This window comes from the organism of the source record quoted next, unplaced genomic scaffold, assembly GCF_019419815.1.
Source record: "Pyrus x bretschneideri cultivar Hongxiangsu unplaced genomic scaffold, Pyrus_bretschneideri_v1 Contig109, whole genome shotgun sequence".
Lineage (NCBI taxonomy): Eukaryota > Viridiplantae > Streptophyta > Magnoliopsida > Rosales > Rosaceae > Pyrus > Pyrus x bretschneideri.
The window spans coordinates 1-58,476 of NW_025999401.1; the positions used below are offsets into that span (position 1 = coordinate 1).

The 58,476-nt window shown below is 37.4% G+C and overlaps 4 protein-coding genes, 2 long non-coding RNA genes and 1 pseudogene across 9 annotated transcripts; 3 read left to right on the plus strand and 4 right to left on the minus strand.

Moving 5' to 3' along the window:
- The first annotated feature begins 5,773 nt into the window (after window positions 1–5,773).
- LOC108865408 lies at window positions 5,774–12,876 on the plus strand (annotated as a pseudogene).
- Window positions 12,877–18,861: 5,985 nt separating this feature from the next.
- LOC125471473 lies at window positions 18,862–20,098 on the plus strand. The gene is made up of 2 exons (XR_007253639.1): window positions 18,862–19,362; window positions 19,510–20,098. It is a non-coding gene; the product is annotated as an uncharacterized LOC125471473 (long non-coding RNA).
- Window positions 20,099–20,704: 606 nt separating this feature from the next.
- Window positions 20,705–24,070, minus strand: LOC125471469 (probable LRR receptor-like serine/threonine-protein kinase At3g47570). The gene has a single exon (XM_048571882.1). The coding sequence runs from the start codon at window positions 23,862–23,864 to the stop codon at window positions 21,060–21,062; it is 2,805 nt and encodes a 934-aa protein (XP_048427839.1). The 5' UTR covers window positions 23,865–24,070; the 3' UTR covers window positions 20,705–21,059.
- Window positions 24,071–30,976: 6,906 nt separating this feature from the next.
- Window positions 30,977–34,380, minus strand: LOC103930201 (probable LRR receptor-like serine/threonine-protein kinase At3g47570). The gene is made up of 2 exons (XM_009339492.3): window positions 31,601–34,380; window positions 30,977–31,460 (listed from the first exon to the last, which is right to left on the minus strand). The coding sequence occupies exons 1-2, from the start codon at window positions 34,281–34,283 to the stop codon at window positions 31,084–31,086; spliced, it is 3,060 nt and encodes a 1,019-aa protein (XP_009337767.2). The 5' UTR covers window positions 34,284–34,380; the 3' UTR covers window positions 30,977–31,083.
- Window positions 34,381–35,442: 1,062 nt separating this feature from the next.
- On the minus strand, window positions 35,443–37,621 carry LOC103930199. Of its 3 annotated transcripts, none has more exons than XR_007253643.1 (4): window positions 37,148–37,621; window positions 36,600–36,663; window positions 36,443–36,507; window positions 35,443–36,135 (listed from the first exon to the last, which is right to left on the minus strand). It is a non-coding gene; the product is annotated as an uncharacterized LOC103930199 (long non-coding RNA). The 3 variants fall into 3 exon arrangements; XR_007253642.1 differs by having other exon boundaries at window positions 35,443–35,983; window positions 36,063–36,135; window positions 36,600–37,408; XR_007253641.1 differs by having other exon boundaries at window positions 36,600–37,410.
- A 7,472-nt stretch (window positions 37,622–45,093) lies between these two features.
- On the minus strand, window positions 45,094–48,650 carry LOC125471478 (10 kDa chaperonin 1, chloroplastic-like). The gene is made up of 7 exons (XM_048571909.1): window positions 48,405–48,650; window positions 48,217–48,275; window positions 48,075–48,125; window positions 46,119–46,184; window positions 45,984–46,031; window positions 45,768–45,797; window positions 45,094–45,330 (listed from the first exon to the last, which is right to left on the minus strand). The coding sequence occupies exons 1-7, from the start codon at window positions 48,490–48,492 to the stop codon at window positions 45,262–45,264; spliced, it is 411 nt and encodes a 136-aa protein (XP_048427866.1). The 5' UTR covers window positions 48,493–48,650; the 3' UTR covers window positions 45,094–45,261.
- Window positions 48,651–54,137: 5,487 nt separating this feature from the next.
- On the plus strand, window positions 54,138–56,335 carry LOC103960262. Of its 2 annotated transcripts, none has more exons than XM_048571919.1 (3): window positions 54,138–54,521; window positions 55,407–55,461; window positions 55,680–56,335. In XM_048571919.1, the coding sequence occupies exons 1-3, from the start codon at window positions 54,519–54,521 to the stop codon at window positions 56,276–56,278; spliced, it is 657 nt and encodes a 218-aa protein (XP_048427876.1). In that variant the 5' UTR covers window positions 54,138–54,518; the 3' UTR covers window positions 56,279–56,335. The 2 variants fall into 2 exon arrangements, with proteins under 2 accessions (XP_048427876.1, XP_048427873.1); XM_048571916.1 differs by lacking the exon at window positions 55,407–55,461 and having other exon boundaries at window positions 54,143–54,299; window positions 54,423–54,521.
- Window positions 56,336–58,476: the final 2,141 nt, after the last annotated feature.

Sequence of the window (58,476 nt, forward strand, 5' to 3'; positions counted from 1 at the left end):
TCGGACTTGTGTTTATTCAAAATAAACTATAGTCCAACCGAGAGTGATCTTCGGTGAATGTCATACAACATGAGTAGTATTATGTTGTGGATAAGAGCCACTAACATCTAAGTGAATTAATCTCAACAACTTGTGATTCTTTCTTCTTTCCAAAAGAATAAAGATTCGAACATTTCGCCTCTATACAATTTTTAACAAGAAGGCATTGGATCCGAATCTAATGATCCAAAGCATCCATCTATTACCAACTCGTAATTATGTTTTAGAGGTGTCACAACTCAGTTGGGATTAGTCACTCCCTTGCAACCTTTGGGTTTTAAGCATCATCGTATTCTAAACAGTTAAACTACCACATCATCTCTACTATAGGGACAACCAATTAAATTACAATAATCTAATTATTGATTAATAAAGAACAATGTTTTGTCAACAAAACGTTTATCCATCTCTACTATAGTGACGGATTTAAGTTCCTTAAAATTGGAATGTAAAGACAATCTTTAGTATTTTCCAATTTCTTTGGTAGTTCATATGAGGAAGTAAGTACAATCTGCTTTTGCAGAGATCTATATTCGATTCACGTTTGGAATGTGAAGTACTTTCTCTTCTCTCATTAATCTTCTACTTCTTATTAGCACACTTTTACAACAATTGTAAAACATAGTTACTAATACAGAATCATGCATTCAAGTAGAAGAACCAACTGTTATGAACTTTTCAAGAACATTTTACAACACCTTCAAAAGGTGTGTTCTTGACACTTGCAAGACATTTCTTGCAAATACCCCTTCCAATGTCCATCCTTTCATAAAGAAAGTTTGTTCCCTTGGAGTTATTTTGCCTTCTTCATTTAACTTCCCTTTTGACTACAATAGTCATGGTCCCTAAACTCCCACTATCTCTCTTGAAACTTATTTCAAATGTGTTATACACATCAAACGATTTGGAGAGCGTGCGGTTATTGTTCACTATATAGTTTACAATAAACTTAGTGAACCATTAGGATAGGGACACAAAGGTGAAGTCCTTGCCTAGTTTCCGTCTCGTTAAGTGGTTTAACACTTCAACACTCAATGATTCAAAATCATCATAAGTCCATATAAATGGACTATTTTTGTCAACCAACCATTATGTTCTTAACATAATAACAAACTTTCAAGAGTTGTTCAAGGCAACTCTCATTTCTTCATACAACAATTTGTAATTGAAGAATTATGACATTAAAGTGTTGTCCTTCTCATGTTAGACTTATCTAACATATTCTTCCAATGATACATTATCAATAGGAAGATTGTGAGGATGAGACTACTTAGTTACATCTACAAGCCATTAAAGACAATCTATGGGATTGTAGAACTAAGTCCGGAAATTAAAGCGTTCGGTTTTTCTTTGTCAAGTTTTGGATAGCGTTTGCAAATATATTGGTAAACAAATACATAACGAATATAAATTGATTGATTTTAAGCCATTTGATTCGGGTCTTTAAATCAAATAGCACCACCCACTATTTTTGGCAAATTCCATATCCCTCATCGGAATTCGAGAGTTTTGTTGAACTCTTAGCGGGTATGGGAGACTCACCATTACCAAGCCCACCTCACGATGATACGATATCGGTAGCATAATAATAATGAGAGAGTACGCTTACTCATTTGCATCTCTTGCAAGTACCCATCTTATTTGGCCTCTAGAGAATGTTGCCTCACAATGATATGATATCGGCGCCATTGCACTTAGTTAAGTTATTCCCACCATGCTTAGTTCATGAAGGGGTTCAAGAATAGCCTCACAATGATATGATATTGGCCATCCTCGTTGCCTACACTCACCTCATCATATGCGTATAGACTCCTCCTGAGTGTAAGCATGCACTTTGTACTCCCCCATGATAGGGTGAAGCCGGTGTACAAGTCACAAACGATTGGAGCCTACCACGGTGGAAGGCCACGAAGAGATATTCAAAGCATCTCTCGCTTATCAACTTAATATTGATTTGGTTGAGGGTTTTTAGGTCTCATCACATATAAATACATTTTAATCCAATTAAAACATTTTGGTCCTATTACAACTATTGGTCCATTGATTGATTTAGTAGTATATAATACTCCCACTATGCTTTTAAAACGGTTTTTAAAGCAAGAGTATATGATACTACTAACATAAGGTTTGCATTCATTGATGGACTATATAGTTGCCTTAGGGCCTTAGGATGACTATGAACCTTTGATTCGATTCAACACGAGCCTAGTGTTGAATCTCGGTCTAGGGATGGTGATTGATTTTAGTTACGCGTTTAATCACATTAAGGCGTGTTGTCTTATTGGGCGTTGGACCCAACTACTCCAATTTCATGCATATCGAATAAAACAAGAAAGGAGTACTTCAAAGTAAATAAGAGCTTATGCTCTTTTACAACAATTGATCAAATCAAATTACTTTAAAGTAAAGAAGAGCTTATGCTCTTTTACAACAATTGATCATATCAAATTACAACCAAAATTTAATCTACTCATTCCCATGGTTCAAACAAATTTGAAACGGCCATTCACATAGCTCAATTATCGTAGGCTAAGGTTCATAATCACCCTTTCTTTAATTAATTAACGCTTTAACTAATTAAACTTGAATGCAACATTTTCATTTGGTTTTTGTATCCATAGAATTGATTTAAATGGAGCTAAATGAAATGAAAATCCAATTCTCATTTAAAGAGACAAAACAATTTTGTTCTCTACCTAATTTGGGCCAAAATGCTATGACCTCAACTTTTGGGCCATTTTGCAAAACTTAAACTTTTGGGGTCACTTTGTAAAAACACAAAAGTCCACTACTTCATGTAATTACAACTAGAACCCAAAAATTTCCACAAAAGCTAAAACTTCATTAAAGGAGCAAAACAATTTGTCCTTTTAGTGATTTTGGACCTTTACGTAAAAACGTAAACTTTTGGGTCAAAGTACAAATACACAAAAGTATCAAAACTTTATGTAATTGCATAAAAGCCCCACAAGGACCCTAATTGAGTAGGGTGGCCGGCCATTGAAGCAAAGTATAAAAAAAATTTCAAAGTTTTTGTAAGTGGGGTGTGTGAAATGGAATAAATCATTACACACCTACCCACTAAAATTTCTTTAATTTTTCAAAATAAATATCTAATTATTTAAACATAAGAAATATTTCAAAACAAAAACTTTATGAAATAAATCAAAACTTTGAATCAAAACACCAAACCTTTTGTTCTTGGCAAGAACATATCAAGAACAATGAAGAACATCCATGAAAACCCATAAGAGCTCCATGAACATTCTTCACCCAAAAACATACCAAAACCACTCAAACTTAAGGGAAATAACATACAACCATACTAGGGTACATAGGGGTTCCAAAAGTCACTTTAAAACACTTTTAACAAGTCAAACAAGAACCCAAAAATCCACCCTTTGGATTTGGCCGAATTTCCCCAAAAACATGGCACCAAATTTTAGCTCCAAAATTCATGCTCATATGAACTACATCTACAACATTTGAGATGGCAAATTTTCTAACAAAATTTACATTCAAAGAAGCAAGAATAAAGCTTGTAACAATTACAACATTCAAATCACAAACTATGAACTACAAAACCCAAAAGGATTCACCAACTACTAGACTTAGGCTCTTGATACCACTTGAAGGAAGATTTGTGAAAAACAAGTTCATTTGAGCAACATCAACAACATGCAATTAACAATTAAAAGGCGGAATCATGTTTATATGCACTCAAAAACAAAACTTAACCCATGAACTTCAAAGCCTAGTAGATAGGTGAACCAAGACTCAACTCAAAACAAAGTGAGTTGAGAAATCAATACCTTTGTAGATTCCTCTTTGCATAAGCAAAGGCTAATCACCCAAAGAGAGGGCCTTCATTCCTTGCATCTTAGATCCATGGATTTGGATGGATGAAAAGGTTTCTCCAAGTTCCCAAAATTGAGAACCTCTAATGATTCATCACCAAGGCATAATGAAGAAGAAATGAGTGACCTTGGAGGAGTTTGATTGCTAGATGATCCCTCCAAGGTGGCCGAAATTTTAGAGAGAAAGGAGAGCTTGTGTTCTCATCCTTTCCCCAAAAATTACCATTAATGAATTTTAGGCTATAAAGTCCTTTATATAGTCCCTTCAAATAAGTGACCTAATGGACCAAAAGCCCTATTCTTCTAACATGGCCGGCCTATAGGGTTTATTGGGCTTTCAAGCCCTTTGTTTATTCAAGTTGTCATACAACTTGAGTTAATGGGCTTGACATTCAAATCCCATTGGGCCTTGCGGCCCAAAACTAACCCGAGGTCTTTAACGAACTTATTCGTTTGATTAATTAACATATTAATTAATCCTAGCCTTAGATAAATAATTAAACCATTTAATTATTCTTACTCATCTCCGTTGTTTCTTCAAACTCTACCTTACTCGGTGAACGATCCATTAGGTTCCTTTTAGCGAGGCAGTGGGCGATTAAAAACTCTTTCTAATCGATTGTGAATTGAAACTTACTTTCAATTCTCCCGTTAGTGATTACACGTTTAGGGCTTCCACAAACCATGGTTGACGCCTAGCAGCATGTCATGGTTACCCAAGCTAATCAGAAGAGGTGGAGAACCTATTCAGTTTTAGGATTACAAATGCAATACGGTCTTTCTCTAATACAATACTCTTGACCACATTGTTTGGTTTGATAGTTTATTCATGTCTACTATCCAATGTGAATCTTGTACTTATATGATTACCTTGAATGTGATCTGGAACGCATTCCAACATCTCATTCATACTCTGGCCAGAGATTCTAAATCATATCATAGAGTATTCTCCCTCAAACAGTTTGAAGGTTAGAGATCCCTTGTTGCGCATTCACTTGCCTCCATGGCTAAGTGGCTTAACCCCGACGATGCCGTGGACACCCTGATAGAGTGACTTTGACATAATCAAAGATCAAGTACCTAACCACAAGACAGCTGTGATGCCTCAGGTCAAAGACTACTTTGCATTATCCCAACCATGAGTTCTCATGTGACATGAATATGAGAACTCCTCGTTGATCGTGTTCAGTGAACTCATTCTCTATTGAGCACCTACATGCTTGTCTTGGTGTCATACACCAATGACTCGAGACTAGTCACTCTCCCTGAGAGAAGACAGCACGTACTGATCTTAACGGACTGTCAATGCCCAATTGGCAATCCTATGATCAGGAACGTTTAGGATGTGTCTACGAAAGAATGGTCTCATGAATCTAACTTCTTTAGATCGCATTCTCCCAATCACATATTCCTTGGACTTATCGTTTAAGCATATAACATTTATATGAGACGGCTCAAACAATAATGTTTGCCCTTAATATTAAACTAGATTAGTTTAACATGTGAAATGTCCATAAAGTATCATCATATGATTGGTTTTAGGGCACATTTCCAACACCGGGAAGGTTGGGAGAGAAGAGCAATTGAAATTGTTGTTATGGGGTTGAATTGGGTAAAGGAAAAAGTTTAGGAAAGATAATTTGTCTCCTGTTTCCTGAGAATGAACTTTTTTTTGGTCTCCAAATTCGTATTGTTGCTAAGGAGCCTCTGCTTCTAGGTTTGGTTTGTTCTTGTTTGACATTTAGGAAGATGTTGGTATATTGTACAAAATTTGGGTTATTGGTGAATTACTTGATGTGAGAAAGAGAGCTTGAGTGGAAGGCTTGACAGCCGAACAAAGCTTGTTTGCCTAGTTCTAGTGGTATAGCACATAAAGCATGAATTTTTTGTTGCCTTGTTATTTTACTGATTTGCAAGCGGGTTCTTATGTTTTTCGAGAGCATCAAAGCTTTATCAGGTTTAGCAGAGCACAAGTTGGGATTACACTTGAGGCTGCATGGCCTGAACTGTTCGTTGGCAATAAAGGAAAATACTGGGATGTCCCTGAGTCAATTTCCTTAAGTATGTCATCACTTGTCTCCGAATCTGGATTGCGGTACCACATTGGTGTACATAAAAACAGTGGTCATCCCCAGGCATTTAATTCCATAGATGATGAGGCACCTACTTCTCTAATGCCTGGATGCTGCGAAAGGCTGCCTTTTCTTATGAAAAAAAGCCAGATCTTTGGAGCCAAAATGAGACACGAAAGACATCATGATACAGAAAGAAAGGGTTGGTTTTTGGCGGCCATCTTAGATGTGCGTCTTAAAGAACCTCATGCTGCAGTATCTGGAAATTTTGGTAATTTTACACGTTACTCATATTTTTCTGTGATAACTTGTATTATCTTGTTACATTTTTTTGGAAGTTTCATACCAATACTCAGTGTATCTTATAATTTTTAGCTTATACCTTTGCATGTTTTTATACATGTATACATGTTTTGGTACCACTTAGTTTCGTTATATTGTATGTGTGAGGTTTTCTACTTTAGTATATTAAAAGCCAGTAGACTTAAGGAGCATGTCACCTCCTTTCATGGGTCGGTGGTGGTAGGTGTGATTGCTATAAAATAAATAATAGTAATAAAAATAATTCTGGAGGACAAATTCTAACAGAACATTTCAATATTTTTATTTTGTGTTTATGAGTTGAGATCCGTTGCCGACAAGTATGCAATAATCTTTAGGTTTTTACTTTTAACTATTTCCTGATGTTTGCCCCCAGGGAAGGCCAGATACGAAATTCTATAATTGTCAATTGTTAGTGTTATAGCTCCCTTTGTTTGCAAAATGAAATTGTAATGCCATTCTTGTTGGAAAATTCAAATAAAAACAGGCTTGTAAAAGGTTGCTGCTAGCTGTTAGTTTCTTTACAGGTTGTATCCACACATGCTGCAACTACAAAGACTAAAGCTTCCTCCATGTGCTAGCTGAAAGTGTGTTGAAAGACAGCAGAGATGTGAGCTGCTGTGTGCAAGCCGAAAAGTGGTTATTACAACTGGAAAGATAGCTGCATATGTGAGCTAAGCTGTCCAAAGTTCACATGATCTGTTTGCATGTGTTGTCTTATTGTTTATTCATTTTCTGCTTGTATAATAAAGCCTCCTTGCTAGGCTTTAATATAATCCAATCCGAATCCCACTTCCAATTGTGAAGAAGCTTGTAAGCTTTCTTATTCCATCAGTTTGTAAACTTTTGTCATATATCAAGTCCAAGTGTTTTGCCAAAGCTTGTTGCTTCCCTCCTTTCTCTATTTCTTTCTTGTCCAATTTTATTGAGAGTGCAAGTGAGAGGTGTGATAGAGTTTGTAAAACTTATCACCCACATATTTTGGTATTGAGTAAGCAAACTCAGGTGAATACCAACAATTGGTATCAGAGCCAGAATACCATTCTGGCAAGTGCAGTAGCTATGGCATCCAATTTAGTGCAACTCCAGGTTCCCACATTGAAGAAAAGAAATTATGAAGATGGTGCATCCAATTCAAAGCATTGTTTGGATCACATGAGCTATGGGAAGTTTTCAGTAGTGGGTATGTTGTACCCACTGCCGAGCAAGAAGCTGCATATACTGCAGAACAAAGGAACACTCTCAAGGACTACGAAAGAAGGACCAGAAAGCACTGTATCTTCTATACCAGGGTCTAGAAGATTCAACGTTCGCGAAGGTTGCAGAAGCAACCAACCAGCAAGCAAGTATGGGACCACACTCAGTACAATCTACAAGGAGTAGATCGGTCAAGAAAGTGAGATTACAGTCACTTCGAGCAGATTTTGAAACTGCTCACATGAATGAAGGAGAGAGCATCTCCGACTATCACTCAAGGCTCATTGTGATAGTAAATCAGATGAGGAGAACTGGCGAGAGACTCGATGAAGTACGAGTTGTGGAGACTGCCATTGAGGAATCCAAGGATTTGGAGGTGATGAGCGCAGAGGAGCTACTAGGATCCCTCCTAGTTCACGAGCAACGCATTCAGAAGAATGCAAACCCCACAACGCTAGAGCAAGCTTTGGAGTCAAAGTTGAATATTGACAAACCAAATGGAGGTCGTGGGCAGTGCAACTCACGTCGTGGGGAGTTCATCTAACCGTAGCCGAGGACGAGCTCCAGGAAGAGGTCGAGGCTATGCACAAAATCGAGGTCAGTCTCAAGAGTGGAGATCTACTCGAGGAAATGCGCATATCCAATGTCACAATTGCAAGCAATATGGACATTATGCCAATGAATGTTCACATAAACATGGTGAGCATGTCAACATGGCAGAATCAAGTGGAAATACTAATGAAGAACTTACAGTCTTGCTAGCACACCATGATTCCAGTAGCCAACAAGATGTTTGGTATTTGGACTCTGGTGCAAGCAATCACATGTGTGGAAAGAATGAGTTTTTTGCCGAACTAAAAGATGGGGCCTATGGATCTGTAAGTCTTGGTGACTCCTCAAAGTTGCCAGTTGAAGGTAAAGGGAAGATCAAGATCATCCAGAAGGATGGTAAAGAAGAATACATCTCCGATACCTACTACATACCAGGTATGAAGAGCAACATTCTAAGCATTGGTCAACTGCTCCAGAAAGGGTACATTATACATATGGAGAATATGTTTCTCACTCTCAGGAATGCAAGGAGAAAACTTATTGCACGTGTTCAAATGTCAAAGAACCGAATGTTCCCGTTGAAGTTGAACACAAGATTGGGAGTTGCAACATCGGTGTGATGGAAGATGAGTCATGGAAATGGCATCTTCGATTTGGCCATCTTCATTTCAATGGCCTAAAGTTGTTGTCAAGTGGAGGAATGGTTCGTGGTTTACCCCAGATTGAAGCCACACGCCAAGTATGTGAAGGTTGTGTGCTTGGCAAGCAAGCATGACTATCGTTCCCTGTTGGTGATACATGGAGAGCAAAGGCACCACTGCAGTTGGTGCACACAGATATATGTGGTCCATTGGATCCCATGTCTTATGGAGGGTAATAGGTATTTTATTACTTTCATTGATGATTTTAGTAGGAAGACTTGGGTTTACTTTCTCAAGGAGAATCGGCTGCCCTAAGAATCTTCAAGGAGTTCAAGGCACTCACAGAGGCTGAAAGCAACCACAAGCTTGTGGCTGTGTGATCAGATAGAGGTGGAGAGTACACCTCCAATGCTTTCCAAGCATACTGCAAGGAGCAAGGAATTAGGCATCAACTTACTGCCGCCTATACCCCACAGCAAAATGGGATAGCCGAAAGAAAGAATCGAACCATCCTTGACATGACAAGGTCCATGCTTAAGGAGAAGAATTTGCCAAAGAGTTATGGGCAGAAGCTGTAGCTTGTTCGATTTATTTGTTGAATCGATGTCCAACAAAGAGTGTCAAGAGGATGACACCACAAGAGGCTTGGAGTGGATACAAGCCGAATGTTACACACCTAAGAATTTTTGGGTGTGTTGCATATGCTCAAGTTCCAGAAGCCAAGAGGAGGAAACTTGATGATAGAGGTGAGAAGTGTGTGTTTGTGGGCTATAGTGAAGAGTCCAAGGCGTACAAGCTCTACAACCCACTAACTCGCAAACTAGTGGTTAGTAGAAATGTCATCTTCAGTGAGGAAGAGGCATGGATGTGGAACAACAAAGAAGTCAGTAAAGAGAAGATCGTCTCCACTGATTTTGAAGAACCAGAAGTTGTACCACATGTTGAGCAACAACCTGCTCAAACAATCACAACAACTCCAGTGCACAGAATTGCAATGAGTGGTCCTACATCTAGTGAGGAAATCAGCTCCTCAACTCGAGTGAGGTTAAGGAGTCTCACAGAGATTTATGGACAAGAAGAAGAAGAAACCAATTTTTTCTGCTTCTATGCAGACCATGAGCCTCTCTCATTCAATGAAGTTGTGGAAGAAAATTGTTGGAAAAAAACCATGGAAGAAGAGATCCATGTCATCGAGAAGAATGACACTTGGGAGCTGACAAAGCTCCCACCAAATCAGAAGGCTATTGGTGTCAAGTGGGTTTACAAGATCAAACGCACTGCAGATGGGAGTGTGGATCGATACAAATCAAGGCTTGTAGCAAAGGGCTACAAACAGAAGTATGGAGTGGACTATGATGAAGTCTATGCTCCAGTTGCAAGACTTGACACGGTAAGATTACTAATCTCTCTTGCCGTTCAGCATAAATGGAAAATTTATCAATTAGATGTCAAGTCAGCCTTCCTTAATGGAGTTCTTGAGGAAGAAGTGTACGTGGAACAACCAGAAGGCTTCCAAGTACAGGGAAAAGAAGATAAGGTGTATCGTTTGAAGAAGGCTTTGTATGGCCTCAAGCAAGCACCACGAGCTTGGAACTCAAGGATTGACAACTACCTTCACCAAAATGGATTTCAGAAATGTCCATACGAGCATTCAGTTTACATGAAAAATGGTGCAAAAGGGGAGTTCTTAATTATTTGTCTCTATGTAGATGACTTGTTGTTTACAGGAAACAATGAAGCAATGTTCTGTGAGTTCAAGCAATCCATGTTCAATGAATTCGAGATGACTGACAATGGATTAATGTCATACTTTCTTGGCATAGAAGTGAAGCAAGGAAGTGATGGTATCTACATTTCTCAACAAAAGTACATGAGAGATATATTGGAGAAATTCAATATGGACAAGTGCAATATTGTCAACACTCCAGTTGCAACTGGATTGAAGCTGTCCAAGGAAGGAGAAGGTGAGTTTGTAAACTCAACCATGTACAAAAGCTTGGTTGGAAGCCTAAGGTACCTTACAATCACAAGACCTGATATAGTTTATGGTGTTGGACTCGTGAGTCGATACATGGAAACACCATGGGAGTCTTATTGGCTGGCCGCCAAGAGAATTTTGAGGTACATAAGAGGTACTCTAAACTATGGTCTGTTTTATAATTTTGGTGAAGATGCAAAATTATTGGTTATTTAGATAGTGATTGGGGAAGTGACCAAGATGAAAGGAAAAGCACAACTGGCTATGTGTTTTTTCTAGGATCAACAGCTTTCTCATGGACTTCAAAGAAGCAATCAATTGTTGCTTTGTCATCATGTGAAGCCGAGTATGTTGCTGTAGCCTCAACCGTGTGTGAGACAATTTGGTTAAGAAATCTGTTGAAGTCAGTGTGTCATCCACAAGTGGAATCGACTGTGATTCATGTGGATAATGTGTCTGCAATCAAACTTGCAAAGAATCTTGTTCAACATGGAAGGAGCAAGCACATTGATACTAGGTTCCATTTTCTAAGGGACCATGTGAAGCAAAAGACAATTGAGCTTGTCTATTGTCACACAAAGGAACAAGTGGCTGACATCTTCACTAAGCCACTACCAGTTGAATCATTCCGGTTATTGCGTGAACTGCTAGGCATGAAGGCGTTTTGATTTGAGGGGGCATGTTGGAAATTCAAATAAAAACAGGCTGTAAAAGGTTGCTGCTAGCTGTTAGTTTCTTTACAGGTTGTATCCACACATGCTGCAACTACAAAGACTAAAGTTTCCTCCATGTGCTAGCTGAAAGTGTGTTGAAAGACAACAAAGATGTGAGCTGCTGTGTGCAAGCCGAAAGGTGGTTATTACAACCTGGAAAGATAGCTGCATATGTGAGCTAAGCTGTCCAAAGTTCACATGATCTGTTTGTATGTGTTATCTTATTGTTTATTCATTTTCTGCTTGTATAAATAAGCCTCCTTGCTAGGCTTTAATATAATCCAATCCGAATCCCACTTCCAATTGTGAAGAAGCTTGTAAGCTTTCTTATTCCATCAGTTTGTAAACCTTTTGTCATATATCAAAGTCCAAGTGTTTTGCCAAAGCTTGTTGCTTCCCTCCTTTCTCTATTTCTTTCTTTGTCCAATTTTATTGAGAGTGCAAAGTGAGAGGTGTGATAGAGTTTGTAAACTTATCACCCACATATTTTGGTATTGAGTAAGCAAACTCAGGTGAATACCAACAATTCTCACTTCATCTGGTCAATGGTGGCATTACATTTTAGGTGGAAGCTGCACCGCCTGGTTTCAGGATGGGTATAACCCAGTGGCAGTTGATATGAGGGGAGACGAGGGCAATTCTAGGAGCAATAAGAAGAGAAGTCCATTCCATGCTGATTTTTTTAGCTCTCTCTGTTATACTTTCCAGCATGGAAAATTTAGAGAGCTCTACGATAATCTGACCAGGATTGATGCTCGTCTGGATATTTGTTCAGCTTCAGCTTTGGCTAAAAGGGTGATTAATGGTTTGAAGAGTTCCTCAGCTAATAGTGCAAAAGATCCGATGTCCTCCCCTAGGATCAATCTAATCTTTCAGCAGCAGGTATTTCTATTTATTCATTAACTTTTTAAATGTTTCGCACCTTAAGTTGTAAGAGAGATTTTATATGCAGTTATGCACAATGTGTTACAAAACCTGCATAGTCATTTGCTAATTGGTACTTGTGGAAACGTGTCTGCCCTGTCTGATTTTGATAATCTGCAGTCATTTTTCTGCTGATGTATTTGTACGTTGTTTTACTGCTCATGTGTTTTTATGTACGACTATTAGATCAGCGTAGAACTTTAAAATGAGAGGATGAATAGCTGAGCTCCTTTATATGGCTATTAACATGCGTGGCTGGGGTGAATGTTTTGGTTACTGGGAAGAAAATCCAATTGTTATTGACACATTACCTTTCCTTTGTAGATTTATGGGCCAATTGTCTTTATAGCGGATTCCAGGGTTGCACTTGACTCTTTGAGCGGGAAACATGCCCCATGTATTGAGGATTTCATATACAGCTTGAGCTACTCCTTGAGACTTTTACGATCAGGGAAGGTCGTTGCTTGGTATTCCCCATAAAGAAAAGAAGGGATGATTGAGTTGCGCTTATTCGAGTTTGAACTCCTGATTTTCATTTACATGTTAGAAATGTATGTTTTGATGTGTATCGCATTTAGGTAATTTAGCTTGACAGTAGAAAGCGAGAAGGGTTCCGGTTCAGAATGTAGTTACAAAGATTTTGAGTAATACTGTTTTTATTGATCGAAGGGAACATATTGTTATCTGCAAGCAAATAGTAATTATGTGTTTATTGATCAAATAAAATACGAAGGAAAAGTTAGTTTTACATAAGAAACATTGCTAACTTGACATGCCAATGCTGCTCAGTATGTTTCTTTCTGATCCGACATAATTGTGTCGCGTCACTAGCTTCCAGCCTCTCTCTAGGCAACTCCGCAAAGCAAGCAACGCCGATTTCTAAAATCGAAACAATGCTTTCTTCAAATTAGATGCGAGTGCTGGTGATATTCTCGTTAATGTGATTGCTAGCATTCATCGGATGACCCTCAACATTTTCTTGAACAAGAAAGGGATTGACAATATCTACCAGATGCCTTAACAAAGTTATGCAGGTTTGAAGATCCTTGAAACATGTTATCTGTTTGTCCTTTTGCTGTAAACATTTCCAATAAGAGAATGCCGTAGCCGTACACATCGCCTCGTGTCCAAACTTCATGTCCCATAACATATTGTGCTTTAATCCATATTTTAATTGATCACAAACGATAGCTAGTTAGGTTTTCAAACAATTAACATACAAAGCTAAAGTTGGGGACGTCTTCAGCTTTCAAAAGAGACCTTTTTGACACTAAATCGGAGTTGATTTGGTCAGTCAAAAGTCTGATTTTCTCTGCCGTCCAAACGACTTGATAGAAAAATCTAGAATTTTGACACAATCATCTTGAAAAACTCACAAACATCCTCCAATTGGATTCACTCCAAAATTCGTCGATTTGTTCACTTTATGCTCAGGAGGGAGTTGCATATCCTATATTGAAAATACATAACAAAGTATCAAAATTCTATCAAAATAAGCGATAAAATATAACTAAGAATATGGTAAAATATATGATATAATATTGATTCATCAACTACAATGAAACATTTGCACCAATTTAGAACTTTGATAGCTTTGGCCACACAAAAGGGATGGAGTTTGTTCTAGCTAGATGTGAAGTTTGCTTTCCTGAATGAAAAAAGAGGTGTTCCGCTGTTGCCTTAACAATCCTACATAGTTCTTCCAATTGCTTACGAATTACCCATGCATATTTCAAAGGTCAGGTTTTCCTAATATATGTCCAATTTGGAACCTCTAACATAGAACGTATATCTAACATGCAACCCGTCTGAACGTTCGAATCAAATATGAACATGAAAGACTCATTAAGTTTTATGAAAACCCTTTGAAAAATCATGCAACACTTAAGATGTGGTGTTCATCCTAAGTGAAATTACAATTATTAACGACAAGAAAGCATTCCTCAATTTCAGGATGACATCCAATAGAAATTGCATCCAGTTATCTAAACATCCTAATGGCCGCGAATCATTAAGACATAAAGACAATTTAAACACAGTAATTAATAATTCAAAACATGCATGCATAATATCATAAGCAATTAAATAAAGACTATATATTCATGCTAAGGCTCAGGGCATCGTGTGATAACCCGTCACTAATTTTACAATTTTAAAAATTTTAAAAGAGTGATTTGACAAAAATACCCTAAAGGTCAAATTGTTGACTTTTGTTGACTAGCGCATAGTGAGAGATACAAAAGATTCATTTTGCGTATCCTTGAAGTAATTGACGGTATGCACGCGTAGGCGCAAGGGGAACTGAATTCGGAATTACGACGAATATTTTACAAATTTAAAAGTGTGAAGGGCGTTTTGGTAAATTCACATCACGGGAGATATTTTTATTTATTTATTTATTTAATTATATTTTGGGCTTGACCCAAGGATGCTGCACACATATCTTCGAAGTACATGACACTACGAGTGCGTAGATGAAATCTTTCTATGTTTAATTTTGATTTCAGTACAACTATTTTAAATCTACATTATTGTATATATATATTGACGTTATGTTATTATATATATATATATGTATGTATGTATGTATGTATGTATGTATTTGGCCTTATGTTTTTATGAAATTATTATATTATAATATTGTGCTCAAGGAGAAGGAAAGTATGAGTTTGGAGGCATAAAAGAGGAATCATTGCACATCGATCGCGACAGAATGACATTCTCTTTTATGCAACCACTCTAGCTTGATTTCTTCTTTATGTATTTTCTATTGATCTTTGAGTATTTTTGTATAGCAACTTATTTCAAATTTCGGGGATAAATTTTTTTTAAGGTGGGTAGATTGTGACAACCCGTCCTTAATTTTATGATTTTATAACTTTAAAAAGAGTGATTTGACAAAAGTGCCCTAGAGGTGAGATAGTTGACTTTCGTTTACCAGTGCATAGTGAGACATACGAAATATTCTTTTAGCGTACCCTTGAAGTACTCGACAGTACGAACGCGTAGGTGTAAGCAGAACTGAATTCGGAATTACGAGAAAGATTTACAAATTTCGGAGCATGAAGGGCGTTTTGGTAAATTCACGTTACGAGATATATTTTTTTGTTTTTCTTTTGTGGCTTTGTTTTGTGAGCTAATGGGGCCCACACCCCATTCGTCCACCTCTTTCCCGTGTCTCCCTATCTCTCGGGACTATCTCTCAATTTTTTTCAAATCTCCCTCACCTCACTTCTCCACTCTCTGGCTGCCACCTCACCTCTTTCCCTCTTACCCTCCTATCTCTCATCTCTCTTTCCCTCAAACTATCCCTCTATTATCTTTGTAAAAACAATGGAGCCGAGCAGCAGCACCACTACCTCGCCGTACTCTGGCGAACCTCACGACAAAATCTCCACCATATCATCACCATCAACCTCACAGAAGACCACCACTTTTGTACCCAGTTTGCTCAAAATGCCCAAGTGGAAAAATGGAACCGCATAGTGACTTTTATCACTGTTCACTCATTTCTCCGACCATGGTGAGCCTCGAGACCCTCATATCATTCTTATTTTGAAGCACTTATGTTGTTTTAACCTTAAAAATGAGTTTGGGGGATGATTTGATGCAGAACACACACTGGGAAGATTTTTCCCCAGTTTTTGGGCCAAAGATCCGGCAGCTTCGAGCCGTTTTTCGGCTAATTCCGGCCACGTCAGGACCCCATGTTGGTATATTTCTCTTCCTCTCATTTCGAGCTTCAAATTAGTATATTAGATTGCTAGTTTTAATTGAGTTTCGAAGCTAGGTGGAGCCAGGAAAGTTTCCAAGCCAAGATTCCCAGATTTCGGCGATTGCAATGACAACTGGCTAGAGAAAAAGAAAAAAAAAATCCAAACCCGGATCCACAAGACCAATCCGGATCCACTTATAAATATTCATTCTGAGGAAAGAATATTCTGTTAAAGTTAACTGTTGTTGACTTTTTTTTTCAGAATTTTCTCAAAAACCCCTCATAGGCTAATTTCGACGCCCTGAGTCCATTTTTGGCATCCATTAGTGAAATTCTAAAGTTTTAATGTAGTTAACCACTGGAGCATCTCGGTTGACTTTTTAAGGTTGATCGTTGACTTTTTAGAAATTTTGCCCGGGACCCCTCTTAGTGTATTTTGACACTTAGATTACAAATCTGCTCCGTTTTCCCAAATTCAAAAGTTTTAATCAAGTTTTACCAACGAGTCTCAGTATTATGCTTAGGTGCAATTACTATCGGAGACTTCAACTTTCCTAGTTCGAACGGCTGTGTACGCGATTATCTATAAGTGAGTTTTTTCTTTTATATAGTGTGTGTGTGTGTGTGTGTTTATTAGTTTCCATTTATATATTTGATAAAGAATTTTCTACGTTACACCTATATTAGGGTAACGTATATAAAATTACCGTATTGACGGAAATCATGCAATTATACTACGTCCTATGGGATGCACATGTATGCGTATTAGTATGGATGCTTTAATGATATTTACGGTTATGATTAGTATTTCATTGACTAGGGTTATTGAATTATCGAATTATCGATTTACCATCGCATGATCATATTTGCGTTATTTGCTCATCGTGTGCTGCACTGATGTTAGTACTCACCCAGGCCAAGGCCAGTCTTTCACCTGTATGTTCACATCATATCGTACGCTCACATTTGGCTCTATTATAGGTGCCAGTCCTGTCCTAGTTTGCTATAGGCAATTAGGACTTATATGTGATGCGCATAGCGCTAGTTTTCAAGTGATTGTAGTACTATAGCGTAAATTATTATTACACTTAGTCGTGTTCATGTCAGAATACCTCTGCATGAACTCATGTGTCAGCAAGTGTCGATGAGCACTCGATATGATTTATTTATTTCTGCAAGATATTGTGATTACTAGAAGTTATATGCTTATTTACAAATTTGTGACATATTGAAGTCTTGAGATATTGCAGGCTACGGTAAGTATTTCATATTATACGTAGTATGTATATTTTGAAAACTATACGTATTGAAGTCTTAAGATTATAACATCTTTTCAAAAATTCCAACCAATATCACGACAGAGTCTAAGCCATTTAGAATTCATTAGAAAAGAACTCATGAACTTCTTTTGGTGTAAAGTGAACCAACATGGTTAAAAAGACTTGACTAAAACCCTTACCACTCGTCATTTTAATTTAATACTTACTAACTTCAAACTATTTTTTTTTCTTTTCTATTTTTAATTTTTTTTATAGTAATAGTAGTGGTTGTGCAATGTTTGTTCACTTAAGCTTTTGATCCAACCCATGCAATGACTTTTTGGTCAATGACTCCCAAACCATAAGGGCTTTAGGGCACTAGGTGTAGAACACCCCTAAGAACTTACTAACTCGAGTTGAAAAAGCTACGAAACCAACTAACCATTTTCCCATGCTAAGACTCTACTGTTTGACGCGAGAATAACTGCTGATCAGGCAAGACTGGTGTAACATCCCACATCGCCCAGGGGAGTGCATCATGTAAGCCTTATATGTATATTCTCATCTCTATCTAGCACGATGCGTTTTTGGAGCTCATTGGCTTCGAATTTCGTAAGAACTAAGAAGTTAAGAGAGTTTGCGCAAGAGCAATCCCAGGATGGGTGACCTACTGGAAAGTTCTCGTGTGAGTTCCCAGAAACAAAACCGTGAGGGCATGGTCGAGGCCCAAAGTGGATAATTTCGTGCTATAGTGGAGTCAAGCCCGGGATGTGGTGGAGGCCTAGGCCAGATGTGACAATTTGGTATTAGAGCCAATTCGTGGCCAGATGTGTGTCGACAAGGACGTCGGGCCCCTAAGGGGGGTGGATTGTAACATCCCACATCGCCTAGGGGAGAGAATCCTGTAAGCATTATATGTATATTCCCATCTCTACCTTGCAAGAGGCCTTTTGGGAGCTCACTGGCTTCGGATTCCGTAGGAACTCCGAAGTTAAACGAGTTCGCGCGAGAGCAATCCCAGGATGGGTGACCCACTGGGAAGTTCTTGTGTGAGTTCCTAGAAACAAAACCATGAGGGCGTGGTCATGGCCCAAAACGGACAATATCGTGCTACAATGGAGTCGAGCCTGGGATGTGACAACTGGCTCGATTACTAAGCAAAGTCTTGGGTGGAACAATTATTACTTTATTTATAACAATAACTTTACTTTACTTTTTTTTAGAACAAAAAAAAATAAAAAAAAAAAACTCAGACGAAAAGCACGTGCTTCAATCTCACCCCCACAAATCATGTTCGTGTGAATGTGCTAATTGTTAAAGGATAACTCATGAATTAGTGCCTAAACAACAATAAATAGAAAAGTCTCTACTGTGAGATTAATCTCCACCATGTCCATTTATTCAAATGTTTAAAATAATCTATGAATAATAACTTAAAAAGAATGAAAAATTTTAGCACACTTAAAAATTAAAAATCTAAAAATTTTATTTTCCCACCCCAAACTTAAATCACACATTGTCCTGAAGATGTGAAAAAAATAAAGAGAGAAAACAAAAATATTAAATCCTTAAAAATTGAAAAATAGCTAACAAAGACAAGGAAAATAAACTAGGAAAATAGAAATAGAAAATAAAAGAAAGAAACAATAAAAGAAAATATAAAATAACAAAGGAAACAGGAACAGAAATAAAAGAAAAGACAAGGAAACTGACACACCTGGGATTCGAAGTGGTGACCTGGTGACAAGAAAGAAACAGAGGCGCTGGAAAATATTGGAAAAAGAAGCAAAATTTCAGTGCTCTGGAGAGTTGAACCCGTGACAGGAAGCATTTCCTCATCCCTCCTAACTAGCGCCGTTTGATAACCTCGCTCTCTCACTACCCACGAGCCCAGAGCCGTGAAAGCTATCTCCTTCATTTCCTCTCTCTCTTCATTTCTCATGGAACTGAAACCCTAGATTCTGTCTTCAGCCCAGAACGTCAAAACATGAATCCATCTCCATCTCCATCTCTGTCAAAAACGGAACCCAGCCATGGCGATCTGTGATTCTAGCCCAGATTGTCACCATCGTGCATTCCTCTGCAAAACCCGAGGTAAAGAGCTTTCATTCTCTCTGCGATTATGGTCTCCACTTGGCGATATCTGAAATAAAAATGCATCCAACCATTTCTCCCTTTCGTTTTCATGACCAAAGGTCAAATGAAAACGAAATTCTGACTCTGTATGTTTTCTGTATGTAGACTTGGGGATCCGAGTAAGGCCAAGGGGAATAGGAGCCGCAAGGATCAATGGCTCACACATGGAGCTGCTGTACACACAGCAAAGATGGCTGCAAGAACTCGGATCTACAAAATGAAAGGTAAATCAAATCCCTCCACTGCGTTAAAATTAAGCATGGTTTAATATCTCTGAAAGTCATACGGATTTGTGAAATGTTTCTGTCATGCATTCATAGACCTAAAATTTCGTCAATGCTCATGTAATTTTCTGTGTGCTTGCGTGCCTCCATGTGACAAATATTGAGCAAAAACTGTGCAGATACTGGATCGGAGACATGACTTTGATGAATGTCCACCTCTGTTTTGCCTGGACCGGAAAGGGATCCGGTCTGGATCCCTTCCTCCTAATCCACCAAATCAGAGAATCCGTCTTATTAAAATTTGATCTAACAATTGAAGTTATTATAATTTTTAAAGGGAGTTCTTGTTTGTAGCTATTGTATGTATGACTGAACTCAGCCTCAAATTCTTTTCTACATTCGTGTAGATGATGAATGCTCAGATAAATGTTGATGAATGGATGAATGATGAATGCATATTTGTATCTTTATTCTTTCGTTTATAGAAGAGTAAGGTTTATATACCCCTTCTTTTTAATGTATTTTTATTCTTTTTTCTTGTAGTACGAGGAGTTAGGTTTATGTCTTCCTGACTAGGTATGACTTATTTTTTATTACTAATAAACTACAATGGAACGCTTCCCATTTTCAACCAGGGATAAACCTCTCAACATTGAGCAGGAATTCCAACATAGGTTTGACATTTGATGAATACTTTCCACAACTTTGTTTTTTAATTTTTAATTTTAATTCTTTCAAAGTGTTCGTCCTGTAATCTTTGGCAAAGCTAGAATGTCATTGTTCAAGTATAATTCGATGCAAATAAGTTTGTTTGGCAAGCATTGATCAACTAGCCATATGTACTGCATATTTTTATCTAACAAATATGAGAACGCATTCACATAACATCAATACTATTACATGCTATACCACATATTAACAATAAGCTTCTATTCACATATACCATTTGCTCGAAGTTTGTTTCTGATCCGACACATATGTGCCACAGCATCATAGATGTTCAATCTTTCTCTAGGCAACTCCGCTGAGCAAGCAACACCAATTTCTAAAACAAAGATTAAACTTTCTATGATTAGGATGCGATTCCTTGCCTTCCCCGCATTAGGATGATTGCTTTCTTGAACAAGAAAGGGATCCAAAACCTTTTCCACTTGCTCAGGCAGAGCTGCCTTCACAAAGCTATAGAGGTTTGAAGTTCCCTGAAACATGTCATCGGTCGGTCTTTTTCCTGTAAATATTTCCAACAGGAGGATGCCAAAGCTGTACACATCACCTTGTGTCCACACTTCATGACCCATGCCATATTCTGCATTCCACAATTCAGAACATTATATTCTAATTTTCTAGTGACGTGCTGAAAGCTCATTTCATGTTTGAAAATTTTAAATTAAATACCGCACAATTTTAAAATACTAGCTAGGAAAAAATAAACTACCAAGTGTAAATACCTGGAGGAGCATAACCAATGGTTCCCTTGATCCCTAAAGAATTTGATTGATTTCCCGAAGAATTTTCAGCAGCTTTTGGTAGGAACCTCACTAAGCCGAAGTCACCTACATGTGCAACCATGTCCTCATTGAGAAGAATATTGTTGGGTTTGAGGTCGCAATGAACTATTGGCGTCTCACAATGATGATGGAGATAATCCAATGCCATAGCAACATCAATAACAATATTCAACCTCTGAGAAATTGTTAAGCTCCTTGGCCTCTCATTTCTCTCACCAATTGTATGAATTGGATACAGCCATTCCTCCAAGCTCCCGTTAACCATGAACTCATAAATTAAGGCCTTGAAGTCGTGACCGCGATAATCAAAACCAGAACATGCCGAGAGTACCTTGATAAGATTACGGTGTCTAATATTTTTGAAAGCCTTGCACTCAGCAATAAAACTTTTGTAAGCTCCGCGACGAACGAGGTTGAGTACCTTGATGGCAACTGTAGTTTCACCTTGCTCAAGTAGTCCTTTATAAACGGACCCAAAACTGCCCACACCGACCAAGTTGGTTGAGGAGAATCCATTTGTTGCCTTTAGAAGACTTTGGTAAGACACCTGGGGAAATTTGTCCGAATCAGTTGCAGCTTGACCCTTTTTGTCCCTCCGTGAGCAATAAAGGTACAAAAAGGTTAGTGCAAAAATGACTCCAAGAATCCCACAAACGAGGGAGAGAACCAATTTCATGGTTAAGCTCAATCCTTTCTTTTTTGCATGCTGGAGTTTGCACTTTGGCAAATGAAACTCAGGTATGCCCCCACAAAGCTTGCTATTTCCTTCAACTGATGTCGCCGTTGCATTCTTGAACACTCCTTTGATCGGCAACATGCCCTCAAAATTGTTATAAGATAGATTCAGAGATTCCAAAAATACAAAACCTTCTAAGAATTCTGGAATGGTGCCTGACAAGTTGTTGTGAGAAAGATACAATTTTGAAAGACCTCTTAGTGAACTCAAAGTTGATGGAATTGTCCCATTGAAGAAATTTCCATGCATGTCTAGGTACTCTAATTTTATACAACTAACAAGACTAGCCGGAATTTTACCCAATAACATGTTATCAGAGATATCTAAATACTCTAGATTTATTAAAATTCCTATGTTCTCTGGCAGGGAGCCTATAAACTGATTTTGTCCTAAACTCAAATCATACAGGTTCAGCAGACCAAAGATTTCTTGCGATATGATACCGCTGAAATTGTTGGCACCAAGATGTAAGATCCTCAAATTCTGACACTCTGCTAAACTCGGCGGGATATTGCCTTGAAGTTTGTTGCCTGCTAAGCTTAACACATTTAATTGACTTAAATTTCTGAAAGAGGATGGAAGATTGCCAGAGAGCGAGTTCATACCCAAATTTAATTGATATAACTTGTGCAGCTTTCCCAGACCAGGGGGAATGTGACCTGAAAATTGGTTCTCGTCCATCCCCAAAAGCTCTAAGTTAGCCAGATTTACAATCTCATTCGGGATACTTCCTAATATTTTATTTTGAGCTACAATGAAGATTTGAAGAGAAGAAGACAGGTTTCCTATGCACTGAGGTAACGTGCCCCAAAAATTGTTGGTAAACATTTGGAGAATTTCTAAATGGGTGGCGTTGGTCAAATCGCAGAGAAAGGTCAAGTCATCAATTCCCCCACTTCCGAGATGGTTGCCAGCAAGGATTAACCACTCAAGCTTGTGCAAATTCGTCAATGGAGGGACTTTTCCATGCAGGTGGTTACCTCCGATCCCCAATCTAAATAGATTTGAGGCATTTGATAATGAAACAGGAATAGATCCACTGAATTGGTTATTGGAAATAGAAAATGTTTGGAGACTCGGAAAGACCATACCTACGTTTGAGGGTAGACTCCCTTGGATTTCATTCTCTCCCATAATAAGGTCTATGAGAGAAGAGAGATTAAAGATTGAGGGAGGAAGCATACCCGAAAAGCTATTTTCGCCAAAATCAATAAAGCTAAGATTGGTCATTCGGCCAAAAATATCCGGGAAAGTGCCACTCAAATTATTAGAATATGCGAAGAACGATTCAAGGGATGATAAATTGCTAAAAGAGCTAGGGACTCCCCCTGTAAAGTGGTTAGAGTCTATGCCAAAATATCTTAACTTTGACAAGAGGCCAAGCTTATTTGGGATTTTTCCCATCAGCACATTGATACCGATGTCGAGCCCGAGGAGCTGTGACAAGTTAGTGGGAATTTCTCCACTCAGTGAATTGTTGTTTAACCATAGGTGTTGCAATCTGTGCAGGCGGTTGAATTCTGGAGGAATTTCACGGCCTAAGCTGTTGTTTTGGAGATCAATGACTCTCAAAAAACTCAAGTTCCCAATATGCGGCGATATAGATCCTGCAAGTTTGAAGGACCGCAGGCTCAACCTTGTCACCCTCTTATGACGACGACCACATGTAACGCCATGCCAAGAGCAAAAGTGGATGGTTTCATTCCATGAAGTCAGGACTTTAAAAGGGTCATGAGTTATGCCAGCTTTGATTTCAAGCAAAGCCAGTCTATCTGTCTCATTTCCCGGAAGGGCGAAACAAGGAAGGCAAGAGTGAAGAATGAAGGCATGCATAAAAAAGGATGACAAAAACACTGCAGAAATGGAGTTGTAAAACCCCATCCCCATGACGATGATATTTGTTTTGTGCAAAAGTAGAAATGGAGTTGTAAAAAAGTTGAGCTGTATTGATTGTTTGTCTAGCAGCTTTAGCAGCATCCAATTTATAATCATAATCAGAGTGCTCTGTACGTAGTGGATCAGCCACCCCAGTCGCTATCGTACTCGATGAGGGATGTCCTGACAAAAAAAAAATATCTTTGTCTCTTAATTTGATGAATAAATTCAATATAAATATAATTTTGTGAACTAATATTAGGAATGTTCACTTTTTGAAGTTATTGTATTCATTCTTTGAACTTAAAACAAACTCACAAGTTATAAGTTGAGTGAAATTATATCGTGTTCGAATAAATAAAAAATTGCTTGTTCCTGTTCATATCGATAGTACGCCAATAAAACAATAGTTAGCTTTGGTATTGTATAATGACATTTCCTAATTTTGGTGTATTATCGTGTCATTTGTTTATGCCAACAAGTAATGTTCGTCCTCACTCCTCTAGTTCCAGATTGGGCGCATGCTTGCGTCTTGTGAATGGATTCAGGATATACACAAAAGAATAGGTAATGGGAACTTAGGTATGAGCAAGGCTGCGATCGAATAAGAAACTACTTTATGTGGAAGACATGACACCCCATTTGACTATGACTAGTTGTAAAATCATTGTAGCTAGTTATGGTGTGGAAAAGCTGAATAAGTCTTCGCCATGATCTTCATTCAAAGATTTATGCCTGAAGCATGGGCCATCCTGTGGTGGTTGAAAAAGATCCAACTGAACCACCTGAAATCTAATTCTTTATGTTTCTTCGAGCAACTCGTATAGGGAAAGAAAGACACATGTGGCTATCAAAGTCTGAAATACTAGTAAATAATAACATAACCAACTTCCGTAAATAGCCAAACGAGGCATGCCCAAGTCGCCAATGCCTTAACTAAATCTTCTAAATCTTGTCACGATTCCCACTGCGTACTTGATTCACTCTGCTAGGAGCCACATCGTCGACATAATACAACCCCCTTCTCTTAGACCATCTCCAACCCTGGGCTAAATGCTATTTTTTAGGTTTTATTCTCCCTTCAAATCCAACTCAATTCATGCTAAATGTGTGAGTTAAAAGCTAAAAGCTAAACAAAAGCCAGATTTAGCCCATGATTAGTGGGGCTAGCCCACCATATATGTGTATTTTATTTAGTTTTATATTTATAAATTCATTAAATCCAACGGTTAAGATTTAATTTGATGAAATTCAACAGTAAAAAAAATATTTAACGGTTCAAATTTAAATCTAACGGCTAAATTAATTAAAAAAAATCTTTTATGTGTTTCATATTTTTTCATAGCGTTTAACGAGTTTCATGGTGTCTGTTTGTGATTTTTCAATATTTATCAGAAGCTAAATATTTTTAGGTTAAAATGTTCATAAAATTAAATTATGATAGTCTACATAATTTTTTCTTTTAAAAAAGTTACTTTAAGAAAAAAAAAATAGCCTAAATTCATTATTAATAATCTGGGGCTAAAAATTTAGGCCAGAAGTAGTGGAGCAAAAAAACTGTTTCTGGACTAAAAATTTTAGGTTTTAGCCCAAAGGTTGGTACCTTTTAAAAAATGTACTAGAAACATTAGTGCGATATAACCTAATCGATCGGTAATTTGACTGACTGATAAAAGATGATTTGATAATTCTGGAAGAAGCAAGGTATTGTGTAAGGATAAAGATAGGGTGAGTGCAATTGGACCAGGCTCTGTTACTGAGATTATAGTTCCATTAGCAGCGACGACACTCTCTTTTGGAGGATAAATCATGGATGAAAGAGAGACTCGTCATGCGTCATGTAGTCACGATCTCTAGAAGCAATTTAAACTCTTCTCGAATTTCCTGAATTATCCCGATCAACAGAAAGAGATACTTGATCAAAAAAAGACAATATTGTCTTTTCTCCCATGGTTGCAGTAGGCTTAGGTAGTTAGGTTTAAGATTTTCAGTGTCGATTGCCAAGAACAAGCCACACGACAAGAATTAGGATTATTGTGCTACTTAAAGTTGATGGAATCGTCCCATGGAAGAAATTTCCATGCATGTCTAGGTACTCTAATTTTATACAACTAACTACACTTGCTGGAATTTCATTGAATAACATGTTTTCAAAGATATCTATATGCTCAAGATTTATTAAAATTCCTATATTCTTTGGTAGGGAGCCAAGAAAATGATCTTGAGGTAAACTAAATATATACAAGTTCAACAGACCAATGATTTCTTGCGATATGATACCGCTAAAACTGTTCTCACCAAGATATAAGAGCCTCAAATTCTGACACTCTATATTAAACTTGGCAGGATATTGCCTGGAAGTTGTTGCCTTTTAAGCTTAACTCATTTAATTGACTTAAATTTCCGAAAGAGGATGTAAGATTGCCAAAGAGAGAGTTCCTACTCAAATTTAATAGATATAACTTGTGAAGCTTTCCTACAGCAGGGGGAATGTGACCTGATAATTGGTTCTCAGCATCCCCAAAACCTCCAAGCTAGCCAAATTTACAATCTCATTCGGGATACTTCCTAATATTTTATTTTGTGCAATATGGAATATTTGAAGAGAAGAAGACAGGTTTCCTAAGCATTGAGGTAACGTGCCCCCAAACTTTTCGGTAAACATTTCGAGAAATTCTTGACCCAAAAAAATAAAAAATAAAAAAAACATTTCGAGAAATTCTAAATGGGCGGCATTAGGGATTGGCAAATACTCATTGGTTATGAGTAATCGCGGTTACCCGCCCATTTAAATTAAACGGTTACGGTTATAGGTAACCGTTTAGATAAATAAATGGTTATGGGTATAACCGTTTACCCGCGAAATTTAAATGGGCGGTTACGGGCATTAACCGTGGTTATAAACAGGTAATTGTTTATCCATTTATTTTATATATGTAAAATTAACACAAATCATGTTCTCGATCCAATAATAATTAGCACCCAATAAATTAGCAAGGAATTCATCGGTCCTTCTCTCAATAACACTGCTACAGGAATGATGATTCTCATCATCAAGGAATTCGCCAAATTAATTTAAATTTCTTGTGAGTAACCATGAAATTGATAGAAATGTTTTGACAGAAATGTCTTCTAAACAATTTTGTAACCCAATAATACTTACCAAATATTATATTTACCTTCATTGGTAACAATTAAAAATATTATCCTTAAACTATTATTTCAATTATTAGAATTGTATAAGGACTTAAAAAAATTAAAATACGGAAATGTATGATGAATGTACCTATAACGGTGTTTAATTATTAAAAAAAAAAGAAAATTATGAATTTTTTTTTTTAATTTTCAAGTTGTTAAAAAACATGTAGACGGGGTATGAGTATAACCGTTTAGGCAATTACCCAACCAGTAAACGGTTATACACGTATGAGCATAAACAGTTATAGGTAAATAACCGCGGTTACTCGCCCACCATAACCGTTGCCCACCGTGGCATTGCTCAAATCACAGAGAAAGGTCGAGTCGTCAATTCCCCCACTTTTGAGATGGTTGTTAGCAAGGATTAACCACTCAAGCTTATGCAAATCTATCAAAGGAGGGACCTTTTCACGCGATGATGGTGGGTGATTTGGTCCTGCGTGTAGGATGAGTCCCCTTAACTTTACATGGTTGTTGATTTGTGGATCTTTTACGTGTGACTCACTAATTGGGTCTCATGTGAGGGAGCGTGTTGAAATGTCCTACGTTGACCTTATCAATGACAAAAGAAGAGTTTAAGTATCATTACCCCAATCTAACTAACACCGAGGTTTTTTATGATAAAGCCCAACAACTGACAAATTATGCAAATAATACTTACCAAGTTGATAACAATACCAATGTTGTTAGAAGTGAGCATTCAATCCGTCACTCTAATAATTCTACAAGACCAACTTTAAGGTGATCAGCTTTTGTGCATCAACACTTTGGTTGTAAATTATCTGATTCCAAATTTTTAAATATTTGGACTTGACTCGCCAAATATGGGTCAAGTATATTGTCTCTAGTGTTGGAAAGTGCCACGGTAGATTGGTAGATACATAGCTCTAGCATTCATCAAATATTACTTGCCGACCGGCTTGTTGGAAAGTAGCTTCTAAACTGTCTATTTTCTAGCTTAGCTTACAAGTTAAGTTGGAAAAAGTGTGCTAGTAGACTTTGCCATGGTCAAGTTAGGGTTGGAAATTGCCCATCCATACAGATTTAGCAGACTTTTTTCTTTCTTAACAATTATTTATTTAATTCACAAACACTGTAGTTTTAATATATATATATATATATATATATATATATATATATATTATGGACTTGACTTGATATATATGGGTCGACCATATTGTCTCATTGCACAGTGCCATGGTAAACCGGTAGATATAGCTGGCATTCATAAATCATTACTGGCCGACAAGCTTTAAATAAGGGGTTGGTTTTGTTTCTATTTTCTAGCTTACCTTACAAGTTAAGTTGGAAAAAGTGTGCTCGTAGACTTTGGCAGGGTCAAGTTGGTGTTGGAAATTGCCATCTAAATAGCCTTAGGAGTCTGGATTTCAAATTAGAAATATTTTTTTTCAAAATATCAAACTTTTTCACCGACCCCTTTGCAGCTAACAATTATTTGTCTAACCCACCAACTTTATCGCATTATTAAATAAATATATATATATAACTTTCTAATAAACTTCTTAAGGAAAAATATAGAAAGTGAGGGTAGGAAAGGGACGGTAAGAGAGAAAGCGCTCTCAACTTTCTATAATTGCTTATTTTCTCTTGTAGCCTTACACCTTTAATTATACTAATTATGTGGGTTTTACTTGCCTTACAAGTAACACGAGTCTTCCAAATCTTATTGGAATCCTACTTCTAGATTTACAAAACCACACTCTTAAATAATATTAACTACGATACTTCCCCTTGATGTGTAAAGCTTAAGAAATAGTCGTATCAGGTTTTTTCGGATGATTGTTGGAGCCTTCAATTGGCATATAGAGAGTCACACATGCAATCTAGATCAAGGTTGCTTAAAGGAAACATAAACTCACAAAACTAACAATGGTATAACCACTGACGGAGGCACATAAGGACTATAGTAGTCCAAGGCCTACCCTGACTTGAAAAAATAAGATTAGTAGTAACTTATTTCTATTGCTTTGCAACCCTTCTCAATACTTTTAAAAAAATTCAATCATTATTTATCTTTTTCATCCAACAGATCTCATCCCAAAATTAAGTATAATATTTCAAATGATCATTTATCACAAATCAATAACATTTAAATTAAAACCCATCATTCACTTTAATTAAAAAAAAAAATCGTCTTTCATGTATGGATTGGTAGAGCTATTCCCCCTATTCTTCTTGAATTTCATATATTTAGCCATTTCAAATTTATTGAATAAAGACAATAAGGTTTGTAAAACTCTATTATTCTCTATAACATATTTGTATCTATTCTATCCTACCTCTTACTTGGGTTTTAGGATTTGCAAAATTCCAGTAATTCTCTCTATTGAATTTGATAATTCTTTCAATGGTGTAGATGACATCATGCAATGGTTCCAAAATATGAAATTCATCGAGAGTAATTATGATTACTATGAATAGATAAATTATCTATGTATACAAGATGAGACGGAAAAAATTTTCCTTACTAGGAATTGGAATCACTTCAAAAGAATGAAACTTGAAAGTGAGGACGAATTCAAAAGAGGAAAGTAAAACAAAGAAATAGTCGAAGAAAAATAAATAAATAAACATCGAAAGAAACACATCTTCAAATTGTTAAGCTTCCCCTAAACAAATGCTTTCCAAAAAATAATGAAATGCAACATGCAAATGATATATATATATATATATATATATATATAATTTGTATGAGAAGCCAATCATTATACCAACAAGAATGATAGGCCTCGTTTGGCAGCTCGGACTGTACTGACTATTTCAGTCGGATAGGATAAATAGTCGTTGGATAGGACTGACTAAATTAATCGGGTGTTTGGTGTTGTATCGGATTAATTTATACATCGGATAATAGGTCGGACTATAATAATTATTTTAAATAATTTCACAAAATAAGTGTTGTTAAAATGAAAAAAAAAGGAAGAAAAACAGGTGAGAAAAAAAAAAAATCATTACACAGACAAAAATTAAAAAATAAAAATAAAAAATAACCCAGATCTCTTCCCACTTCCCAATCATGTCTTCCTATCTTCACCATCTTCCCCACGCATCAATTCCCACCCTCCCATATGAACCCACTTCCTCATTTCTTCAAATCTCCCAAAACCCATATCGATTCACCAACCAAAAAAAAAAAAAATCCCAGAAATTAAATATTTTCAATGCTAATAAACCAAATTTTATCATCGGAGCCTAGCTCCCTTCCTTGTCGGAGCCCAGCTCCCTTCCTCCTCCTCGTCCTTCTCGTTGGAGCCTAGATCGGAAGAATTTGAATCATCATCTTCTTCCTTCAACCCACGGAAGTATTGTTGTCCTGTCAGAGATCGAAGGCGAACGGAGGAGGTGGGAGGTGTGTGTGTGTGAAGGAGGAGGGAGGAACAGAAAGAAAAAAAGAAGACGACAAAGATGAACTTGAGATCTAGACGAGAGAGAGCAGGCAGGTGAGATGGTTGAAGGAGTCATGCAAGAGAGGAACGGAGTGAGCAAGAGAAATCTCACCTGACTAAATAATACAGAGGTTTTGGACGGGATTCGTAAGCGGGTGGGAGGGGTATAAAATAAGTGGGGCCGGATTAAATAATTCGGTGCTTATTTAATACGAAGCTCACTAAACACCCGTTTTGTATTATTAATACTATCCGATGGTCTTATACGGTGTGCCAAACGAGGCCATAGAGTACAAAAACACTGTAGTTTTGAATCCTTCTTCACAAACTAGCACATTCTCTAAAATATAACATGTTTGAGCAATATAGCCGAAAATTGACGTTACAAAAATGTAATTAAGTCTTACATCATCAACTTAACTTTAACCCTTAACTTTACCAGACATACGCTCCACTTGTCACTTAAATTGTTTTGGGGTGAATATACACAAAACATCTTTACATGAATGCTCTATCATAGACCTGCAAATTGATCCCATCTCCACTTGTCACTTAATGTTTGGTAAAGCTAGAATTTCAACGATCAAGCATAATTCGTATGCAAATAAGTTTGTTTGGCAAGCATTGATCAACTAGCCATATGTACTGTATTTTTATTTAACAAATACGAGAACTCTCTCACATAAAATATATTAATATTACATGCTATACCACGTACTAACAATAAGCTTCTATTCACATATACCACTTGCTCGAAGTTTGTTTCTGATCCGACACATTTGTGCCATAGCATCACTGATGTCCAATCTTTCTCTAGGCAACTCTGTTGAGCAAGCAACACCAATTTCTAAAACTGACATTAAACTTTTTTCAATTTGGACGTGATTCCTTTTGCTATCCTCGTCATGACAATCCCTCTCTTGAACAAGAACAGGATCCAAAACCTCTTCCGCTTTCTCCGACAGAGCTGCCTTCACAAAGTTATGAAGGTTTGAAGCTCCCTCAAACATGCTATCGGTTGGTCGCTTTCCTGTAAATATTTCCAACAGGAGGACACCAAAGCTGTACACATCACCTTGTGTCCACACTTCATGTCCCATGCCATATTCTGCATTCCACAATTCAGAACATTATATTCTAATTTTCTAGTGAAGTGCTAAAAGCCCATTTCATATTTGAAAATTTTAAAATAAATACTGCACAATCTTAAAATACTAGCTAGGAAAAAATAGACAACTGTGTATTTACCTGGAGGAGCATAACCAATAGTTCCCTTGATCCCTAAAGAACTTGATTGATTTCCCGAAGAATTTTCAGCAGCTTTTGGGAGGAACCTCACCAACCCGAAGTCACCTACATGTGCAACCATGTCCTCATTGAGAAGAATATTGCTGGGTTTGAGGTCGCAATGAACTATTGGCGTCTCACAATGATGATGGAGATAATCCAGTGCCATAGAAACATCAATAACAATATTCAACCTCTGAGAATTTGTTAAGCTCCTTGGCCTCTGACTTGTCTCACCAATTGTATGAGTTGGATGCAACCATTCCTCCAAGCTCCCGTTAACCATGAACTCATAAATTAAGGCCTTGAAGTCGTGACCGCGATAATCAAAACCAGAACATGCCGAGAGTACCTTGACAAGATTACGGTGTCTAATATTTCTTAAAGCCTCGCACTCAGCAATAAAACTTTTGTAAGCTCCCAGACGAGCAAGGTTGAGTACTTTGACAGCAATTGTTTCACCTTGCTCAAGTACTCCTTTATAGACAGACCCAAAACTGCCCATACCAATCAAGTTGACAGAGGAAAATCCATCAGTAGCTTTGAGAAGACTTTGGTAAGAGACTGAGAGAAACTTTTCTGAATCACTTGAAGTCCGCTCTATTTTTGCCCTCTGTGGCCGACGGAGGTACAAAAAGACTAGTGCAAAAGTAACCCCAAGAATCCCACAAACCAGAGAAATTATCAATTTCATTTTTGGGCTTAATCCTCCCTTGTTGGAATGTTGGAGTTTGCACTTGGGCAAATGGAATCCAGGAATTCCCCCACAAAGCTTGCTATTTCCTTCAATCGATGTGGCAGTTGCATTCCTGAAAACCCCCTTCATTGGTACCATGCCCTCAAAGTTGTTATAAGATAGATTCAAAGATTGCAAAACTTGAAGACGCTCTAAGAATTCTGGAATCGAGCCTGACAAGTTGTTGCGAGAAAGATATAATTCTTTGATTCCTCTTAGTGAACTCAGAGATGATGGAATCGTCCCTTGAAAGAAGTTTCCTTGCAGGTCTAGAGATTCAATTTTTATGCAACTACCCAGACTTGTTGGAATTTCCCCAGACAGCATGTTTTGAGAAACACGAAAATTCTCCAGATTTATCAAATTTCCTACTTCTTTGGGAAGGAAACCAGTCAACTGATTTTTAGAGAAATCCAATTCCACATAGGAAGATGACAGACCAATGACTTGAGGGGATATGATACCGCTGAGGTTGTTATTAGCAAGAGTCAAGGCAATCAATTTCCGGCACTTACCTAGACTTGAGGGAATATTGCCGTCAAGTTTGTTACCGGCTAAACTCAATATGGATAGTTCACTTAAATTCCCAAATGACGATGGGATATAGCCGGAGAGATTGTTAAAACCCAAATCTAATTCGTACAACTTCCGAAGCTTTCCCACATCAGTGGGGATGCTTTCTGAAAATTGGTTCTGGGCAAACCAAATGCTCTCTAGCTTAGCCAGATTTCCAATCCCATGGGGGATGCTTCCTGATATTTTATTGTGTTCTACATGCAAGAATACAAGAGAAGAAGACAAGTTGGCCATGCATTGAGTTAAATTGCCCCCAAAATTGTTTGTATCGAACATCAGTTGTTGTAAACGGGTAGCATTAGTCAGATCGCAAACAAAGCTCAAGTCATCGATTTCCCCCCTTCCAAGATTGTTGTAAGCAATATTCAAGGACTCAAGATTAACTAAACTTTTCAAAGAAGGAACTTTCCCCTGAAATTTGTTTCCTTCCATCCAAAGATAAGTTAGAGTTGAGGCATTAGATAACGAAATAGGAAGAGGTCCAGTAAATTTGTTGTGGCCGACCCCTAAATATTCTAGACTTGGAAAGACAATACCTAGGTTTGGAGGTAAAGTGCCTTGGATTCTGTTGACTGTAACATCAATGATACTAATGGAAGAGAGATTATAGAGTGAGGGAGGGATCACATCTGAGAACCTATTACCACCCAAACCAAGAACTTTAAAATTGGCCATTTGACCAAAGATATCTGGAATACTCCCATAAAAATCATTACCAGGTGCCATAAGCAACTCAAGAGATGATAAATTGGCAAAGGAGTAGGGGATACTTCCTGTAAGTTTGTTGAAGAGTATTGAAATTATTCTCAACTTCGACAAAGTGCCAACCTCCTCAGGAAGTCTTCCTACCAGAAAATTCCCACCAAAAGCAATTCTGGTTAGTTGAGAGCAACGCGATAAGTTTGAGGGAATTTCACCGGTAAGGGAATTATTCTCCCAAACCATATCTTGCAATCTTGAGAGACGGCCGATTTCTGGAGGAATTTTGTGGCTCAAGTTATTGTTGGTGAGAGAAAGTACTCTCAAAAAACTCAAATTCCCAACATGTGGTGACAGAGAGCCTGAAAGATTGAAGGACTGCAGGTTCAACACCGTGACCCTCTTGTGACGACGACCACATGTGACACCACGCCAATTGCAAAAATGGTTGGTTTCGTTCCATGAAGTCAAGGCTTCAACAGGGTCATAGGTTATCCTCGCTTTGATTTCAAGCAAGGCCAATCGATCCGTCTCATTTCCACTCAGTCTCAAGGCAAGGCATGAGTGAAAAATAAGGACATGAAAGCAAAAATATGAGAAAAGCAAAACTGAAAAGAACTTGTTCATCCCCATGGTGGTTGCTTCTTGTTATGTGCTTACAGCAGCTCTGCGGAGAATACATCTAATTTATAAGCAACCTGCCGCATAATATCAATACGTTGAGGCATATTCATCCCCCAAAACACGCAATTACCGTCCTAGTTAATGATGCCACAGTATTGGGGTCGGTTTTGTTTAACATTTTGCGGGTTTTTTTTTTTGCATGAATCGGATTGGAAATAAGTTTTTAATTTTCATTTCAAAAATTTTGGACCAGGATAATCTCAAAATTTTTGGAACATAATTTGGAAACTCATATATTGTACAGTTCTTTCATTAAGTAACCACTGAGACACTTGTTATTCACTAACTCATTGTACACTTCGTTACTATTTTGCAACTAACTTAGCATCAGATTGACCACTTACTACGGTCTAGTGATATTCCTTTTTCACTTGTAAGTGAGAGATCTCAAAAAACAAAACAAAACAAAAAAAAATACACCCAGCACCGGATTATAGAATGGAATAAGTAAACACCAAGTGGGTCAACTATATCAAGATAAGGAGGGTGCAAGGTGTGGTAGGTAATCAAGATAAGGAGAATGCAAATTGAATCCAAGGACGACCCCTCCACAGGTCCGCTTGGTATAACTAAGGAGTTTGGGAGATTGAAATGGCATCAGGGATGAGGCTGGAAATGCCATTAGGTTTTAGAAGTTAAGATAAGGCTTGACTGGTCATTAGGAAATTATCATGATTTGGGGGCTAGGGTTGAAGGATTGGGGGGGGGGGGGGGGGGGGGGGGGGGAATTTTTGGGAAATACTAGAAAAAATGTCCATGCGTTCCTGCAGGACTTGAATGCACCAGTCTTAATAAAACACATTTTAACCTGGAAAAAAATTCAACATAATCATGAACAAACAAAAGGGATAGATGAGTCAACGGTGTCGGTAAGATAAGCAGTTTGGCTTTTACATACATTCAACCGAGCTGATTACAAAAGATATGGTTGCAAAAAATGCTTTCTTTGTTTCCCTGAGAAACAAAAGCAACATGCATTTTACACATATATTGCCCTTGAAGTTAAGATGGCAAAATATATGTCCTACAGGTCAGCCACCTGTTTTAGCAGTTAAACAAAAAAACATAAAAAGTGTTTCGTTCTTGTTTCAGCAGCTAGGCAATTAAGTAGAAGAATGTTTGTTCAAGTTGATGCAAAGAGAGTTCACCTTATACATCAACACTAAGTAAAAATGATAATACAGAACTGGCCAAACCACTTACCCTAACAAAAAAATGCCAAGAATAAACTTGTGTCAATATGTAGCCAAAGGGAGACATAAACTACAAATCAACAGTGACTAAAAACAAAATCTCAGAGACCAAACATGCACAAACATGCAGCAAAAAGAAAAAGAAAAATTGTTGGAAAAACTGACCCTTAATTATGATTCTACAGATCATGCGCAACCCTCTCCTAAAACCAAACTAAACACAAGATAAGCTAAATAACAAATGACTTCATTCAATAAATTTACAAAATTAACTGCAAATCACTAAATTAGCCTCTTGAATTCAGCCAGAGTACTCATCAGGAAACCCAACATTTTTCAGAATATGATTAGCATTTTGACCAGTCATTTTCAATGTGAATTTCACACTTGGTTTCGACTCTTGCACCACTTTTGTTCCAAATCTCATATTCCAGTAACCGGTCCCAACATCTTGCACTTTAATAAAAGAGCATTGTAAGATTGTAGAGATGCATAGAACAGATAAAGTTAATGACAGAGAGCTAAGCTACTTCACCTCTTCTATAAGTCCACATCTCCACCCAAGCCTAAACATCCCGACATTGCCCCAATAGGTGTGTCGTCCTGACCTGCAAGATTTACAAAGAAGAAGCAGAGAAATCGATGTATAAGCACAGAGCTTGTCATCCAAAATTCAAAGCTGAAAACAGACAGAAGAATTAAAGAGTTGTGCCTATGAAAAAAATGAGAGAGCAGGTACCAAAACAATCTATGAAGAAAAAGAATTTGAGGTGAATGAGTGGATAAATTGCTACATAAAAAGCTCATTTCAGGTCGATGATCCCTTTCTCACCTTAATAACATTTTACAATTACAATTAGTAAAATTTTCTTAATAAGGGGAAAGGCGGAAGGAATAAGGATTAGAAATGGAAACCTTATATAGTGATTAAGACCCTTAAATTAACTTGCGAAACTTGAATAGTCCGTCCCTTCACGCAACTGCAAGAACCAATCGTTAATTTGGAAATTATTCAATACGTGTTAAAACATGAATCAGAAAAGGCACAAAGCAAAAAACGAAAATCATTTACCTTAATGACAAAGCACTCTGGAGTCTAAACGGTTACATTATCTTATTGTTTAAAAACTGAAAATCTACAAAGTGTTAACATTTGCACATATATCAGAAAAAGCATTATCGCTTGGAAAACCAACAACTGTAACGTAAACTACTAAATACCAAATTAAATACTCGAACATGACAACCCCAAACATAAACAAAATTCTATATGAATTCAAAAAAAATATTAATTAGGGAAAAGAATCCCAAACATAAACAAAATCCCAAACCAATTAAATAAAACTCAGGCCAACCCGTGCCTTCCTCATCTTTCCCTCCTTCCCTTGTTTTTTTTACCCTCATGCCATAAATCTCTCTCCTCTTAGAATTGTATAAACAACGGCAGAAAACATCAATACAGTAATGAAAATAAACACAGACCTCAAGAAAAAAAAAACCCAATTACGCATCAACTTCATGTTTCTATAAAAGAGATGAGATTATTGGAGATACAGAACCTTGGTTAGAGTGCAAGAGCAAGACTGAATGAAATGATGAATCTTAAAAGAGAGATATTACATGGATCAATCGTCATCATAGAAACATGGAAACTGGTAGTGCAGATGGATGCCTCAGGATCCTCAGCCCCACAAAAGTCGTAGAACTTGGCAGCATATGGTGGATTGTTGGTTCCCAATTCATAGTACCTTAAATTGATAAATAAAAAATAATAAATAAATAAATAAATAAAAAACATCAATCAAGTAAAGCTGTCATTTCTAATTAATCAAATACCAGACCCTAAGAAATATATAAGCATAGTTATTGAAGAGCAATTTCTCTCTCTCTCTCTCCCCCCTCTATATTTCCAGTCGACTGGGAAACAGAAAATACAACCCAAAATGCCCAAAAAGCAGAAGCTCAAAGACAAAAATAGAAAATTAAAAAAGGTATTTGAAAAGAGAAAGTCGTTGAAATTAACCCAAAATGTACAGAGATCCAGGACTCACAAATAAATTAATTTCAGGATCAAACACTAATGGGATGCGAAACTTTACCCTTTTCTCATTTGCAGGTACCAAAATCAATTTACAAAATTAAGGTTAGGGTTTTCATATTCTGAATTAGGTAATGAAAGTCATGTGAAATGTTCGGAAATAACCAAACCAACATCCAATTTAGTACACACCTAATAAAAACATAAGTAAGAAACTATTTCCAATTCATCATTCATTTATCAAACACAGTAATACAATCATAGAAAAACTCTTAACTCACGTACCAAAGTTGAATTAATTAAATTGGATGTTGGGATCAAAATTTTGGTGTCCGCCTAAGGATATTTGAGTCAAAGAACTCAAATTTCAGAGATACAAATTATGTAAATAAGTGTATGTTTATACTTACAATATAGGGTAAAGTACAAAAAACTACCTCAGTTATTGGGGTCACAACAGTTTCATACCTCATCTTTTAAAATTGACAATGTCATACCGCATCTTACGAATTTGTGACAATGTCATACCTCCATCAATTTTTCTGTTAGTTTTTCTGTTAAGTGCTGACGTGGCAAAAGATTGGGACCACTTTCTATTAAAAAATTATTAAAAACTAAAAAAAAAATTAATATTTTTTCAATATTAAAATAATAAATAAAAGTTAAAAAAAAAAACCCTTAGTCGTCCCTTCCCTCCCCCTCTCTCTCTTCCCCATCTTCATCTTCTTCTGCTTAATCTTTAACACAAAAAAATAAATAAATAAATAAATTTGAAAGCCCAACCCCACCCGCCCCCCAAGAGAAGGAGGAAGAACCGAAGAAGAAGAAGAAGAAGGAGGAAGGAGGAAGAACTGAAGTAGAAGAAGAAGAAGGAGGAAGAAGAGGAGGAAAAAAAAATTGAAAACCCAACCCCACCCACCTAGGAAGAACGAAGAAGAAGAAGAGAAGAAGAAGAAGAAGAAGAAGAAGACGGACAGGGAGGAGAAAAAAAAAAATAGAAACTGGCAACCCAGGAGAAAAAAAAAAAAAAAAGAAACCCAAAGAGAAGAAGAAGGAGAAGAAGAAGGAGAGGGGAAAGGTCCCTGCAACCCTAGGAAATTTTTTTGTTTTGCTTTTTTATTCTTAATTTTTTTAATATTTAATTATTAAAAATATATTTAATTATTTTTTAATTCAGTTGGATTAGTGAGTGGCCCCTGTCTCTTGCCACGTCAGCACTTAACAGAAAAATTGACGGATGTATGACATTGTCACAAATTCGTAAGCTGCGGTATAACATTGTCAATTTTAAAAGATGAGGTATGAAACTGTCGTGACCCCAATAGTTGAGGTAGTTTTTTGTACTTTACCCTAAAATATATATAATTTCATCATAAACTACAAAATAGGATGACACATATATTATGAAGTATTGGAACATAATGAAAACATGGGGAACAAGCATATAATGTGTGCTCATTTAAGTATTCGACAAGTCTCTTACAATTTATTGAAAAAACATAAAATGCAAAATGAAAGTTATCTATGAAAGTTATCTATTTTCTACGTAAGTGAGTTGCCTAGGCGGGTCTGGGCGGGTGCCTAGGCGGGCGTCTTAGTAGGTCTATAGGACCTTTCTTAATTTTCAAATGCCTAGGCATTAATCGAGGCGGTGATCAGCCGCCTAGTGCCTAAGCAGCGCTAGGCGAGGATTTTTAGAACTTAAAAAAAAAAAAAAAAAATATATATATATATATATATATATATATATGTTTACATAATTTCATTATAAACTACAAAATAGAATGACATGTATATTATGAAGTATTAGAACATAATGAAAACATGAGGAACATGCATATAATGTGTATTCTTTTAAGTATCCAACAAGTCTCTTACAATTTATTGAAAAAATAAAATGCAAAATGAAAGTTATCTATTTTCTGTCTAAGTGAGTCGCAACCTAGACAGATTTGGGAGGGCTAGGCGAGCACCTTAACAGGTTTAGGCACCATTTCTTAATTTTCAAACACCTAGGTATTAATCGGGGCGGTGTTAGGCTGGGATTTTTAGAACAATAGGAGAAAAGGGTTCTAACCAATGTCCCAATTGCTATCAATAATAGCAGCCTTAACGTCTTTGATCGGCGCATTGGTTCGCTCCCTCAGCTGCTTCATGAGACTCATTTGATCAGCAGAAGAAGCTTCCACGCTGAAACCTCTAAGAAAAAGACCAGACCCACATCGGGTACTGCCAAATTTTGGAGGAGATGAGGCCAGAATCTCTGCAGCGCTGGCAAATGAAGCTCTTTTGCAAGAAACCCAGGTGGATAACCCCCGCCCATTAGCAGCAAAAGAAGTAGCAGAAGTTATGGAAGAAGTATAGCTAGTGTTGCGGAGAAGGCCAAGCTGACTCAGAGCGGATTTGTCGTCGTCTTCCTCCCCAACCTGCTAAGCGCTCAAATGTCATAGCGATAGCAGTAGCAGCACCACCTGAAGCATTCCTACTGGTCGAAAAAGCAACAGAAAAAGAAGATGAGGAGAAGACAATGGATGTTCATAATCAAAGAGTTCGAAGGGATTTACCCTTGGACTCTTCGGCTTTCAGATGGATTTTGCTTGTGTGTGTGAGAGAGAGAGAGAGAGAGAGAGAGAGGTGGAGAGGCTAGGGTTTGAGTATGGAAGAGATGAAAAATCCGTTTTGGCTGAAACACAGCTCACACACTCGTTGATCAAAAGTAGAGATAGACGGAACGGCATGGCCTTTCATCCCTGAAACCCTCAGGTACCGTTTGGTACGTGGGACGGGATGGAACAGAGTGGGATAAGACGTTCCGTCCTACGTTTAGTGTGCCTAAAACGGGTGGAACGAGCTGTTCCACGGGACGAGTTTTGGGTGAATTTTCTTTCCACCTCACCCCCTGGAACGACTCGTTCCACATCCGTGGAACACAAAAATTATAACCTCTCCGTCTCCTTCTTCTTCCTCCTTGTTTCCATCCTAGGGCATCTTTACTCCCGCTCCGTTCCGTTCCGTCTTGTCCCGTCCCATCCCGTTCCGTCCCGTCCCGTCTGCATACCAAACGATACCTTACCGAACGAAGAATGAAAAGGTGGTGGCAATTTTGTAAATAATGTGAAATCTAACAAAAGCAGGGGCAAAAAGAGCCAATGGCAATCTTGTAAATAAAGCAAAACTTGGACTAAAATCAACCCAATGGCAAACTCATAAATAAAATGAAATTAAGGCAAAATTGCAGTGCTGTTCCCCCTACTTTAGACTAAAGTAATAAGAAACATTAGAAATTTTTAGGAAATATTAGGACTTGTTTGGTACTCTACTTGAATTCAACTTTTTAAATTCAAAAATAATTTTCAAGTTTTAGACCTTAAAAACTCGTTTAGTAAGACTATTTTCAAAAACTGAACTCAATACTAACCCTCTAAAAACATTAAAAGTGAGTTTTTAGATTTTTAAATTTAAACTCACTCATTTATAGACCATCCTCCCTTCTCACTCCAAATCTATCTCTCTCTCTCTTTTCTTCCTTTTCTCTTTTTTTTTTTTTTTGTACATTTTTCGTATCTCCTCCCATCCTCTCTCTTCTTTCACTTTCCTTCAATCATCTCTTACTTTCTTTTTCTTCTCTCCTCTTTCTCCCTCCTGCTACCTCTTCTTTTTAGATCTCTTTATCTAGTTTAAGTCGTAAGGTTTAAAAATTTAAAATCACAAACCAATCATGTTTTTTAGTCTTAAAGAAAATTGTTTTCAAGAAATGTTCTTAAGAAATATTTTAAGAAATGATAAAAATTTCAAATAGGATACCAAACAGACCCTTAAAAACTTTTCAGAATATTAGAAATTTGTAGGACTTTTAGGAATTATTTAATTTTTAAGAATATTATAATTTTTAGAATTTTTTTTGTAGTTTTGTTTGAATTTATTAAATAATGTCATCTAATAATTTTTTTGAGAAATTATTATAACTTATTAGACTTAATGTAAATTGTTGTAAATTAGTGTTTTTTGTTGTGATTTTCTCATCGCGATTGATCAACAGTGATTGTCGCTCTGCCTTCGGTTCGAGTTAGAATGACCCAACAACAGAGATGGTAGATATACAACTGCTTGGAACCACGATACCCAGGCGGCCACCGTCGAGTCGACGGCTGGGCCACTGCGTTATCTTCATCAGAAACGGCATGGCGCTGTGCGAACCCAGCCCCGCTGTTAACGCTGTGGAGGTTGATGTCGATATGTGTGTCCATCTCCTCTTAGGCACTCCAGCCGGAGTGGCGATCGTAGTCACCCCACGCCATGCTCAACAACTTCCACTCAGATGCCAATCAATCTTGTCTCATCCAAACTGCATGATCTATGTTACACGGCAGACTGGCAGAGTGACTGGTATGGATGACATGACTGGCCATGCCGTGCAGATGGCAAGCAGCGCTGATCCATGCTGCGCAAGGGTAAGACTGCTCTGAACCGTGCAGCGGAGACGTCTAAGTGGACAGAGCCATGCTATTGAGTCCAATTACTCTTACAACGTATTGGCAGAGCACTCAGAACGATTCCTCATTATCTACAAATAGGTATCACGACTCCTAAAAAAGGATTAGGCACTCTAAACTCTCTCAATACACTTGACATCTATTCCCATTATCTCTCTCACTTTCTGATTTGATGGTCAGAGTACCTACGGAACCATCCTCCTAGGCGTTTGGTTTCACAATCTTTCTTGGTCTTTGTTCTCACAGGTTCACTCCTTCGTCGTTCGCAGAATCGGATTTAACATGTATTTTCTTCCTGTCTGGCATGTTCTTTGGAGATAAGCCATATTTCAAATCCACATAAAGGAAAGAAGACATTCAGTAGCTTGAAGTCAAGGGCAGATCACAAAAATTCCAAGCACACCAAGAATGGAGCAATTCACTTACCATCAATGAAGGTAGTCCGTACGCGCTACTCAGTCGAAGAGTCGGACTCCCACTGACCTCCAAAGTGTCCTTGGCCCAATCTTGATTACCTTTACTAGAGGAATCAAAAAGCTTATGGCGAGACCTTAGCTGCCCCATGCCATCCTTGTAGTCAATCTTGAAGAAGTATATGAACTTGTTTATGGTCAATCTTAAATCAAAGAAGTTGCTCAAGTTCGAGAATTCCACCATCATACGGATTGCATTCAAGGAGCACACCTCATAGAGAATATCACCTCTTGAAAAAAGCACAACATGGGGAAGGTGAATCCCATAACAAAGTAATACGGATGGAACTTGATGGTTGTCTATCCCACATTAGCAGCCTCGACAGACGGCTCGTGGCTTCTTCCTTCCCTCACATGCTTCACGTGGACTCCGGATGAGATTGCGTGCTTGTACATCTCAAGGAAGTCCCGAAATAGCTCCTTGGAACCTATCTTAACATGAGTTTTACCAGCGAAAAACGAGAATGTCTTTATTAAATTGGTGAGGCCAACATTTAATCCACGTGGAGTTCAACATCCTTGAAGGTCAGAGCAGCTGACTACAACTCATCAAGCTCTCATGCTCATGGTGAAGAGACAAGTCAAATGTATTAAATATAAGATTAATTACTAAATTTTATCTTTACACCTTCCTAATTGATGACCAACTCTATCGAGTAAGAAATCACAATCACATCCAATTAAGGCCATTATAAGATAATCCCAAGATACTATTAATTAAATAATATCTTTGGGAAATTCTTTCCTCATCCATACAATGGATAAAGTGCCTTGGCCAATCAAATGTCCATACATATCAAGGCAAACCCCACCTCGTGAGCGTGCTTGGCTTTGGTCTTTAATCAAAAGTGTTTATTTGTTTTATAGGTACAATGCTAACGTCTCACAATGATGATCCAGATAATCCAATGCCAAAGCAACATCAATTGGAATACTCAACGTTTTAGAAAAATTCAAGATACTTGGTCTTTCCATGTTTTCACCAATTATTTCAGTTGGATACAACCATTCCTCTAAGCTCCCATTAACCATGAACTCATATACTAGGGCTTCAACTCACAACCACGATATTCAAATCCCAAATATACAGAGTACCTTCATAAGATTACGTTGTATGATATTTCTCAAAGCCTCGCACTCAACAATGAAACTCACAGAATCCCCCGACGAACGAGATTAATTACCTTGACGGCAAATGAAATTTCACCTTGTTCAAGTACTCCTTTATAAACAGACCCCAAAACCTGCCATACCAATCAAGTTGGCAACGGAGAATTTATTACTTTGGTAAGATAGCCTGAGAAATTCTTCTGAATCACTTGAAGTGTGCACCTTTCTTTCTCTTTCTTACAGCACAAAGGTACCAAGGGACGATGGCAAACGTGACTCCAAGAAGCTCAAAATAAGAGAGATTACCCATTTGACGGTTAACTCTATCCTCCCCTCTTTAAATGTTGTAATTTGCTTTCTGGCAAATGCAAGTCGGTTTGCAACAGAGCCGAAAGCTCTCCCAAGTTAACCAAACTTCCTAACCCGTTTGGTATACTTCCTACTAATCTCTCCAACGGGGAATTCACACTTGGGCACTCTCAACAAGTTCTAGGGTGTTCACTTTCGTTCAAAGTTTCATTTTCAGTTTTCTCAAATTAGGCAGTTTTTGAAATATTTGGATGGCTGAACTTGTGTAATATGTTGATAAACCAACAACCAAAAAAAAAAAAAAAAACAACTCCTCTGGCACATAGCGTTCCTTTAGGGTGGTTTGTCATCAGATCTCAAACCAAAAATGAGATCCCATCCCAAATTGAAAATTTTCGGGATTCCCAAAATATTTTCTGTATTTTGGGATGGTTAGGTATTTTCAGATTTCATACAAATTGAAATACCAATCATTCATACCAAGTTAAATTAACATGCAACCAAAATAAAATAAGTAACAAACCCAAAGCAAAAAAAATAAGATACAAACCTAATATGTTCAAAAACTAAGAATACAATTTTTTGATTTCGTGTTAAAGAACTAGACACATTTGGTTGAGAAGCAACAGTGCAAGGTTAGTGCGTGTGGGAGGTTCGTGCCAGCAAATGTCGCGATAAAAGGCTATGGTTACTACCTATAGATCAAATGGCAGAGTTAAAATCCTAAAAATTCAAAAGTTGGATGACAACGTTGAACAAATGGAGCAAAAGGCTATGGTTACTACTTGTAGGCTACACCAATTATATTGCTAGTAGTATTTAGCAACAATTCAAATGTATAATAATATATACATATATATAATATTTATTTTTGGTTTGGTATGAAATTACCAAAACATTAAGGAAACAATACCAATTCCCGTACCAAAATTTTGAGATTGGTTTGGTATGTCATCCCAAAAATTTTGGGAATTTTAGTTTAGGACTTTTTTGGTTTGGGATCCGGAATTTTTCGGTTAGATTTGGGATTTTCGGGAAATTTTTCCAGCTTCCTTACCCGCCATTTTTACATTTGCCCTATGCTTCGAGTTTTCCATCATTACTTTAGATTATCATAGCTTGCATTTCACAATGGGGGTTAAATAATACAAAATTCAAACAATTAAATGCATAAACAGTGTGGTGTTAACAAATTCCAACTGAATATATAGTTTTGGAAGTTAGAGACACTACAAGGAAAACCAACCTGACAACGAAAAGTTTAAAGAAACAATTCTGTAAACCATTGTCCCTACCCGCGTAGCTGAAACTCTATTCGACTACAGCCAACAATTCACTCTCTTTGCAGAAGCAGTGCCTGCCATCTGTTCCCAAATCCACCTGAGACAAAAATTAGACGAAATGTCAATTCATCGTGCAAGCATCAATATGCAGCCAGTACATGCACCACCAGCAGAACATTTCCGCAACATAGACTTACAGTTATATTATGTCTCTATTCTGTACCATGTTTTACAGTCGGCCGTTATTAAGCATCAACACAGCAAAGTGTAGCTATTTTGTGTCAGCAATGTTCTACACTAAAATTGTGCATGTTCTAGACCCGTCACAAGATAAACCCTCAGAATTGAAATGGTGTTCTAATTTCTATTGCAACAAGAAACTAAAGACAATTTAACTTATTCAGAAAACTAAAGAAGAAAGAAAGGTGGCCCGGCGACATGTATAGAATACAGGGAAGTCCATTCCTGAATATTTATTCAGACTCTTTACATCAGGACTGTATGATATTTTCAAAATGAACTAATTCTACTCACCTCATATGCATTTATGTCTGAAAAAAGAACCTGCAAAATGATAAGCATTTCCATTAAGATGAGATACTAAGCACCTATCTCAATACTTGGAAATAAAAGTTTAAAGTTTTAAAACGGATAACTTCAGTTGATCAGAAAATTGTTTAATTTTAAAAATCAACATTAATTCACACCAGAAAAAAGTTGTCATTATTTGGGAACTTCTTAATTACTCACCTTTTTTCCGGCCTTCACTTCCCCAACGTCAGCACCAACAGAGAGAATCTGAGAATAACAATGCTTGTTAAATTATCCTGAGTCTTACTTCAAAATAAAGAACTAGAACCATGCAAAAAGAAAAAGTAGGCATACTTCTCCCATAAGATAGCGTTCAAATTTAACAGCCGACTTGGGCAGCAAAACTCCTCCAGCTGATTTCTGAGACACAGAGCAGTTTATCATAAGATAATGTCTCAAAACAGATAAGATATTATGTAGGCAACTACACATATACTTCTCCATTTGATATAACAAGGAAAAAGAAAAACAATGAAGTCAATTTTAAACCCACTGCTTTCAAATCAACTAACAGCCAGCAATTAACATGAAATCTCTTGAGGCATTTCATAAGACGAGCATCCCAAATGCAAACCAAAAAGTTCAAAAAAAAATGAGGGAATAAAAACCGTTTTCATTTTGAATACATTTCATTGTAATCAACCATTATAGCTATTAGAACTTAACATAGCTCTCGTAAAAAATCATGAATCAAGATTTGTGAAGGGTCTAGTTTACAAGGACATGGTGCAAAGTAGGCTACTTGGTGCTATGGTTAGACAAATTGAAATAACTAGTGAAATCCTTTGGAACTTCTTGTTCTAAGCAATTAATATGGCGATAGATATACTTTTGGGCCATTTGCCCAATAATGAAAAAGAAAGTGTGAGATGCATGCAACACTATAAGTCTCACTAAAACCATTACTATTCTGTGAGGGTATATAGGGTAATTTTATCTCTTTGACAGCATAAGGAAGCATGACACAACAATCATTACAGCATTTGAATCATGTGCCACATGTTCAAGCCAACCTTGGGTAAGATGAGTGCCCACCTTCAAAAGAAAGACCCACACAGACACATAAGGGGAATATAACTCAAATTGCCACCAGTGTTAATGAAGCGTTACTTGAGTCAAGCCAATAAGATGGGATGACTTCTCACACCATTAAAGCTCAAGCTCAAATCATGGATCAAGTTCAAGACATGTAGTTGAACTCAATCCCCAACTGAGAAAGATTTTTATTCATACGCTCAAAGTACAAGCAGATGGACGACCATACCTAAACCCTACAACCATCCATTATATACCAAAGTTAAGAGTGCGAAGTACTATACCTAAATCCAATGCCCCTAATTCAAGTTTCAAACTAGTTTTTCAACTCTGATCAAGCTTTACTCCTACTCAATCTGAAGATCCTACGTCAAGTTCAACACCAGTTATCAAACAACTTGGAACACGAAAATCCAGGAGTCACACAAATGAAAGATTATACCCAATCCACCTAATACAATCTGAGACAAATGGTAATGTCAGAATACTTTCCTACCATGCCTTGATTAAAGTCCAACAAAGATTGACTAATAAATTAAGAAAGACCACCTAACTGTAAAGAACTATACTATATATATGTCTTCAAGCCATGAAAAATCATTCAAAAACTATAATGCTCTCTCCACTTGATTCTCAATGACAAAATCAATGGCCAGGTACCATTCCACTATCAAGATTACTCCGATAACACTATCCCCATTTCACAGGCCCACATACAATGGCTTAACTTGACAGATTTCTGCATATACAAGGTTAACATACTCCACACTATGATAGCACACAGTCGAATATATCTAGAATGTATAACATAATTTGTTATTGAATGCATCATGGTATGATATCACAACAATATGATAATGGGAGGATATCGTAGAGATGATATACAAATATAATCATATAATTTTAGGTTTTGTAGGTTGATTTTCACCACATAAAGATTGAAAGAACCACAAAAGATTGACATTTATATTCAAGGGAAAATTACTGTTTACTTGAAACAAAAATTTGAAATGCTCGGAAAATGTCATAGCAATGCGACTGGTAGTAGTACATTAAGCCATTTGATAATGCTACGGATCTTCACAACTGTCACAGCCCAAAGCCCAAGTACTCAATTGACATAGATGCTTTGGATTCAGACTAATAAAAGATAGTCGCATCGAGTTTCCACTCCATACTTTCAAACACAATTGGTAAGACCAAAAACCAGCATACCTGAGGGAGTTCCTCCAGGCGAATAAGCACTCTGTCAGCTTGCGGAACCACCTGCAACCCACAAACCACAAAAATCAAAACACCAATGCATCACCAAAATAAAAGAGAAAAGCAATCCCAAATTGCGCAGAACCCCACAAACCTTGGCGGGTTCCCATTTCTGGGTGATTGCGTTGACTCTCAAAGAATTTCTTCGCAGACCTGAGCAAAACCCATCACAATTTATCAAAATTAACAACAATTTATAAATAAAATTAAAAAAGTACAGAAATTTAGGAAAGATACAAGAAAATAAGAAAAGGGTTTGGACAGGAGGTAAATTCAACACACCTGGGAGTAGCTTCTGGCCGTTGGACAGAGAAGAGGTGCTGGGTTTGTACAGCAAAGGACTTGGTAGTGTAACGAAAGTGGAAGCCATGGCAGAGCTCGAAGATAGATGGTGGGATTTCGGTGGAGGTGCAGAGAGAGTGAAGAAATGTTGGGGATGGAAGAAGTGGGGCAGATATCTTAAACCCTGGTGCTTCGTGGTGTGTGAGATAAGGAGAGAGTAGTTGAACCGGCAGAGTTCTAGATGGTTCGGTTCCTCGACGTTTTATGTTGTGTTGTGTGTGCTGGCAAAAATGAGCTCGGTTGGGTCTATAATGTTTTGTCTAAAGCCCGAATATGATTTCATGGGCTGGGCCCATTAAGCTTTGTTGGCAATAGAAGCAGGTCAAGTTTGTTTTGGTAATGCAAAATTGGCCCGACCCGATGATCCTTGACCCGATAGTCGCCCTCGGTAGTCACGTCAAACCCGGTCGGGTTTGATGGTCACAGTGTATGGCCTGGCTATTCTCGGGTCAGATCTATCTGTTACCAAGTCATCTCTTGTGGTCAATCAACCGTGTCCAAAAATTAGCAAGTCAGGTCTAGCGACACCCGATCAAAGACAACAATCACCAAGTCAAGTTGAGGAGGCGGGTTTATATGGATTGAGTATACTGTTACAATGGCGTTCGTCCAAGAACACAATGTCATGTGGAGTGAGATTAACACATGGTATTGTCTTATTAGATTAAGACGCCACACTGGTTTAAATATCCGATCCATCTAAGTTGTTATTCAAATTCAAAGGTTATAGTGTCAGGTCGACAATCTCCAAATTGATTCGAGAATCTTGACATTGGGGGTTCAGCATTATCGCTTTGGGCTCGGCAGCCAGCAGTCGGTCTATATAAGAGCATCCCCACCGTGGGGTTTAGCTCGGGGGACGGGCTCCAAAACGGAGGCCCGAGTGAAGGTGGACCAGCTCCAGCGTTGGGAAGCCGGGGGGAAGGGGAAGGCCCGAGGGCCAGGCCCGTGAGGAATCGACAGGCCTTGAGCCCGGGGTGGGAGTGACGCCATGCTGACGCCAGCGTGGCGTCAGCCTATTATTTTATTTTTTTTGTGTCAGGCGCGTGCACCCCACCCGCGCGTGGGGGCGCGTCCTGACACATTAATCAGAAAAAAAAAATGTTTGTCTGTTACCGTTGGGAAGCCACGTGGCTTCCCACGGTACGTTAGATCGTAACGGTCACTTAATGTGGACCGTTAGATCTCAACGGTAAAAAATTTTCAAACTGTCAGATTTAATATCCACCGTTCGATCTGAGATCAACGGTGGATATTAAAATGCTTTAAAAATTAAAAATAAATGAAAAAATAGTTTTAAAAATATGAAAAGTTACCGTTGTGACACGTGGCACAATCTGGAGCGTTGGAATTCAAATTTTTTTATATCCAACGGCAGAGATTAATTAATTGAATAAAAATTCAAAAAAAATGTAAAAAATTCAAAAAAATTCAAAAAAAAATCTGAAAAAAATTGTAAAAAAAATTGTTTTTACTTTTCTATAAATACCTTCTCATTATCATCTACCTTCACAACAATTTCATATTTTCTCAACCACTTTCAATCACATTCCTTTCTTTGTCTCAAAGTTTGAATCAATTTTTTTTCAACAAAATGACCACTGGTGCAGGTACGAATTGGTCGCTTATTGAAGATGTTGCGTTGTGTACTAGCTGGGTTGAAGTTACTCATAGTTCGCTTACGGGTAATGAGATGCAGTTAAGAGAAATGTGGAGTCTTATTCATACCAATTATCTTGAGAAAATTGGTGGGAAAAGAACCAAAGAATCGATGTCCAGTCGTTGGAAATTACTTAGCCAATCGTTTAGTACGTGGAGAGACGCTTTGGCACAAGCTAGTAATAATATTCGAAGTGGGGAAAATTACTCGGATATGGTAACAAGATATTATTATTTATTGTTTGTATTCTTTATTTGTTACGTACAAAATTTATTATTTATTGTTACTTATTTGTTACATTATAATTATGTTGTTTGTTACATTATAATTATGTTATTGTTACTTATTTGTTACATTTATTTGTTACATTATAATTATGTTGTTTGTATTATTTATTTGTTACTTATTTTCATTAAAATTAATGTATATATATATATATATATATTTGTTAATTATTTTCATTATTTACTAAACTTGAAGCCTTCTTATTTGCTTTGTTACTTATTTTCATTATCTTTGTTACTTATATATATATATATATATATATATATATGTATATATTTGCTAGTTATTTATTTTCATTATAATTATTTATTTGTTACTTATTTTTATTGTGTAGGAACTTCAAGCACAAGCTTGGTATGCTGCCAAAACCAAAGGCAAAAATAAATCATTCAACCGGTGGGAATGTTGGAATATTGTCAAAGATTGTCCTAAATTTAGAGTTGTGCCAGTTGGTCCAGAAGTGCACATGAACAGCACCCCTCTACACTCTACACCCGATCATGTTCATGAAGATGATGCAGAAGAAGTGCCCGAAACGCCCCTCCCTGAACAAGCGTCGGGTTCGACCCGTTTTCCAATTAGGCCTCAAGGTAAGAAGGCTACAAAGAGAAAAGGGAGTGCTTCCAAGAACGATTATGCAAAGTTCATGGAAGAACTTACTCGCCAAGGTGAATTGACTTTGGCGAGGGAACTGGCGAAAGATGAGGCTGATAAGGCTGATAAGGCATCAAAAGCAGCAGCTGTTGAGAGAGAATTTTATGCTAATGAGAGAGAGAGAGCTACTTAGGCAAGAAAGGGAACATGTTAGAGAAGAAAGACGAGCTCAACAAGATCGTGAGATTATGAACATGTCTTTAGAAGGGAAGTCTCCAAATTCTAAATTTTTTTGGAAGTCAGAGAAAGCGGACGTGGTGCGAAGGAGGCGTGCAAGAGAAACAATAGCAAGCCAAGGTGGTTCTAGCACCGCAAGAGAAGATCATCCTAGCAGCACAAATTGGTTAAGTGATGATGAATAGAGTACTTTTTGTAATCGGAGCCCATAATTTTCCAATCACTTTGGGTTGTAATTTATTATTTATGTTGTTTCCATGTTCATGAATATTTATTCAAATTAATTTGGTAAGTTATTTATATTAAGAATTAATTTGGTAAGTTATTTATATTAAGAATTAATTTGGTAAGTTATTTAATTGGTAAGTTATTTATATTAAGAATTAATTTGGTAAGTTATTTAATTTGGTAAGTTATTTATACTAAGAATTACATAAACATAAACATAAAAAAATTACATAAACATACTAAGAATTACATATACTAAGAATTACATAAACATACCAAATAATAAAACACACCAAATAAAATAACATAAACATACCAAATAAATTAACATAAACATAAACACACTAAAATGAACTTAATTATCCTCAGCTTGTTTCAATGCCCACTGGTGCTCTATCAAGTCAATTTGTCGGGCATTGTGCATGTCTGGCATTTGAAATGCAGTATATCGTTGAATGAGCCTTTCATTGTAACGTCCATCCCTTTGTAATGGCTCATGTTGCACGGGGTCATCGGTGGCGTCATGAGCACAATATATACGTGTTCTTGAATTGTTCATCGGGTCTGGCTCATATTCATCAACAGCTTCATAATCGTACTCATCTTCCACAATCATGTTGTGAAGAATGATGCACGTCATCATGATGGATCGAAGCGACTCTACATCAAACAATCTGGCCGCACCCCTGACGATCGCCCAGCGAGCTTGGAGGATACCAAAACAACGCTCCACATCCTTCCTGCACCCCTCTTGACAGCTTGCAAAGTGTTTTTCCTTCGCACTCCGCGGACGTGGCACTGTTTTGACAAATGTTGACCAGCGCGGGTAGATGCCGTCAGCTAGGTAGTATGGCCCGTCGTACATACGTCCGTTGACCTCATATGTAACTTTTGGTGCCTTTCCTTGCAGGACATCGTTGAACACTGGGGATTGGGCAAGGACGTTGATGTCATTTTGAGCTCCCGGGACCCCGAAAAAGGCGTGCCAAATCCATGTATCAAAAGATGCCACCGCCTCCAGAATGATACTTTTTTCCCCTTTTCTGTCCCCGTAAGCACCTTGCCATGCACTTGGACAGTTTTTCCACGTCCAGTGCATACAATCAATGCTTCCAATCATCCCAGGAAAGCCACGCATCTCCGCCTTCTTCAACAGCCGCTCCAAGTCCATGTGTGTGGGTTTGCGGAGGTACTCAGCGGTATAGATAGATTCGATTGCTCCGCAAAACCTCATCAGGGACTCAAGAATGGTTGATTGCCCCATCCTCGTTATCTCATCCACTTGGTCTGCAGATGCTCCATATGCAAGCATCCGCAAGGCAGCAGTAATTTTTTGCTCCGGCAGTAGACCCATAGCACCAAAAGCATCTTTTTTTTGCACAAAATAAGAATCATGGTTGCAAACAGCAATCATGATTTTGTTGAACAAATGTCGTTCCATTCTAAAACGACGTCTAAAGTACGTATCAGGGAATGCACTATTAGGAACAAAATAATCATCCAAGAGTTCCATACCTCGTCGTTGCCTGCTTCTATCAATGTTTCCGGAACGCCTGGGCCTGCAGATCTGAGCTGCAGCTTGGATGACTCGACGGGAATGTGAGGCTCTGCCCCTTCTTACGTCGTCATCTCTCATTTGACGCTCCTCATCTTCTTCCCTCTCATTTCTTACCCGCTGCTGATTGAACATTGATTCTGATTGGTTAAACAAGTCTTCCTCTTCCTGATTCAATTCCCACATCATCCTTGACGAAGAAGAAGAAGACATTGAAAGAAAGAAACAGAAACTATGAATATTGAAACTAATTTTTGTGAATAAGGAAGCAGAAATTATGAATAATGATAGAGATTTTGAGAATTTTGGTGTGAGATTTGTGAAGATGGAAGGTGGATTATATAGAGGATTCAGAAAGGATTAGGTTCTGCATAATGCCACGTGGCATGCCGTCATTCGTTAAAAATCTGATGGAAATCTATCATCCAAGATTGTTAACAGATTATGACACGTGGCATGCCGTCATTCGTTTAAAATCTGATGGAAATCTATCCTCAAAGATTGTGAACCGATTATGACACGTGGCGCGACGTGATTGGTTAATAATCTTATCAGAAATCCATATTATAATTATTTATTTTGTATTATTTAATAATACTTAGGATAATGACACGTGGCGCACCGACAACGATTAAAAATCTTATCCGATATTACATTTAAAATTATTTTGTATTAATTTTATAAATAAAAAAAAAACTAATATTTTATTGCCTATTGCCAGGGCTATAGAAGTGTAACGGTGGAGATGCAAAATCTATTGCCAGGGCTACTTACTGTTCATTAAGGGCAATTACTGTTCATTAGGTGGATTGAATAGTGAATTGCCAGGGGGGAGGGCTCCAACGCTGGAGTTGCTCTAATGTGACCGAGATGAACCCGAGGGTCACCGAGTTAGGTCAGTCTCAGAATAACGTCGGGCCGGATCCGAGTGGTCACCTAATTGGGTCGAGGGATGACGTGATCACTTGGCCCAAAAACCCTCTCACCCCTTCACTAATCCCCAAAATTAGGCCCCACCCAGTTCCAATTTTTCAAATCCTCTGCGTTTTCTTATGCAAAAGAAATCCCTGCACAGAACACACAACGGCTACAAGGGTCCACCACCAGTCGTCTTTTTGTCCGTAAACTCTGCAATGCTTCATCAGTAGTCAAGCACTTTCCACCCCACACGTTTTTCCCTTTTTCTCTCCTCCTGGAAAATCCCTCTGCTTTCCCACTCCTATTCCTGCATTTTCTCGCCAACCAAACACATCTCTCCTGTATTTTTCATGAAAAAGTAATCAATACCCTATTCATATTATTCTCTACTTTCCTCTCTCTCTCTCTCTCTCTTTTTTCTTAGTTTATTTCCTTCTACTCAGCTTTCTGAGTAAAGCAAAACCCCCATTTTTTCTCACAGGTGAGATTATGGTGAAGAAGCAGATGCTTTGTTGCTGGGGGTGGCTCATAATCTTCAATCATCTGCTACTAGCAGCTCTTGTTTGCTCCAAAAGCCATGGTACAATATAATCTCAACTTGCAGATTCTTTTTTTTATCTTTCCTCTAAAATTATAACTTGTTTGAGCTTTTAGTTTTTACAGCAAGGAACTATGCATATACATTTCCTCCAAAATTACAACTTGTTCTCCAAACTCAAGTATTGATGCAGCATATTGCAATATATTTACTGTATTTGTCTTGTGTTTCTTCTATTTTTCTCTGTCTCAATTGGAGCTTCCGTTTCTGATATTTCCCATCGGTAATTTTCGCTTGTGTTGTTTCTGGGTGTTGTCCCCGTGTTTGACTTAAGTAACCACACACGCGAGGGGACGGGTTTAGAGTGTGATTCCCAAAACGGGAATTTAAAGTAGTTGGATACTCACATTCTAATAATGGTTAGATTGCTTTGTGCACTTCGTACACGGGTGATGGGTTAATTAGAAGGTCCAGTGCTAAATAAGAAATGCGCAGCAGCCACTCATCAGTAAAGAGTTTTTTGTTCTAGAAGTTAGAGGATTAAATTGCATTTCTTATCTCTGTGACCTAGCATTTATTCACTTTCCACTTCTCAAATAGTAATCCGTCATTCAAAAATGTCAAAAGCATTTCGTCCGCCACAATCTTAACATTGTTCGTCAAGGTACTCTCAGTGTTTCCTTTCCCCTGTTATGATTATTAACAGAATGCAGAGTGACCACCGACCAGAATCCCAACCGAACTAGGGAGAAGCCCGAGTGAATGGTTATACCAATCATGAAATTCCGGTCTCTACATTTGATGAACACGAGTTGGTCCTTATGATGTTTCATAAGTTGGTTCTTACAGTAGGACGCTTAGCATCACGCTGGTCTTTGGCTTTACAATTTGAAAAGTTGGAAGTTGAAGTGAAATATTAACTTGCAGGACTCCTTGGTGAGAGTAGGAAAGAGTAGCATCATTGGTGACCTTGTCCCTGCCGGTATTTAATTCCCAAACTATCAAGATTAATGTATATGGATTGAGTTAAAACATTAACATTCCATTCTTCACATTTTTGTTGAGTGTATACATTTTTTTATCTATTTTAATTTCGATGATTACATAAGATAGAAATACATATTTGTTAAGTGTATCGTTCATCTTGTTTTGTATGGCTACATTGTTGATTTGTGACATTGAGTGCGGTTTGTCCCTCAGGAAACCCTGCAAGTGATCTTGTTGACATTATCAACAACAATCGAACTGCTCACAAACTTCCAAAACTAAATGACAGTTCAGGACTTGGGTGCATTGCACTGCAATATGCTGAGTTATGCAAGGGAAACTGCACTAGCAACAATACTGTGAACTGCAAACCGTCTGAAGATGACTTCACCGAAGTTTTTGCCCCCAATTGTGGTGTGGAACTACCCACTTTCGACACCATAACTGCCCACATTGTGGGTTGTCAATCCAAGTATCTTGAGCCCTCACTGGCGTTTGGACATGTTCTTGTTCGAGACAGCAAGGCTTTATCAATTCTGAGAAATAAATCACATACTGAGGTGGGAGTAGGCATGGTTCGGGCTCACAAGGGGCCATTTTTTTGGTGTGTTCTCTTCAGCAGTGGGAAGACAAACTCCACATTTGTGCTGGAAAATCGCGGTGAAGGGATCCGTCAAAAGAAAGGTTGCTACAGTGGAAGCAGCATACCATGCAGTGCAGGTCAAGGGAATGATTCCTCGCTGTTGAACAATGTTACTATCATTGCTTTTCTATGTGCTGTTTATCTTTTGCAACAGTTGTACTTCAATTAATGATTCATTGTTACAACTCTGATACATTTCCCTAGAGAATGCTCGAAATTTTTTTTACGATTGACTTGAGAAGAGTGTGATACACACACACACACACAGAGACAAACCAAAAACCATGGATTCCAATTTATGTTTTTGCTTTTGATCCCCTTTGATTCCGTTGTTAGGTTCCTTCATGAGTTTTCTTGGTATAAAAAGTTGGCACAACCTAACTATGTTGTCCCTGGTGATAGAACAGTCACATATCATCCCTTTTTTATGATACAAATTGAGAATTTAAGTTATGTCGCACTATGAATCAGACATAAAATAAAAAAAAAGTATCACTAGAATGTATCGTTTATTTTAATCAGGACTGTGTTTCCTGGCCGAAAGAGAATGGCATTGTTCCTTAGGCCTGATTTCCAAACTCCAACAAGACTTCAGCAGGGATTGTGCTTTGGGCCTCTTATTATCCTGGTGCGTACTCAATTTAAGCTGAAATTTGACATCAAGGAACACCCAACAATCCGTTCATTAGAGACTCAAAACTCTTTTTGTTTAAATTTTCCACATTTTCCTGGATTACACTAATTTAGGATGATATTCTTGCATCTTCCATGGGGAATGGATATATATCAACCCTTTACGAATAATGTATTTTTACAGTATAAAATGAAACTTTAATTAAGATCATCTCTGCAAAATAATAATTCGAGTTAGAAATCATTTAGTATACTAATGTATCAAATAAATCGATGGTCCTTTATAAATATATTACTTATACTCGCACAATCGATTTGTTCCAGGCACTTAAATGCATAAATGATCTTCAAGTTGATGATTTTTTTTATTTTTTTACATGGATCTTTAAATGCGGAATAAGAAGTTGAACGATAACGATTATAAAATTTATACCATAAATATACATTATTCGCAAGAGGTAGATATGTACATTGTCTCACAGGCAGATGCAAGCACTAAAACAATCAAGTAAATGAAGAATAGAATACTTTCAAACATTTGCATAATGGTAAATATAAAAACCGGAGTACACGACCCCAGCTGAGATGAGAGACAATAATGGTTGTGGTATTCTATTAAGTTTAAATTTTATGGGCTACCAAGTACTAAAGCTCTGCTACTCTGTTGGCATCATAGGTTTTTAGTTAAAACGGATTTTAAGATTGTTATAACTCTTTATTTTGATTTTTGAGATTTGAAATTGATAGAAATAATTCATGAGTTTGTCCACAATCAATTATTTTGGTCATTCGATGAAAAATCTCCATTAAATAAAATTAAATGACAAAAATACTCTCAATTATTGTCAAATCATTTAGGCTCATTGTTTATTAAATTGAATGTATTTTTGTTATTTTGGTCCTTATGACCTAAATGATTGATGGTGGACTAACTCAATGATCTCTTCTATTGATTTCAAATCTCAGATAGATTATTTTGGCTAAAAAACTTTTTTTTTTATTTTTTTATTTATGAGTGAGACGTTTCATGTTAGAATTTTGTACATAGCGAGTTCAAAACCAATTTATTCTATCCATCATTTAGTGTAAATATAGGATTAGGTTAGGGCTACAATGCTTACATGTTTTTAAAACAATAAAAGAAAAAGAAAATTTGAATCTCGTGGATAACAGTTTGATACTATTATTATTGTGGTATACTCATTATATGATTTAGTCTAAATCTTCCACCTCTTCAGTGTAAATTTATCGTTGAATTAAAAATTAGTCATTGCAGGAGATTTGAAGCCGCTATTACTATTAGTAATCAACAGACAAAAGAGTAGGCATATATGTAATTTCACTAAACTAGAAAATTAGGTTATGATGTGTATAATTAATTCCAGCGGCACAACAAGGATGATTCTATTCAAGGACACTCTAAATTGGTTGTCCATGGCATCACCGAAAATGTAACAAAGTCTTGAAGACTTGGAACAGTTGTAAAGTCTGAAGAGCAATGGGACAGGTACATCAATATTATGTCGTTCTTATGTGAAAATTTTTATACATATCGTTACACTTTTAGGAAATATTTGTTTGCCCTTATTAATTGTCACTGAATTAGATTGGACTAATTATTAGTCTAGTCTGGTGTTTGTTATCATGCAGGACTAGTCTTAATGAGACTAGCCCGGACTCGCCTACACTAAAGGTTTCACTATGAGGTCTTAGTGAGGCCCCCAAAAAACTACG

Coding starts and splice junctions, on each gene's coding strand:
- LOC125471469 (XM_048571882.1), bottom strand. CDS start 23,864: ATGATTATAAATTGGATGCTGCTAAAGCTGCTAGACAAACAATCAATA.
- LOC103960262 (XM_048571916.1), top strand. CDS start 54,431: ATGGTGAAGAAGCAGATGCTTTGTTGCTGGGGGTGGCTCATAATCTTC. Junction 54,522..55,679: donor TGTTTGCTCCAAAAGCCATG/GTACAATATAAT, acceptor TTTGTCCCTCAG/GAAACCCTGCAAGTGATCTT.
- LOC125471478 (XM_048571909.1), bottom strand. CDS start 48,492: ATGGCTTCCACTTTCGTTACACTACCAAGTCCTTTGCTGTACAAACCC. Junction 48,276..48,404: donor CGGCCAGAAGCTACTCCCAG/GTGTGTTGAATT, acceptor GGTTTTGCTCAG/GTCTGCGAAGAAATTCTTTG. Junction 46,185..48,074: donor GCCTGGAGGAACTCCCTCAG/GTATGCTGGTTT, acceptor TCTGTGTCTCAG/AAATCAGCTGGAGGAGTTTT.
- LOC103930201 (XM_009339492.3), bottom strand. CDS start 34,283: ATGGGGATGAACAAGTTCTTTTCAGTTTTGCTTTTCTCATATTTTTGC. Junction 31,461..31,600: donor TATTGGTTATGCTCCTCCAG/GTAAATACACAG, acceptor TGTGGAATGCAG/AATATGGCATGGGACATGAA.